Source organism: Schistocerca nitens, unplaced genomic scaffold (genome assembly GCF_023898315.1).
Source record: "Schistocerca nitens isolate TAMUIC-IGC-003100 unplaced genomic scaffold, iqSchNite1.1 HiC_scaffold_162, whole genome shotgun sequence".
Taxonomy (NCBI): domain Eukaryota; kingdom Metazoa; phylum Arthropoda; class Insecta; order Orthoptera; family Acrididae; genus Schistocerca; species Schistocerca nitens.
The window spans coordinates 302067-374155 of NW_026045703.1; positions in this window are offsets into that span (position 1 = coordinate 302067).

A 72089-nucleotide genomic window follows, 5' to 3' on the forward strand; every position below is an offset into this window, starting at 1 on the left:
TCACACAATTTCTATATTTAAGCCAGATTTCCTCTGTGGCAGAGCTAAAAAAAGCAAAATTTGCAGAATTTTAAAAATTATTGTTGAAACGTCATGAGGACGTACATCATTAAAACCCACTAATTACATGTGATTAAGAGTAACAAGGATTGATTGGATTTGATTTTTTTATTTTATTTATTTATTTATTGCTGCCCTTATTTTTGCTAAAATGCATTATGTCACACATTTCACTTGGAAACTTTATATGTATAACTCAATTTATTTGCACTGCACAGTGATCAGTTATTTCATTCCATTGTTGATTTGCTATAATTGTTGGAACTAAAGAAAAGTTAGATACAGACCTTCATGTTAATTGTCTCCTACCTGAAGGCACTTGAAAGCCGCATTCAGTTTCTGGTGGCATATAACAGCTTGGAGTTGAATTCATGCACTGGCATCCTGTTGGTACATCTGTGTACTATTGTAGCACAGGAAACTTCTTGGCTGTGATAGTCCAATATCTTGGACCACAGAGGACAGAAAAAACTGGCAGATTGTTGTGCCACTATATTGGTCATTTCACCCTAAGAGTTAATGTGCATTGACGACATGAAAAGATATTATTATGATTTTATGTTTATAAACTGATTTTTTACTGTTATACTTAGATGTAAACTAATACTACTAATGCAGTAAATCAATTATCAATTATCAGATACAATTAATATATCCTGACAAGACTCGTAAGTCCCACTTATGTTTGGTTATTTATTTACTGCATTAGCAGTATTAGTTTACATTAAGTATAACAGTAAAAAATCAGTTTATAAACACCAAAACATGATAATATGCATTACAATGCACTACTCTGTTTTTAGTAGCTTTGGTAATTCTCTCCCAAAACATTAAACCATTCGGTATAGTTTTTCATAGATTGAGCAGGAAAGGGGAAATCAGTACTCAAGAACAATCAGATACCAAATAACTCATCTGCGTTGTCTAAAAATATCACATTTCTAAACACTAGCAGTTACGACAGGACCTATGTCATAAGTCATGGGCGGCATCTACATCAGCGAGGTAAAAAGAAACTAACAGCACACATAAACGTAGCAGTTGAAGTCTTAAATTATAGCGGTTATGAAGAGTATAGAATAGAAAGTGATATGAAACAAACAAAGCCTATAGAATGATCCAAATGTTGCTGGACCACTGAGAAGCATTTTTTCAAAATTCAGTAACTGTAAAAAAAATAAATTTTTGAGGAAAGGCATTCTTCAAATATCTTACTGAAATACTGAATGCATAAACCAGATAATCTGACATTAACACAGATTTAGTAGGCATGATTCTGTGTGTCTGACTTTTCAAAAATTTTCATTGTTTTCTTCAGAATAGAGGGCCAAATTCTCCAAGTTTTTACAAAATTTGAAAAAATCAGAGAGAGAAATTAAAAGTGAACATTGTTAATATACACATCCAAATTGATTTTTTCTTGTATTTTTTATCTTCAACATTATTTACAAAGAAAACTACTTTATTGTCAATTTTCACAGAAATATCATAATGTATTACTATATTACACTTTAGTATCACACTTGTCCACAAATGTTTGATAAGCAGATGTGTAAATTAGTGACAAATGCTATTGAAATACAATACAAATACTGGCTACAATACTAAACTGGAAATCTATTTAACACTTTCAACTATGTCCTTATAATATTCTTGTGGTATATTAAAATGCCTCATAAGTTTTAAGACATCCTCCCTCTTTTCCTTAGTGACCGTGTTCTCCTTTTCCAAGAGGGCACTTACCATAGGCCTATGTGAAGGGTGTCAGTGAACTGCTAGGCAACATCCTCAGCTGATGAGGTTTCAAACCGATTTTCTGCAGCAGCCATAGGATCTGCAACATGACAGGTTCCACCAAGGATGCAAACTAAACACTGCAGGAGTGTGGAGCTGCTTACAGCCTATCTTGTTCTAGGAAGTTCGTGTGGTGGAGAAAAAGTTGTGGATGTGCCAATTCAAAATTCGAGACAACTGAAATTATTAAGCAGCCAGACATCAGTAGAGCGGACGGCTGCATATTTCCATCATCCTAGCTACCAGCTATCCCTGTCCAATGGACCGCAAGTAATCGCAAGGCCGAAGCCTCACCAGACACTGATTTTCAGACTGTTGCCAGTCACAGACAATCTGGCTAGCCCACAAATAGCTTCGTTCCTACCCTCTCGTCTTTCATCATGACTAGCCTCTTGTATTCTAGGGCGAATAAACTTTCACAACTGTCCCTCTCTCTCTTTTTTATTTTGCAGAGAACTCGCTCACATTATCATTGACAACAATGTCCTAACATTGTTATTCTCCATTTAGATCTCTGAGAAGCAAACCACAGTTTGCTTTTATTGATTTTTGCTTTAACTGGCTGAGAGCAAATATCGAATTTTGGAAAAACTTGCTGTTTTTGACACCCTATAACAACAGCAAATATTGGGTTTTGACAAAATGGTTTCAACAGGTCATGTGTGGCAACAAGCTTGATTTGCAACTATAAAAATTTAAATTTTGAAAAACTGAGCATTTATCAACTTTCAAAAAAAAAAAAAGTTTCTCCAGTGGATTACGAGGGGGAACAGTTCAACAAAAGAAAGAGACAATCCCAAAATCTAACATTTAAACTGAAGGTCGTTGGTACTGTACACATACCCTATAGTGATCAAGATAGTGATAAAACTGTATTAAAAATGTACCACCATAATGTCCAGTCACTATATAACAAAACAGATGAATTAAATGTATTAAAAGTGAATGGATTGCAAAATGTTTCCATATTGTTCCTTTCTGAACACTGGCACTATATAAAATCAGTCAAAACATTCTCCCCCTAAACCTTTACTCAGGCTGAGATCTGCAGCCTTACTGCAGATACATGGGGGAGTAGATATCTGTTATAAAAATAATACAGAAGTCAGTAGTCTGCCAGTAAACCTCATATCCTACATTCTAAAATTCACAGAAGTTCTCCGGCACAACTTTCAGGATTAGTACTACTGGAAGAAAGGAGTAACAGAATGCACAAATTCCATTATTGACCAAATATTCATGTCAGAAACAACTTACAGATTAACAAGCAGAGTACTGAGCATGGGTTATAGTGATCATGAGACACAGCTGCTGTGTATAGAAATGCCAACAAGTAGTAGCAGTTCCAGAAAAGTAGTTGAAAAAAGAACCTTTTCTGAAGATAACATGAGACTTTTTAATCTCTTACTGGCGAAGGAAAACTGGGAAAGCATCGCCACTCGGAACAATGTTGATAGCATGTACATGAGTTTTCAGAGCATCTTTCTTCACTATTTTAATGTAGCATTACCAAAAGTAGTAAAAACTGTAAAACCTAACAATAATAAGCAATGGGTAACTAAAGGCATAAAAATTTCCAGTGAGAGAAATAGATTTCTGCAGTACTCTTGTAAGAAATATAGAGTAACCCAAGAATTCACAGATTATTCAAAAGCCTACAAAAGAATCTATGGTAGAGTAGTCAAAGAGGCAAAAATTGTGTGGAATGACAATTTGATAAGAAACTCATCTAACAAAATGAGATCCACATGGAGAGTTATAAAGAAAGAAAATTGTGGCTCAGTGCCAAAGAAAAAGAATGTATCATTAACACTAGAAGGCTCAAAAGTCACAGACCCAAATTCAGTTGTGGAAAAATTCAATGAATACTTCACCTCACTAGCTGAAGACGTCATTCAAGTACACTGTCAAGGACCAGTTCCAAGTTTCTCCAGCAAGTCAGTGATATCGACTGCTTCTATGTACGTGTATGAAACAAACCCCAATGAAATTATAAGTAAAATTAAATCATTAAACAATAAAATGTCAAGTGGTCTTGATGATGTACCTGATTTCATATTAAAAGCATGTGCTCTCCACATAGCAAACCCATTGGCAAAAATTTTCAACCTCTCTTTAGAAACTGGTGTATTCCCAGATATTTTTAAAATAGCAAAAGTTTCACCACAGCTAAGAAAAGGTTCTTCTGAAAACATATCAAACTACCGACCCGTGTCATAGTTAAGTCCCTTCTAAAAAATTCTAGAAAAACTCTTCTATGACAGGCTTTTAAGTTTCATAAATAAATATGCACCTCTTACAGTACAACAACATGGTTTTAGAAAGTCTAAATCTACACAGACAGCAATTTTCGAATTCTTAGACTGCATTTTAAAATCCCTTGATCAACATAAATTAGGTGCAGGTATCTTTGTAGATCTATCAAAAGCCTTCGATGTCCTGGACCATAATATTCTGCTCGAAAAATTAGAAAGACGAGGAGTAAGAGGTGTAGCACATAGCTGGTTGTGTTCATACATAAAAAACCGCAGGCAGAAAGTATCACTTCAGTATGAATTCAACAAAATGAATAAAACAAGAAACAACTCCTTTCTTTCTAGGAAATTACCAATAAAATATGGTGTACCACAGGGCTCAATCTTAGGTCCACTACTCTTCTTGATTTATGTGTACGACTTAGTTGAAGATATGAGCCCCACAAAAACTATCCTGTTTGCTGATGACACCAGCATATTGCTCACTGGATCCAGTCCACGAACTTTGCGGTCCACAGCAGAAAGTTCTATGAAAAGACTCTCTGAGTGGTTCACAAAAAACAAACTCATTATAAATACTGAAAAAACTGTGTGTGTCAATTTTCATTTAATTCCTCCAACTAATCAAATGTCTATTCAAGCCCAATTAAAAAATGATCCCCTAGAAAATGTAAGTGTCACAAAATTCTTGGGTCTTCGGGTTCAGCAAGACTTAAAGTGGGACACACATATAAATAACTTGTGTAGAAAACTATCATCTGTGTGCTATGGTCTAAGAATTTTAAAGGCTACAACAAGCAAAACAACAGTACTGCAGGCATACTATGCACAGTTCCACTCACTAATCAGATATGGGATCATTGTCTGGGGATACTCAACTCACTGTGTAAAGGTTTTTAGAATGCAAAAAAGACCTTTAAGAATAATTTGTGTCCTTAAAAAGATGATGTCCTGTAAATCCCATTTTACTGAGCTTGGTGTCCTAAATGATCCAAGTTTATTCATTTATGAAACTATCTTGTTCGCTAGGGACTACCTCCTGAAAACAGGCAAACTGCTACAGAACAAAAGTGTACACAACTATAGTACCAGAAGGGAATCAAATATACATCAAAAATATCACAGAACAACCACCTATCAGAGGAGCATAATTAACATTGGTGTAATACTACACAATAAGATACCAGAGGAAATAAAAAATACTACTCATTCAATATTTAAAGCTAAACTAAAGGCATTTCTAATAAAGCACTGTTTCTATTCTGTCAGAGAATTTCTGAATAAGCAACAAAATTAATTGTAGTAGGTACCTAATTTTAATTGCTAATACTATGTATTATTGTAACTTATCTTTGACCTGTCCAATATCAATTGTACAATTTGTGCTATATGATAAAACTGGACCAATAAAAAATCAAATCAAATCAAATTGTTGAGCTTAGCCACAGTCTTCAGGGCTGTTTCCAGAATTGTGCGCTGACATGAAACATCATGCAGATTAAAACTTTGTGCTGGTTGGTTGATTGATTTGGGAGGAGGGGATCAAACAGCAAGCATTAGGGAACAGCGAGGAAAGAAGTTGGCCGTGCCCTTTCAAAGGAACCCTCACGGCGTTTGCCTGAAGCAATTTAGGGAAATCATGGGGAACATAAGTCAGGATAACTGGATGCAGTTTTGAACCGTCATTCTCCCTAATGCAAGTCTAGTGTGTTAATCACTGTGCCACCTCGCTCGGTATTTGTGCTGAGCTAGGACTCGCCCAACTGAGCTATCCCTGCACAACTCATGGCTCATGCTCACAGCTTCACTTCCACCAGTACCTCATCTCCTACCTACCCAAGATCACAGAATTTCTCCTGCATAGCTTGTGGCACTAACTGCTCTGGGAAAAAGGATATTGTGAAGACATGGCTTAGCCACAGCCTGGAGGCTTATTTCCAGAATGAAATTTTCACTCTACAGTGGAGTGTGCACTGATATGAAACTTCCTGGCAGATTGAAACTGTGTGTTAGGCTGAGATTTGAACCTGGGCAAGTTCTCTACTGACTGAGGTATCCAAGCACAGCTGACAAGCGATCCTCACAGCTTTACATCTAACAGTATCTCATCTCCTGCCATCCAAACTTCACAGAAATTCTCCTGCATAACTTGAGGGATTACGCCCCTGGAAAAGAGGATACTGCAGAGACATAGCTTAGCCACAACCTGGAGGATTGAAATGTCTACCCTACAGCAATCTGTTGATATGAAACTTCTTGGCTGATTAAGACTTTGTTCCAAACTGGGACTCCAACGTGGGACCTTCGGCAAGTGATTTGCCAACTGAGTTATGCAAACATGATGCTAAGTATACTAATACTTATTCATTCCCATTTTAGTTTGGATCCTTCATGGCCACCATGTGTCAAGTATTTGAGTTTGGGGCCTGAGAAATACAGGCCATCTTTAGGAAGATTCGTTAACAGCAGTGTTACTTCCAGTGTACATTTGTGAATTATCCCACTAATGGAAGCCGTTGAGGGAGGTGGTACCTATATGTCATAATTAACCCTCGTAAATCAACAATGAACTCTCATGAAGTATAAAATAAACTTTTCTTTAGATGGAGTTAAGTGATGGGTGTAATTTCTCCTGTTTTGCAATTGATGGCACATTGAATTCTGCCTGTACCATGCTAGTGAAAAAGTTGCCGAGACATCTGTAAACATAGCAAAGAGGTTAGAAATCGTATTTTAAACAAGAACTAGTAATTGGTATTCTGGCAATTTATATTACGATTCTCAAGATCATACAAAAACATGGTGTTTATACTTTTTCCACTAGGTACTAGAAATTTAAAGCCCCAGAAAGAATTTTAGTTAATACTTTCTACCGAATATTTTAATGGGGTAAAATTTTCTCTGTGCACCGAACTTGTCTACGTCTTCCACCAATTTGAAAACTAAACACGCTAACTTTTCGTCCTGACAAGTTAAGTCCCTTTACGATCACACAATAATTACACTTAACGCCAGCACAGTTCAGGAACTATACCCCTTTTTTATGTAACAGAACCTTCGTTATAGCTGCCACTGCATGTTTCTAAAATACAAGGTAAGTGCAGGAAGGTGCACTCGTAAACCGTTGTATTTGACTTTTTTAAAAAGTAATGTTAACCATGAAAAGCGTTACTGAAAATTAGTGTGTTTAGTCCAGAAGCGTTTGCATTTCGTTTGAAGAGTTTTGGGAAGCTCTGACTCATTCCTCCATTTTACTCGTGGTCCCACGGATGATAAAGATAATCTGTACAACGTATTTCCTGAAGCATGTAGTTACTAACTGCAAACGTTTCATCGTGCTATGAATTTGAGGGTAAGAAAATAATGGAATGTAATTTACGTAACTAATAAGCTAGGATAAAAAGATTTACATGAGGCCTACATCCAATTACTAGCAATTCTTTTACGGTATTCTTAGAACGCCAACCCTCCTCCATTCTTGGGACCGGCAACAGCAACTGTAGAGCTACCAAAGTCGCTCTGCAACTGCTGTAGGCAGAGTTAAAAGGTTTCACTAAACCACCACGCAAATAACACGTTAATAACTAAATGAAACCACATCATCTACAGTGGTAAAGGCAGTGTTAATCAATCACAAATTAAACGTGGCAGTTTCGTAGTTTATCGGCTGCAGCGGTACCGATAGCTAGCGAGCGCAGAATCACTGAAATGAAATTTATTGTCCTTATCTTTCCTTAAACCTATAATATCTTGTTTTAGTTAATTCATTTTGAGTTTTAAACTCAATAGATACAGATTATGGTACATTATTTGTGTAATAAACTGCACAGAAGTGGACGGAGATCCCGATACGTTGTGTTTATCAACCGCTATACGAGATGGCAGCATGTGCATAATATTCTTGTGATGTAAATGATGTCCAAAGCTTTTATCACCCCTCCCCCTCCATCTCTTGTGCCTTCTTTCAGTGTCTCTGCGCTCCCTCCTGCCCTGTCTTCCCTTTTCCTCTCCCGCCCCATGTGTCTCCTGCCTCTTCGTGAACCCACGGTTCCCCTCCTCCCTTCCTCCCGCCGCTTCCCCAGCTGCCCCATGCTCTCCCCTCCTTTTCCATCCTCTCTGCCCTTTCCCTCGGCAGGTCCCACCTGGTAGTTTTATTCTTCGTCGTGTGTGCTCCGAGTGGGTTTAAAGTGTGTTGTTTCGGAGTGTTTTTAATACTGTGGCCGACTTTTAACCTGTGCCTGTGCATCTAGTGACTTCCATGTGTTTTAAGAATCACCAATTGTGTTTTTTAACTTTCTGGTGACTTTTTTAACTGTCCCCAATGACCGTCTACATATCAGTGTATTTTTACCTCCATTTTCTCCCCTTACTCTGTTTTATGTTCCCCCTTTTTACCTCCTTATGTATGTATTATTTTATTCTTATTTTAATTGTCATATCACTCGGCTGAAGAGCGGCGGATTGTGCTGCTGACAGCCCTCCCCTGCCCGTATGGGGCAGGGGAATGAAATCACAATTAAAAAAAAAAAAAAAAAAAAAAAAAAAAAAAAAAAAAAAAAAAAAAAGACTTTTATCACGATGCAAGCCTATTGGAGTGTATTTATCATCTTTTTTTAATAAATGTGTGTCGAGATAAAATGAGAAAACAGATACACTGCACATGTTGAGCACGTTTTCAATTTTTATTTGCATATTTCGCAAATAATGGGAACGGAAATCTCCCAAAAAATTGCAGTTGGGACTCCCTCTGAAGTGATAATTAATTATGTGCGTATTAGTTTGATTATAAACCTCTACAAACGAAGGGGAGTGCTTAAAGATTATGAGTTTTGTACCCTTCAACTATTGTGCTGGTATACTATATTAGGAGCCACTACTGTATTTGAACGCATACGGTACTGAATGTTCATTAGAGTGCGGAATGTTGTCATAAACTAATTTATTGTCCGTACATAATGGACCAGAGGTGTTTCCTTAAAAGTTATTTGTCTGCGTTATTATTACTATGTAAATGATGTCCAGGGGAATGAGAGGCAGGTGTTCGTTACTAGGCCTACGTAATAGCGCTTCAGTTTTAACAGCGTTTCTTGCATAGTATGAGAAAAACAAATTGCATTCATTTTGATTAGGGCTTTTTATGTGACTTTCACTGCCGAATTATAAGTTGTATTTTTGTATCACCGGATACTGTTAGCACCGTAAGAGATCAGACTTTTCTTTTTTTTTTTTTTTTTTTTTAAATAAACGTGTTGTACTGCTATAGCCTACACGCTGTATTCATTAATGAGCAGTTGTCATTGGAAAGGGTATTCCTGTACGAAACGTTATCATAGCTAATATTTGTTCTGAGATATTGAGATTACTGGTACAACATCTCTGATTCTAAGCATATTACAATAAATTGACATAGCACAACAGTGATTAATTATTTAATTCTGTCGTAATGTCGATGACACCTTCGTCATACAGCCACGTGGAAAAGACCAGCTGAATTATTTTCTTATGCATCTCAATTCCGTATACGAACATCAGTTTTACATGGAAGTCTGGATTATTTCCAGAATGATGTTTTCACTCTACGGTGGAGTGTGCACTGATATGAAACTTCGTGGCACATTGAAACTGTGTGCCGGACTAAGATTTGAACCTGGGACTCTCACATTTTGTGGGCAAGTTCTCTACTAACTGAGCTATCCAGGCACAGCTTACAGCCCATCCTCACAGTTTTATTTCAGCCAGTATCTCACCTCCTGCCTCCCAAACTACACAGAAACCCTCCTGTATAATTTGCTGGACTTCTCTTCTGGAAAAGAGAATACTGCAGAGACATAGCTTAGCCACAACCTGGAGGATTGAAATTTCCACCCTGCAGCAGAGTGTTGATATGAAACTTCCTGGTAGATTAAAACTTTGTTCCAAACTGGGACTCCAACCTGGAAACTTCCACCAAGTGCTCTATCAACAGAGCTATGCAAGCATGATGCGAAGTATACTAATATTTATTCATTCCCATTTTACTTTGGATCCATCATGGCCACCAAGTGTCAAGTATTTGAGCTTGAGGCCACAGATATACAGGCCATTTATAGTCCGATAAAATTCTTATTACTTTTTTAATAATTGAGAATGAAAAATGACATGTGGTGCCAGAAACAGGGTCAGTGTTGAATGGACAGCACAATAAGGCTAAAGGTGGGGTTGAGTGCACCACATGTGGTTACCTGGATTGGAATTTTAATGTGTTTGTGCCCAATGTGGGCTCTGTTGAGAGAAAGAGGCAGATTTCAATACACAAGTGTTGTGGAAAAACTCTCACATACTGTAACTGTGGTCATTGGTGGGTACAGCTTCTGAAGGAGCTGCTCATTATATCCCAATATAAGACTGAGTGCTCAGTAAGATCAGCTTTAACTCACAATTGGTGTGAAATACGGATTTGTGGCAACACTGATGTGCCATAACATCTCTGGCGCGCAAAAACTCTTTGGGCCAAGGCGGCCATTATGTTCTGTCTATGTGATAGGTGGTGGTTAGTGTTTAACGTCCCGTCGACAACGAGGTCATTAGAGACAGAGCTCATGCTCGGGTTAGGGAAGGACTGGGAAGGAAATCGGCCATGCCCTTTAGAAGGAACCATCCCAGCATTTGCCTGAAGCGATTTAGGGAAATCACGGAAAACCTAAATCAGGATGGCTGGAGACGGGATTAAACCGTCGTCCTCCCGAATGCGAGTCCAGTGTGCTAACCACTGCGCCACCTCGCTCGGTGTCTATGTGATACTTTCGATGTGTAATGACGTATATCTGAAGTGTGACAGTAAAAATGTGCTCATTGTTTTAACAAGTGGATCAACGGGTTGTTATTTATAATGATAAGGGCCCAAATACCCACATTGGTGATCCCGATGACAGTTTGTGACGCTCTTCCCATGTTCTACGTGAGTTTAATAACAATAACAATCGTGTGCGTACGAGTGAACCGCCTGTATCGCCATGTGGCCTACGCAACAAGGTGTACCACCGTACGATTTCTACGGTCAGAATCCGACCATGCCACCCACCTGCACTACACATGGACTCTATACATCGAACATTTCGAGGCCCTCCGACCTGCGAGTGGATTGCAGTACCACAACACTCACAGACAACGCATACGTACCGCCCACCATCTTGCCTCAAGGTCGTTCTTTCGAACATACGGGACAAAGTGTGAAAAGAGATCCGGACATTCCACCGCTAACGTCGCACGCTCAGGGGTGCGCAACCTCCCTCAGAACTTTGCACCAACTTTCAGAGCAGTGCCACTACACGGTTGCTACATCATCTGCGCTTCGAATTGGTTCTGCGCCTGGCCATGCACAGCCTCAGTCTTCTGATCGGACAGCAATAACAACTGATCCAAGGGGTGTAACAGTTTACGGGCCACCGGGCCTGCTTGCCCCCCCCCCCCCCGGCAGACGCCATATTGACTACTCCCACACCTGTGGCTCTTACACACCCAGTGGTCGTGGATCCAAACCAACTAAGTTAACTAAACTGCCGACTTTTGCAAAAACGCAGCCCAACACATGGTTCACGTTAGTCGACTCTATTTTCGCCGCCACAGGCATTGACTCAGAAGATTCACATTTCGTGTGTTTGGTGGGACATTTGCATGACCATTTGGATTTGATTAGCGACATTGTGATCAGCCTGCCGCCTTCACCAAAATATACGAACGCGAAAAGACTCATTTGTGAAAGACTTTCTCGAGCTCCGGACGAGATTATTCATCATATCATTCACGAGGAACACCTGCACGACCTCACCCCATCGGGACTATGGCGACGGCTTCGCGCTCTCGCACTTGTGGATTTGCTACCCGATACAGCGTTATGGTCGATGTGGCTCGTCAAAATGCCGGAAGCATTACAACTACAGCTCCTACTGCTCACCAATAGCACCTTGGACGAGAAGCTTTCGGTCGCAGATCGAGCTTTCAGAATTATTAACAGGCGAGCGCACAGCATGGAGACTGGGGGTAGCGATCTCAACAGCACGCCACCCCCCCCCCTTCCCCCTCCAGGATTCGGGCAAGCTCTCTTCCTCAGCGCTCATGCTACGACAGCAGTGACATCTGCCTGCCGTTGCGGGGAACCAGATACAGCCTCCACGACATCCGCCATGACAACCGACACTGCACTGCAGCATTTCACAACGGACAGAGCCGACACCAGGAGCTCTACATCACACCCGCCTAACGCAGCCTGGCTGCTGTGTTGGTTCCACGCCAACTTCAGCAACACGGCCAGGAAACGTCGCCGCCCTTGCGCGGCGGGAAACGCTGCTCACGAGGCACCACAGGTGCAGCGTCTGGCGCACAGGAAAAAAGATGCCTTACAGCAGCAACAGCATCTAACACAGTAAGCGCCGACGGTTGGCTATTCGCTCTTAACCTCGTCTCAGGAACTAAATTCCTCATTGACAGTGCTGATACAAGTGTAATACCCCCAGCTCTCGTACCTACCGTGTTAACTTCCTCGCCCAGACTGTTAGGTGCGACTAATGACTCTCATATCAAAGTGTTAGGTACGGTGCCTTTAATGCTCAAACTGTCAAAAGACTTGAAGCTTTCGTGGACTTTTCATGTGGCACAGGTGACTTGTCCGGACTGAGGCATTGACTTTCTGCGACACCACAAATTTTTGCTAGACATTCCGCGAAGTACATTAGTCCACCAACCTTCGCAAAAGACTATTGCCCTTACGGCCACTGTGTCTGTATCACCCATTCGGTCAACAAACATTGACATTTCATTATTGCAAACCGAATGTGCTCTTCTTGCGGCCAAGTTAACTAGTAAAAGTTGCGATGTGCTACTACAACGACAAGAAATCAGTGAACTCAAGCAAACGCAGGCCAAGCTTACCTCCCTTATCGAGCGTACCGAACAGACATTACAGAGTACGAAATCCGAACTCGCCTCACTTCGAGGTATTCGCTCTTTGCACAAACCGGCGTGCACTCAAATCATTGACTCATTGCACGAGTGTTCAAACGCTAACAACACAACCCACGCACATAGCATGTTATCAATCACGAGCGGCGCATGTCACAAACTCAATACAACTGAGGGCCCTCTGGTCAGACATCAACCACGACGCCTGAATCCACACAAACTCAAAGTGGCGAAAGCAATAATCTCGGACCTATTGAAAGCAGGCATTGTACGCACATCCTCCAGTGACTGGTCGTCACCGATTCATCTCACACCGAAGAAGGATGGTTCCTACAGACTCTGTGGCGACTATAGATGTCTCAATGACCGCACAATCATGGACAATTATCCTCTACCAAACATTCAGGACTTCGCTTCTCAGTTGGCAGGCGCTAAAATTTTCAGTGTGGTAGACTGTGAGAAAGCGTATCACCAAGTACCAATGTACGAACAAGATGTCCCTAAAACGGCCATCACCACATCCTTCGGCATCTTCGAATATGTTTACGTGCCTTACGGATTGAAAAACGCCGCCCAAACCTGGCAGAGGTTCGTAGATACAGTGTTACGACCCCTACCTGTCTGCTACGTGTACCTGGATGACATTTTGATCTTTTCTTCCTCTCGGGAGGAACACGAGCTTCACATCTGGGCGCTGTTTGACACATTACAATCCCACGGTGTGATCGTCAACAAAGACAAATGCAAACTGAGACAGGATTCTGTTGCTTTTCTGGGACACATAGTTTCAGCCGATGGTATCCGGCCCACACAAGAGAAAATAGACATTATCAAACAGCTGCTGATACCAGAGACATACCATGAACTCCGCCGGTTCTTAGGAATGATCAATTTTTTCCGCCGCCACATTCTAAGAGCTGCCGAACTACAGGTCCCCTTCACAGAAGCACTGCGTTGGCCACAAACGTCAGGCGACAGGCGCGTGCCGTGGACAGAGGTCACGCGTGCGTCTTTCAAAAAACTCAAAACCGCACTTGTGGAAGCCATCATGCTTGCCCATCCACACCCGGATGCAACACTTTCGCTCACCACGGACGCTAGCGAAATATCTATCGGCGCAGTACTTCAACAACAGAGAGGAGAGGTGGTGCAACCTCTTAAGTTCTTTTCAAAAAAACTTTCTCCCTCTCAGTGCAAATGGTCCGCTTTCGACAGAGAGCTCTTAGCTGTCTACGAAGCCATTAGATATTTCTATGAAGACGTCGAGGGACACCCCCTCACTATCTTTACAGACCACAAACCTATCGCCCAAGCACTCACAAACCCTCCAGCCGACCCACCTTCTAGGAGGTTCCGTTATTTCGACCTCATTTCACAATACACAACTAATGTACAATACGTTTGAGGATCCGACAACATAGCCGCTGATTATTTTTCCCAGATCTCGGGCATATCTTCCTCAATCGACTTCGACGCTCTTGCTTGAGCGCAAACAACTGATGACTCCTTGGCGAGCCTTTTATCTGACAATAATCACTCTCTGCGCCTGGCGCACAAGATGATTCCCGGCACATGCTCGGAGCTATGGTGTGACACTTCCACTGGCGTGCCACGCCCCCTCGTCCCCTCCTCTTTGCGTCGCTCGGTGTTTGACGCACTGCACAGTCACACCCACCCGAGCATTCGCGAAACTATGCGCATCATCGCTGAGCGTTTCGTATGGCCTTCGGTTCGCAAAGACTGTCGCTACTGGAGTCGCACTTGTATTTCGTGCCAGTGGTCCAAAGTCGGACGCAACTGCACGCCCCCTCAGGCGTCTTCCGCTCTCCTTCTGGCAGACTCCGCCACATCCACATCGACATTGTCGGCCCCCTCCCCCAGGTGGATGGTTACCGATATTTGCTTACTTTTATCGACAGAACAACTAGATGGGTCGAGGCAACCTCTCTAGCCGATATTTCGGCCGAAACAGTCGCCAACGCTGTTGTCTCCACATGGGTCGCACGTTTCGGCTGCCCCGAAACCATTACTACAGACCAACGCCGTCAATTCGAGGCTGTTCTCTTCACAAAAATGTGCGAGCTCTTCGGCGTCGGCCGCATTCGTACTACAGCCTACCACCCCCAATCAAACGGCTTAGTGGAATGATGGCACCACACATTAAAGACAGCGCTAATATGCCACGAAGAACGGTGGTTACACGCCCTCCCGTGGGTACTGCTAGGCCTCCGTTCTGTATATAAAAATGACCTGCAGTGCTCGGTGGCCGAACTGCTCTATGGTGAGCCGTTGACCCAACCAGCCGAGTTTGTCAAGCCTTCATCGCTCCAAGATACCATCAAATACACCGTGCTAATCGAGAACATACGACAGACGATATGAGCGCAGAGAGCTCCCACTCCGAAAGCACACACTCCGCCTAAAACATTCGTGCACCAGCAGTTAGACACGTGTGAAGCTGTGATGCTTAGGGACGATACAGTGCACGCCCCCCTGCAACCCCCATACACAGGCCCTTACAGGGTACTTAGGCGCTCGTCGAATACATTCGACATCTGTATCAGAGGCAAACCCTCGGCAGTGTCAGTGTCTCGACTGAAGCCACCGTGGGTCACTGCAGACGACAACAACTCCAGCGATCCGACGCCACCGACCAGGACGGACGACGACTTCCACACCGCCGCCTCCTCAAGGGACGACACACCAGCCACGCCCCCTTCCCCAACTCTGGGAACCCTCGCTGGGCAGAGTCCGGGGTCCACGTCCTTCACCCCACCCTCTCCTGCTACACCCGTCACACACTTCTCACCTGACATTCAACAACCCACTATCAGTCTCCATTGACGTCTCACACTTTTCACCGTCTGACATCTGTATAACTACCACAAATGATTCTCTCTTAGTCATCCACGCTCCCCCCTGCTCTGCCGACGATGACACCTTCCAACTTTCCATTCTCCACTCCTCACTGATCCCCAATTCCTTAGATCGTTCCCTCATTCAATCTTTCACTGACGCCACGGGGGCACTGTACGTGTTGTACCCCATGCCTCTGTCTATTCCCCCCACCCTCTCTGTCTCCTCACAAACCAATCACCACATACTCCCACCGGTGTGCCACCGTGATTACATTTTTTCATCCAAAAGGGCTCGAACCCTGGCCCCGCCCCGCCTAGTTCCCCCTCCGGACGAAGATGGCACGACACCCGCACCCTCCCCCCACAACAGCCAGAGCCTTGTGCTCCACACTGCAGGGGGGGGGGGGGGGGCTCTGTGGCAACACTGACATGCCATAACATCTCTGGCACACAAAAACTCTATGGGCCAAGGTGGCCATTATGTTCTGTCAATGTGATACTTTCGATGTGTAGTGACGTATATCTGAAGTGTGACAGTAAAAATGTGCTCATTGTTTTAACAAGTGAATCAACAAGTGGTCTATGTGATACTTTCGATGTGTAGTGACGTATATCTGAAGCGTGACAGCGTGCTCATTGTTTTAACAAGTGGGTCAACGGGTTGTTATTTATAATGATAAGGACCCAAAAACCCACAGATTGTTTGATAGCCTCACTGAAAAGTGCACAATAGTTTACTTCAAAATAGCATGCCTTATTAATCAATAGAATAATATTTAGATATGTTCTATTTGTAAGGTGTAATTTTGATAGAATCACAAATCTACCATATTTTGTGACTGAAAGAGAACCAGTAGATGTAGAACCAAGTGTAAGGTCTGAAAATGACTGAAATCGTAAGACACGAAACTGCTGTAGTAGCCTTAATGTAATGAGAGCATAAATTTGAATTAATGGCAGTTTTATAAAGGGCTTGAAGTAAGTCAGTGCAAGTTAGTAATGAGAAGGAAGCAAGCCTATTTAAGGTGGCGTGTCCTATTCCACATGGGTTAAATGTTTTCTTGTGCTTGGAGCAGCAGACATTTTGCATCAAGGCTTGGTAAATTTTCAGTGTGAGTGAGGCAGTACAACTCTGTTTTTGAGCAGATTGTTGTGCAGATGAACTTAAAAATTTTCATGAGTGTGACAGGTGGACATATACTTCTAATTTTTCATGAGAGATGTACTTCATATAGGCAACAGCATCTAATGTTGTGTTGGGTTTGATTTTCTGAAAGAGTGATTTGTATTTACTTTATTCACAACCATAGAACAAAACTGGAACTTCAGTTTCTCATAATAACATATATTAAGCTCTGGTCTGAGACTACATCAGAAACTTTATACACTGTTACAAAACCTGTGTTCACTGGTTATTTTAGAATCAGTTTGTGTAATCATTGTCTAAACAAACTACTACTTGAGGGCATGCAACATAGTGTAATTATAACATTTATTTGGCCAGCATTGTTTGAAAATGTATAATTAATGAATAAATTACATTATTAAAATGGTTCAAATGGCTCTGAGCACTATGCAACTTGACTTCAGGAGGTCATCAGTCGCCTAGAACTTAGAACTAATTAAACCTAACTAACCTAAGGACGTCACACACATCCATGCCCGAGGCAGGATTCGAACCTGCGACCATAGCGGTCGCTCGGCTCCAGACTGTAGTGCCTAGAACAGCATGGCCACTCCGGCTGGCTTACATTATTCATTCAAGCTATTCACACTGTTCTACCTGCATTTACAAGTTGTGGGCTGCTTATTTGTAGGGTAGAGCCCACAAACATTAATTTGTAAAGAACACAAAACTACTGATAAGAAGAGTAATAAAAGTAAGACTGTGTTACCTGACTCTACAACATCAGCTGAGAGCCATTGCTATTCAGTTAGGTATCACACATGTTAGCCCAGGAGTATACAGTGTGAGAACATAAACATGTGTGAACAGCACCACCTCGCTCATTGAGGAAGGTTACAGGATTGTTGCATATGTTACAAAGATTTCTCATATGCACGATTCAAATTGTTCAGGAAGTGTTGAGATGGCATAAAATTTTAAAGATCTGTTAAGTCATTCAGATTATGTAGGGTGGTATGCTTTGGAAGTGGGTAGTCCAGTTGGCCCTTGGCCACAGTTTGACATTGATCATTCATCCAAGTAAGCTGTTTGTGACTATACTCGCATATAATGCTGTGGCTTAATCGGAGCTATATTTTAATTTTGATGCATCTGCTTTCACAAGGTGGCTCTGTCTTTGATGGAGTACAATATGCCTATGACAGGGCTGCAATAGGAGATTTTGAGTAGAGGAATGGGAGAGGTCTTGCACATGGTTTTTCCATTGGAATATTATGAATTTACCAAGGGATTGTAGGCAGAAGCCTATGGTAGAGAAGGATCATGCATATATTATATGCAGAGCTAAGACCCTGCACATTTGCCTGCCATGTTTGCAGATATGATCACAGGCCAGGTGTGGCCCCTTCATTACTTCAGACAGCTGTTTATCAACTCCTTCAATGAGCTGATTATCGCAAAGTCTTCTGCAGCCACCACAGCATCTGGGAGCAGTCTGTGCCACTATGTGGTATGCAGATTGTGGTAAACAGAACTGCAGTTGTGGTGGACCTACTCACCCCTCTGCACAGTAACTTGTCCACACATTGGGCTGCAAAAGTACTTAGGTTGCTGCCAAGTCCATCAACGGCCAGTTCAACTCTGGCCTTCAGCCGCTCCTTGAGATTTCACTGTGGACTTCAACTGATGTCGCTGCTGCAACCCAGCCAACAGGCTACCTTGTGTCTTCACCGGGCTTCCAGTTGCTGCCAAGTGACTGCCAAGCCAGAAGATGACACTTCCTCAGCTTATCGCCACTACTGATGATCAGGGACTTTGTCCCAGTGGGCACTGGTTATGAATCAGCACAGGTCAATTCCATTATATTTTTGTACTGCCATAGAACGGCATTTCAGTTTCATTCATGTGTGAATTTTGTTCTTGAACTGTACTTGAGATAATGTTCAATAAAAAAACAGTGTTAGCACAAGTGTGTCAGACACTAACTTGTTACACCACTCGGCAGAACACTTCAGTTGGTAATGAGTATATTAGTTTCCTTCTTGGTGCTCTTCTTTCACCTGGCATATATTTTAGTTGGTGTCATGGATACTGGTTTAGTGATACATGTGACACTCATCGTTTTTGTGGATTCTCAGTGCAATGGCTCTTCACTGTGACCACTACAGGCTCTATTTTCCTACAAGGCTGAGAACAAATATAGACCTTGCAGTAGGAGCTACTTGCATATGTTGGTCAAGCACACTGTGGATTTCCATATCACCCTGTGGAGATGCCTCATCCTCCGCCACCACCACACCACCACCTCCACCACCACCATCACCACCACCACCACCACCACCACCACCACCACCACCACCACTGACATAGCCACTACCTCCATCAGTGCCTCAACGGCCATCACTTTCATGGTTGGGCCTCTCCATGATGACACCCCACTGCCATCATCGGCATTGCCATGGCTGTCCCTCTTGTGGCCTGCCCTCTCCATGGTGCTGCTGCTGCCAACACTGCCATCACTGGCACCACCACAGCAAACCCTCTCACAGCTGTAGCTCATGCGGCTGTCTCGCTCTAGTGATGGGAACAACTGAATGAAAACAGTCAATTCAATCAGTTGTTGGAAAACAATTGACTCATTTGGTTGTAGTTTTACATGTCAGTTGAATTATTCATTCATTCCTGTGACTGAAACCAGTCTATGGGAGCAACTTAATGAAAACAGTCGACTCAGTTGGTTGCACTATTCATTCGTTCTTTTGAGTGAAACCAGTTTGTAGGAGAAACCAAATGAAAATGACCAAGTCAGTCACTGGCAGTTTTACGTATCAATTGGATTATTATTCTCTCATTTGTTTTGAGTGAAACCATTCTGTGTGGACAATCAAACAGAAATGGTTACCCAGTCCACCATAGTTTTGCATATTGACTGAATTATACTATTCATTCTTTCTTTTCAAGTGAAGCCAGTCTGTAGTTTTTCTGTCGGTTGAACCATATACATATATTTCTTCTCTCAGATGAAATCACTGTTTCCTTTGTTTTAGTTGATTGAGCTCTCCATTCATTCTTCTGAGTGAAACCAATCTGTAGTACTTTCATCAGTTGAACTAAAGGGGTAGTACACAACCAGGGTACCCATACCATGGAGGGTAAGATCTTCCCCATGGGTATGTAAAGACATCTCCGGGGGTACTCCAAACTTAAAATAAACATTATACATGTTGTTGTTGTTGTGGTCTTCAGTCTGAAGATGGGTTTGATGCTGTTCTGTGCAAGCCTCTTCATCTCCCAATAATTACCACAACCACATTATATTCATTTATTTATGTACTGAATAGACTAACTCGTATTTACATCATTTAAAATTGATTAACATACTGCTGTGGATTAAGTGATTCCAGACAAAATTAATATGTAACTACCTTCTTTATTGCTAAATAGTGTATAGGTAATAAATGCGTCAGGGTTCAAATATTACTATGGGTCTTTTTTTAAATTTTTTTTGTTCAGTTCAAATACCTGCATCATTTAAACATAAAATTCATCAAATATATGCTAATTAACACATATCTAATTATTCCTTTTATGAAATATGCATGTCCTCATATTGCATGCAAAATTCCAGAGTTCACTTCAAAGCAATTTCTTAATTAAAAATATTTTTATAAAATATTGTTAATACACATATGACTTTTTAAATTTAAGTGATCTTTGTTAACAATATACACTCCTGGAAATTGAAATAAGAACACCGTGAATTCATTGTCCCAGGAAGGGGAAACTTTATTGACACATTCCTGGGGTCAGATACATCACATGATCACACTGACAGAACCACAGGCACATAGACACAGGCAACAGAGCATGCACAATGTCGGCACTAGTACAGTGTATATCCACCTTTCGCAGCAATGCAGGCTGCTATTCTCCCATGGAGACGATCGTAGAGATGCTGGATGTAGTCCTGTGGAACGGCTTGCCATGCCATTTCCACCTGGCGCCTCAGTTGGACCAGCGTTCGTGCTGGACGTGCAGACCGCGTGAGACGACGCTTCATCCAGTCCCAAACATGCTCAATGGGGGACAGATCCGGAGATCTTGCTGGCCAGGGTAGTTGACTTACACCTTCTAGAGCACGTTGGGTGGCACGGGATACATGCGGACGTGCATTGTCCTGTTGGAACAGCAAGTTCCCTTGCCGGTCTAGGAATGGTAGAACGATGGGTTCGATGACGGTTTGGATGTACCGTGCACTATTCAGTGTCCCCTCGACGATCACCAGTGGTGTACGGCCAGTGTAGGAGATCGCTCCCCACACCATGATGCCGGGTGTTGGCCCTGTGTGCCTCGGTCGTATGCAGTCCTGATTGTGGCGCTCACCTGCACGGCGCCAAACACGCATACGACCATCATTGGCACCAAGGCAGAAGCGACTCTCATCGCTGAAGACGACACGTCTCCATTCGTCCCTGCATTCACGCCTGTCGCGACACCACTGGAGGCGGGCTGCACGATGTTGGGGCGTGAGCGGAAGACGGCCTAACGGTGTGCGGGACCGTAGCCCAGCTTCATGGCGACGGTTGCAAATGGTCCTCGCCGATACCCCAGGAGCAACAGTGTCCCTAATTTGCTGGGAAGTGGCGGTGTGGTCCCCTACGGCACTGCGTAGGATCCTACGGTCTTGGCGTGCATCCGTGCATCGCTGCGGTCTGGTCCCAGGTCGACGGGCACGTGCACCTTCCGCCGACCACTGGCGACAACATCGATGTACTGTGGAGACCTCACGCCCCACGTGTTGAGCAATTCGGCGGTACGTCCACCCGGCCTCCCGCATGCCCACTATACGCCCTCACTCAAAGTCCGTCAACTGCAGATACGGTTCACGTCCACGCTGTCGCGGCATGCTACCAGTGTTAAAGACTGCGATGGAGCTCCGTATGCCACGGCAAACTGGCTGACACTGACGGCGGCGGTGCACAAATGCTGCGCAGCTAGCGCCATTCGACGGCCAACACCGCGGTTCCTGGTGTGTCCGCTGTGCCGTGCGTGTGATCATTGCTTGTACAGCCCTCTCGCAGTGTCTGGAGCAAGTATGGTGGGTCTGACACACAGGTGTCAATGTGTTCTTTTTTCCATTTCCAGGAGTGTATTATATAATATTGATAATTAATGATTTGTAATTAAAACTGGAATTTTGGATGTGATACATATTTAGAAACAAGGAGATACACATTTTTTATAAAAATAATGATTCGATATATGTTAATTAGCATATATTTGATGAATTTTATGTAAAATGATGTAGGTATTCGAAATGAAAGAAAATAAAATATCCCATTGAAAAAATCTGTGGTTACTTCTGCGACAATATATATGAAAGTTTTGGGTATTAACAACATTACAAAATGCTCTTCTCTTTGTGTGCTACCATTTACTAAAAACCAATTTTGATACCTAGAACAATTTACAAAATATGATGGATGTTATGAAGAATTCACTATAGCCATATCATTGTGTGTGTGGGCGGAAGTGAGAGTGATACATAAAATCTATTTTCTCAAGATTTGAGACAGATATAGACTTCCTCCCAAACAGTGAACTCATAGTGACCACTGTTATTTAATGCAAACTATTTGAATTTCATGTGGAGACATACATAATCCCTAAATGTCACAATAACTGTGACCTTTAAAGAAAAGGTAGGCAGTTCATCTTGAAACTGATATATGACAGTAAATAACAGAGGAATAAAAATTTTTTATCTACTAGTTTCCATAATATCATTTGATGAGCCCACCCTTTCCTTCTGCCAGAGTAGAGCACCGATGTGGGCAAACAATCTAAGTGTGAAGGGGACCACTCATGCACCCAAGTTGAGACTGAGGCACCTAGACGTGTGCCTCTACTTGTGTGTGTGGCAAGCACAGCCACATGGCAACTAGCCACAAGGTGAAAAGCCTTTTGTGCTACACCCATGGCAGCAGAAGCTGCAGAGAGGTGGCACGTATCCTCCGCTGGCTGCAGCCATCTGTTATTACAGCAGTGGGTGTATGTTGCTACTAGTGCTACCTCCTATATTTGGCTGGCCAACCAGAAGACAGGCTGCACTCTGTTATGCAGGGCAGGCATGCAAATTGCCAGAGGGAGTGAGTGGGAAGGGAGAGGATATTTACTGTCAAGGCATAGTTGGTGTTCGTAGCTCAAGCAGTATCCGGTAATGGTCTGCTGAGAGTTCTTTAATGTGAAAAATGTATAATGAGGTTTTCCCTCAACAAAGTAATTAATATTTTTAGAAATATAGTTTTCATTCACCTCTCCTTGATACCAAATATGTTATCTGTCTCTAAAAATGTTGGCAATCCTAGTTATTATGCATGTAAAGGCTGAAAAAATGTGTAAGTGAAATCACTGAAACGCAGACAGAGACTGAATGAAAACAATATCATTCATATGACAGACGTAAATGTCAGATACTTGTTTGTGTCAGTCAGTTGTCTCAAACTGAGTGAAAAACATTCATATAGATGACATAGCCACAGAGATTAGTCACATTCAGTTGTTCCATCCAACTGAAAAAAAATCGACTGAATAAAAAAAACTATCGATTGGCAAAATCAGTTGTTAAAACAAGTCACTTGTCTCATCACTATTCCTCTTGTGGCCATCCCTCTTGTGGCTGTCTCTCTCTCTCTCAGTCAGACCTCTCACAGCAGGCCCTCTCCATGGTGACACAGCCACCTCTGTCCCAACAAGCCCACTTGATATCATCCTGGCCACCACCACAGTTGCCTCTTCCACAACCATCCCTGCATTCAGCCAGCTGCCCTTGTAGGCACTGCAAGACACATTGTGTTCTTCCAGGCCTGGATTGTGTTTCCATGCTGCTGCCTTGTCCTCTGACCATGCCTTTCCTGCTGCTGCCTCCAGTGGACTGTTTCTATCCCTGTGCAGACTCTTTGTGCTTCATTTGTTGGGACTATTTTCATTCTTCACTGCCTGATTATCTCATTATCTTGTTTCATTTCATGATGGTGGCTGCCTGGGGCCTTCTTCCCTGGCTGCTGCATTTCGCTGAGATGGTTGCACCATCTCCTTCGAGGGGAAAGGGGTGCTGTATACACAGGGTGGAGCACCTGCATATTCGACCATCACATTCACATATATGCTTTGCAGGGCAGGCAAGGCTACTGCATTTCCTAAGCCAGCCATTTATCAACACATTCACTGAAATATTTACTGCCAAGCCTCCTGCAGCTGCCACAGCGTTTGGGGGTGCAGGCTGCTCCACTACGCCACGTGAAGATCACGATAAACAGTGCTGCTGTCACGGGAGACCTACTCACATCTGCGCAGTCACATGTTCATGTGACACTGTGCCTGTGTCCCTCCATCCAAGTACCTATGACATTCCCGAGTCCCTCGATGGGCAGTTCAGCTCTGGTCTCTAGATGGATCACCGGCCACACAACGCTAAGGACCTTGCTGCCTGCCACTCCTGCAAGCCAGCCAAGAGAGTTGCCTTGCACCTTCACCAGGCTCCCAGTCAGTGCCATGTGACCACTGTTCCAGAAGCCAACAGTTCCTCAGCTCATCACCACTTCCAACAATCAGACACATCATCCCAGTGAACCACAGTTATGCATCATCACAGGAGATCATTTCAATTGTATTCTTGTGTCATCATGGAAGGAGACTTCCATGTTATTCATATGTTGGTTTTGTCCTCAAATTGTACTGAATTGAGTTGATGTTCAATAAACAGTATTACTTCAAGGATGCCAACCAATCACAACCTTCATATGCCACTCAGCAGGACACTACAGTGCATACCTAACAGGTTCAATAAGTTCCAGCACCACCACAAAATAAAATACAAAATGAGGTTGAAAAAATTACTAGTGTGTTAGTTTTCAGCATATACCCTCCCTATGTCACACACTTGCAGGTACCCCATTAATTGATGGTGAGCTGATTCTCAGACTGGTGGAAGAAAAGCAAGTACCACCTCAACATTAGGACTAGTCAGCAGCAACATTAATAGTAGCCAGAGATTAAACTTTGCAATTTGTGCTTAGTTTAGTATTTTTTGCCAATGGCCTTGCTGCAGTGGTAACACCGGTTCCTGTCAGATCACCGAAGTTAAGTGCTGTCGGACTGGGCTAGCACTTGGATAGGTGACCATCAGGTCTGCCGAGCGCTGTTGGCAAGCGGGATGCACTCAGCCCTTGTGAGGCAAACTGAGGAGCTACTTGATTGAGAAGAAGCAGCTCCGGTCTCGGAAACTGACATACGGCCGGTAGAGTGGTGTGCTGACCACATGCCCCTCCGTATCCACATCCAGTGACGCCTATGAGCTGAGGATGACATGACAGCCGGTCAGTACCGTTGGGCCTTCATGGTCTGTTTGGGAGGACTTTAGTTTTTTAGTATTTTTAAATGCCTCTGTTTGGAACCTGCCTGGATAGCTGTGCATTTTAAAGCTCCACTTCTGGGATGGAGATGTGTGCCGGTTCCATATTGAATCTGCCTGGTGGATTAATGATGAGGGTGGTTGTGCCAACCAGTGTGGATGTGGTTTTTAGGTGGTTTCCCACATATGACTAGGTCAGTACCAGCATGGTACCCGAGTCTCACCTCAATTACACGATTTCCAAACATTTGAAAACTTTTGCTCACTTTCACATGAATAACACTACATGCAGACAGTTGCGGTACACGTGTACCATCTCTGGGGGTACGAGGATAGAACAGGAAGGGCAAGCAGCCACCCTTTAAATTAACTATGCCAAATTTGTTCATAACCACACTGACCCTGAACCATTGTAGCATAAATACACAAGAAAAAGAAGTGCCTCTGTCAGGAAGCAAGTAGCACTTTGTAATTTGTTTACTTGTTTTTATTTTGTTTACAAAACTTAGGGTCATGCCTTGCTGGCTCTGTAACATCAGTGTATAGTAATATCAGTGATCCTGAAATGATGGAGACAGTAGCATTGAAGGTGATGCCATGTAGACTGTGTGATCAGTGACTGTATTTGACATGGGGCATGCCACAGAGCACAGCGTGCCTGAGCAGAGCGTGCATGATAAAACAGAGATCAGACTTGCTTTCTACGCCAGCCTATGTTGTGCCTGCCTGAACTACAATTCTTATAATGTACATTTCTTGTATTATGAATGCTTGGATGATGATCCTGGTCTACTGCTACGTAACTGTGATTGTAGAATAAACTGGACCATGGATAATACATTAGAGATGAGGCTATTTGAACTCAATTTGTACCTCCTTATGAATACAGTGTTAGTAAAGATATTAGAACAGCAAGGAGAAACATTCTCAGTAGCTAACTGAATAGCAGTAGCTCTTATTTGGTCTACTTTTACAGCAATAGTGGGCCACACTGTTAAGTGAGCACCTCAAAAGGAACTTCTGGGTTTCTGCCTGTGGTGCTTGCACCCTACAATGAGGTCAAGTTAGATAGAGACTCATATGTCTGGTGGCTTCACTAGAATTTTCAGATGCTCCAGTGATCAGACCCACTGCTTGAAAAGTCTTTCCTATTATCACTGTCTAATCTTGAGATTTGCTGCATCTTGCACAAATTAATTCCCATAGCAGAACCAGTAGATTTGTCATTTCAGGAAATGTGTGATTTATTCAGCAACCTTTTTTGTAACCATATGAATATCAAAGTTCCCTGACCAAATGCCCACCAACTTTACAAATGAGAAGGATAAACTTGTGAGCTGCCAATTTTTGTGGCATTAGCCATAAATATAAATTTGATTGTGGGATGTGTGAAACAACTTATACAGACTCCCTGATCTGTGATACTGTCTTAGGCTATGCCCTTGACAAGAATATTTGGCAGGAAACATTACAATAGCTGGTTATTCTTAGAGGAAGTGCTGCACATGTCTCAGACTTTTGAGGTGGCATAGGCCAGGAAAGATCTGCATCACATGAACATATCATCCTCCAGAACTGGCCGTCTCTTTCCTCTGCAGATGAGTTTGAACGAACATGAGGTAAGCCAACAGTCAGGCAGCATTCTGTACAGTACGAAAAGGAAAAGCCAAAATATTGTTAAAAATAAAAAAATGGAAACTCCAGGTTGAAATATCAACAATGTAAGGAAAATGTAGATTGCTGCTTACTGCTACTCTGTGTTCCATACATATATTTATGATAAATATTATGATGTGGAAGATTTCAGTTGAACAAAAGACTAGAGAAACAATTAAAAAAATATTCTAGCCATTTATATCATTATCATTGACTATTTATTTCTATTCAAGAATTCTTCCGCGGTGCAGAAGTGTTATAAAGCAGAAACAACTTTAATCTCCATTTGAAAATATTTTTGCTTACCAATATACATATTATTTCCATGGGCAGATTATCAAAGAGTTGTATAGCTGTGTTTCAGTCATTTTTGTGTCTACTTTCCAGTAGTCAGGAGACCCAGATAGGTGTCTTTCAGCAGGCAAAATATTTTAATGTAAGTGTTCTTCAATATTCTATTGAAAGAGGTGCAAAAATGATAGGCTTATAGTATTCAATTTACTGGATGTGAAAAACATCTTTGTGTTTGAGGCCTAAATGTATTTGATTTCTCAATATAAGAATCAGTAAATATTTTGCTCAAATAAAGGGTCTTTGTCAAGATTTTACACTTCTTTTTGAGCCCAGGCTGGGATGCTTAAATAAATTTCATTAGACTGTCAATTAACACCAAGCAAGGTGGCACAGTGATAGGACACTGGACTTGTTTTCAGCCAGACGATAGTTCAAATCCCCATCTGGAAATTAAAATTTAGGTTTTCCATGATTTCCCTAAATCAGTTATGGGAAATGCCAGAATAGTTCTTTTTGAAGAGCTTGGACAATTTCTTTCTCCATGCTTACCCAATCCAAGATTATGCTCCATCTCTAATGACCTTGTTGTCAATGGGTTTCAAACACTAATCTAGCTTTCTTTCCTTCCAGCAACTACACAAAAAATGTGTAGGACTCACCCAGTTCGATTCACTCTCACAGAATCACGAAAGTAAGAATTTGACAGATTACAAGCTACTGGAGTTATCAAATACATTTCCGTTACTGACTCAGTCACATCCATAGTAGTCACTGTGCTATTATGTGATACATTTATCACCAGCTGCAATTATAACAGAATTTTTGTTTGACTCACAATTGACAGGCTTTGATTGAGCCCCATAAAGACTTAGTTGTGAGCCTGGTGGTGTCCTCTGTACTGAAGCTGAGGAGGTTCGGAGAAGCAGCATGTTAGGTGGTGTTGTGTTGGCATCTGAGTGGGAAAGTTATCTTATTGAGAAGGAACACAGTTTGGCAATGGCTAGAATGTGAAAACATCAAGAGTGCCATTGTACTGCAATGGAAGAGGGGCTGCATGTCACTGTTAATCTGCTGTATTGGTTGTATTGGTACTTGCAATGTGACTTTTATCATTAGCTGTCCTCTAACTCATGCATAGTCCAGTACACTATCGATGTCTTAGATCAAGATGTTGTCAATGAAAGTTTGGTGCAATTGTTTTATAATAAAGTAATTAAGAGGAGAAAACATGCAAGGGAAGAGGCAGTGTACTCAACAACTTAGTGAATTGAATTGGTATGTTTTCCTTTGCTTATTACCTATGTAGTTGCTGATTGTAACACTATGAATCTGCCTGTCCTCTCTTGTCATGTGCTTGAACTTTTGAATGTGCCAAGACTACTTTGTAAGAAGATTACACTACTTTGGGACTGGGCTCTAGGCAGTGACGTTTCATGATATATAACTTGGTTTGAGTTGTATGAGTTGATGAGCTGTGTTTAACCCTTTTATGCCCAAACTATGAAAAAGTGTACTGAAGGATTTAATATTTCAGTAGAATTTTATCACAGTATGAAAGCAGTGAGTAGAGCATTGTAATACATATATATGTATATATTTATTTTAATTTATGTACAAAACACAAGTAAAACTTCTGCATCCCTTAAGGATCAATTTACATTAACTAACACAATATAAACCCAGATTATAAACATCAAACCCCTCACAATAATTTCCTTTAATGTCAGTGGGGCCCGTACTTTCTTACAATGAAATGAACAACACAGTGCGTACAACAGACCGTCATTGTTTTCTATCTTCTGTGTACAGAGATATTGAACTATCACAGCCAGAATTTCTTGTGCTACAGAATAGGTACACAATTGTCCAGACAGGACACCAGAGCATGAATTCAACTCCTTGCTGTTATATAACTCTAGAAAGTCATAAGACTTTTAAGTCCCGTCAGGCCAGAAAGGGTTAAGGAAATCTGACCATGCGTTCGGATATTAGTATTAGTTTTGACTTGTCATGTTGGTCCTGGATATGGTTCCCAACTGACTGTATTTCCTTGTGCATGTATTTGGCCAGAACAAAGCTTGCAAATGGGCACCGTACCAGATTAATTACAGTTCCTCGCAGATGATGACATTTTGGTTTAAGGTTATCATAGAGTAATTTGTAATTTCACGTCCAGAAGCTGTGGGATGTTGTTTTGTTGCTATGATTGTGTATTAGATATTGTTGTCTCAGGTTTTTTAAATTTAAATTGTACTGGACACACTAAAGTTTTTTCTTAAATTATCATTTCGAACTTGCTGACTAGCATGCCTGTTGTAAGTTCTTACCACTGAGCACTGAGTTTTGCTTTTGCTAAAACATAATTAATGTAATTGCAATGTTTGTTTAGTATCTTAAATGTACCAGCAAATTATAATATTATGTTTTTATTAGAAATTTAATTTGTGAATTCTTCACTGGATGTTATGGACTGACATAAGTACTGTAATTATTGCTATCTTACCCCAATGCTAATGATGGCTTCTTTTTCAGATAAGCAAAATTATCAACTTGTGTATACTAATTGCCAAAAGAGATGGATGGATGAAGATATGTACTTGTATGTAGGAGAAGCAACAGTATTATCAAGGAGTGAAGGCAACTATTGTCATTATCCTGAGATAACATAATCACTAATTGTATTAATAAAAACTGCTGAGGCAGGCAGTGTAATTTATTCATCAGTATTTTGTTGCAGCATGAAATTGTCAGATATTAGTTCTTGGAATTTGTAATATTAAGATAATAAATGCTAACAGGTCATTTTGCACATTAATTACTTGAATGAAATATTCACTCTACAGTGGAATGTGCACTGATATGAAACTTTCTGGCAGATTAAAACTGTGTGCCGGACTGAGACTCGAACTTGGGACCTTTGCCTTTCGCAGGCAAGGCCCCGAGTTTGAGTCTCGGTCCAGCACACAGTTTTAATCTGCCAGGAAGTTTCATTAATTACTTGCTTTATCACTCTCATTACTTACCAGTGTAACATCACAGAGAAACCAAATGGATCCTGAAGAGTTTGTGCAGATTTCCAAACTATAATTAATGCCTAAGCAATATGACACACATGCTCCATTCCATGCATGGATAAACTTTTAGGTAAATTATTAGGTGGCAAATATTTTTCTAAAATTGACCTAATAGATGTTTTCTTACAACTTCCCTTATATGAGGCATTATGGAGAACTGCTATAATATATATTCCTTTTTAAACCTGTGTGTATATAGCTTATCTCTTGGAATGTCAAGTACTCCAGAAGTATTCCCAAAGTTTCTGGTACAACCAACACAGCATGTATGTCATCAGTTGTTCTTTATTCTCTCAGGATACGTACAGTGGCCTAGGGGGCCAAAATCAATTGTGGTATTTAAAATAAAAATAAAAGTGCAGTCTGTACTATCATTTTATTCCTAATATATATCAGTACATGAACTATCTCAATGACGTTATTATGAGAGTAACTGACCATAAGATCATACATATGTTGTTGGATGGGATCTGCCTTTAGCAAAACACAATTTTGTTTTTTATACCAAACATGTTTCACTGCAGTTGCAATATCATCAGTGGGCTTTTATTTTAAGGCTGTTAAAGATAAAGAATGTTCTTTACTGTTTGTACACATGTAAATATTACTTTTTAAAATCATAATTACAGATTTTTGAATTATGAATTCATACATTTTACTGAGAAAGAAAGCAGTCACTGTATAAACATAATACATCAGGAAAACCGCATCATGTGGTAAAAAGGTATGAATTCATAATTTTGTGTGTTTCTTCAAAAATCTGTAATTACGATTTTAAAAACAGTGACTGTTCTCTTTCACAGTAGAAACAAAATACATCAGGAGAACCATGTGATAAAAAGGTGTGACTTCATAATTTTATGTGTTTCTTCAAAAATCTGTAATTACGATTTTAAAAACTAATATTTGCATGTATACAAACAGTAAAGCACATTCTTTATCTATAACAGCCATAAAATAAAGCCCACTGATGTTGATGCAACTGCAAAGAAACATGTTTGGTATAAAAAAATAAAAATATGTTTTGCTAAAGGTGGACCCCATCCAAAAACTTATGTGTTGTTAAAGCAAACACGGAAAAAAGAGCTTCAACTCCAAGATGATTATGACCATAAGGTCATTTGGATAATATCATGAAATTATTTGCCACCCCAGATGTGATAAGCTTAGAATGTAACTTAAAGAAATGCAGTTTGTTTCAAGAACAGATAGAATATCATGGACATGTGCTTCGTATGAGAGATATTTAATCTAGAAAGCTCACATGTGAGCAATGGAAATTTTAGCAGTCCCACAAAACTTAACAGAGCTGCAGGTCTTGCTGTGCTAGATGGGCTACTAAACACATTCCCAATGCTGCATAAAGTAAGGACCCATGGGTGGTTTGAGAACAATTTCTTATATAACTGAATTATCATTTGGTGCACCCCACCTCTCCGTTTTCCATCATAAATTTTTACTTTTGTCAGTTTTTGTAATAATTTTGATTCACATTGCATACAAATCTTGCACCTGGGTGCCCCACACAGCTTAGTGCCCCAAGCAGCTGCTAATAATTTTAATATGTGCAGTATAGGAAACTTGCAGGTGTGACACCTCTGATACACCTGTCAGCTTGGCACCTCATTGGCGGCTTCTGTCACTTGCACCTTATAAACTGGCCCAATATGCATCCATGATGTCGTCTTTGCCTTTTGTTGGTTGGCAGACTGTGAGACAGTATTTAGATCCCTTTAAACAAAATTATGCCCCACACTGGCTCTCATGACACTCACACCAGACAGACAGCCGGTGTTGCAACAGATGCATCCCTATACAGGATAGGCACAGTACTACACTCCTGGAAATGGAAAAAAGAACACATTGACACTGGTGTGTCAGACCCACCATACTTGCTCCGGACACTGCGAGAGGGCTGTACAAGCAATGATCACACGCACGGCACAGCGGACACACCAGGACCCGCGGTGTTGGCTGTCGAATGGCGCTAGCTGCGCAGCATTTGTGCACCGCCGCCGTCAGTGTCAACCAGTTTGCCGTGGCATACGGAGCTCCATCGCAGTCTTTAACACTGGTAGCATGCCGCGACAGCGTGGACATGAACCGTATGTGCAGTTGACGGACTTTGAGCGAGGGCGTATAGTGGGCATGCGGGAGGCCGGGTGGACGTACCGCCGAATTGCTCAACACGTGGGGCGTGAGGTCTCCACAGTACATCGATGTTGTCGCCAATGGTCGGCGGAAGGTGCACGTACCCGTCGACCTGGGACCGGACCGCAGCGACGCACGGATGCACGCCAAGACCGTAGGATCCAACGCAGTGCCGTAGGGGACCGCACCGCCACTTCCCAGCAAATAGGGACACTGTTGCTCCTGGGGTATCGGCGAGGACCATTCGCAACCGTCTCCATGAAGCTGGGCTACGGTCCCGCACACCGTTAGGCCGTCTTCCGCTCACGCCCCAACATCGTGCAGCCCGCCTCCAGTGGTGTCGCGACAGGCGTGAATGGAGGGACGAATGGAGACGTGTCATCTTCAGCGATGAGAGTCGCTTCTGCCTTGGTGCCAATGATGGTCGTATGCGTGTTTGGCGCCGTGCAGGTGAGCGCCACAATCAGGACTGCATACGACCGAGGCACACAGGGCCAACACCCGGCATCATGGTGTGGGGAGCGATCTCCTACACTGGCCGTACACCACTGGTGATCGTCGAGGGGACACTGAATAGTGCACGGTACATCCAAACCGTCATCGAACCCATCGTTCTACCATTCCTAGACCGGCAAGGGAACTTGCTGTTCCAACAGGACAATGCACGTCCGCATGTATCCCGTGCCACCCAACGTGCTCTAGAAGGTGTAAGTCAACTACCCTGGCCAGCAAGATCTCCGGATCTGTCCCCCATTGAGCATGTTTGGGACTGGATGAAGCGTCGTCTCACGCGGTCTGCACGTCCAGCACGAACGCTGGTCCAACTGAGGCGCCAGGTGGAAATGGCATGGCAAGCCGTTCCACAGGACTACATCCAGCATCTCTACGATCGTCTCCATGGGAGAATAGCAGCCTGCATTGCTGCGAAAGGTGGATATACACTGTACTAGTGCCGACATTGTGCATGCTCTGTTGCCTGTGTCTATGTGCCTGTGGTTCTGTCAGTGTGATCATGTGATGTATCTGACCCCAGGAATGTGTCAATAAAGTTTCCCCTTCCTGGGACAATGAATTCACGGTGTTCTTATTTCAATTTCCAGGAGTGTATAATACGAAAATGAAAATTGTAGTGAACACCCTATTGCATGCACATTTAAACACTATTTTTACTGGTTAACTATTGAAAAAGAGCCCTTAGTATCATATGTAGGGTAAAGAAGTTCCACATATTTCTCTGTGGGATAGAATTTTACTTCACTATTGCCCATAAGGTATTAGTCACAATTTTTGATCCACATAACAATAATACACAACAAACAGCAGAAAGCTTACAGTGATGAGAATTAGTCCTTAGGTCTTACAATTATTGTTTGCCTCTGTAGCTAAGTAGGCCAACAGTCTTGCTGCATTGGTAGCACTGGTTCCTGTCAGATCACCTGTGGGCTGATGATGACACGGCTGCCGGTTGGTACTGTTGGGCCTTCCATGGCCTGTTCGGACGGAGTTTAGAGTTTAGTTCTGTAGCTAAGTAGCCTGTATGTATGACTGCTGTGTGTAATATCCAGTGTCAGTTCCTGCTACTGCGAGGGATGTTTCTTTGGTGAGAATACTGGAATGAGGTGCAGTCAGCTTCATTGTGCTAACTGACTAGCAGCTTGAATGAGAAGTAGCGGCTCCAATGCGTAGGAATTTTACAACACCAGAGATGTGCTGACCCCGTATCCAAGTGACACCATTGGCAGAGAGTGAGTAGCCTATCAGGGCCCAGTACATGGAAGTAGTTCTTGCAATTATCATGTATTTTATAGGCTAACTGTGGATGTTCTGTTACAACTTCCAGTGTGCCCAGACCTAGAATTTGTCATAAGAACTAGTATTTTACCAACTTGATAATGACCTTTGTATGGTGGTGGATGGTTTGTTATTATGGCCTAAGTTATTGCATAATTTACAAAACAGGGCCACATCTTAAAATATTAATTGCATTTGAGATGTAACTAGCAAGTAAGGAGGGCTACATAATGAAGTACTAATACTGGATTGATATGGGAGTAGGCAATACACTTTTCAATAATTGCACTATGTCATACCTACAGTTACATGAATACTCAATACATTATATTTTTATTATTTTTAATTTTTACCTGCATTTTGTGTTTTTCTCTCTCTCTCTCTTTTTTTTTTTTTTTTTTTTTTTTTTTTTACTTCCACATGTAATAAGAGACCTTTTCATAGCCGTTTCTTCTCGGCAACTGCAGTATACGCTGACAAGCCATAAATGTATGACCACCTGCTGAATAACTTGTTGGTCCATCTTTGGAATGCAGTCCATCACAGATTCTGCATATCATAGATTCAACAGATTGTTGGTTGGTTTGTGGAAGTATGTCACACCAGATGTTCATGCACAAGTCATGTAACAATAATAATGTCGTGTGACTATGGCCTCCGTCGGGTAGACCATTCACCGGGTGCAAGTCTTTCGATTTGACGCCACTGTGGCGACTTGCGCATCAATGGGGATGAAATGATGATGATTAGGACAACACAACACCCAGTCCCTGAGCGGAGAAAATCTCTGATCCAGCCGGGAATCGAACCTGGGCCCTTAGGATTGACATTCTATCGCACTGAACACTCAGCTACTGGGGGCAGACACAAGTCATGTAATTTCCTGATTTTTGCAGGTGGTGATGACACCTAATAACAACTCAAATGGGTTCCATTGGATTCACATCAAGTGAATTTCATGGCCAAGACATCAATGTGAGTACATTATCATGCTCCTCAGACCACTGTAGCATGATTCTGGCTTTGAGACAGAGACAGTTATCCTGCTGGAAGATGACATCGCTGGCGAGGAAGACATCAAGCATGAACGGTTGCAGGTGGTTCACATCTGTCAGCGTGTCTTTTATTTGTACCACAGGTCCCTTTCAAGCACAGCAGAATGTCTCCCGGAGCTTAATACTACTCCCACCAGCCTGCATCCTTGGTGCAGTGCACATTTTGAACCACCGTTCACACGGATGATGGTGTTTGTGGAGATGGTCATGGACCTGGTGTAGCAAGGATGTGATTCATCCAATGCCATGACATGTTTCCATTGATCCATTATCCAATTTCAATGATCCTGTGGTCACTGCAATTGTAATTGATGATGTCGTTTGGCCAACATGTAAACACATAGGGATTTTCTGCTGCAGAACCCCATGTTCAAAAATGTATGATGAATGGTGTGCTCAAAAACACTTATGCATGCACCAGCATTGTGCTCTTTAAATAGAGATGCCACAAATTGCCATCTATGCTGCTTTACAGAGCAGGCAAGTGTCCCACATTCTGTGAAGAGTTGTGGATATCCAACCAGTTATCACCCAGTGGTAGTTTCACTGTCATTCTGTCACTTTCCATAGATGCTGACTACAGTATCATATGAACATTTGAACAACTACACCATTTTTGAGATACTCGTTCGCAGGCTCTGGGTAACAATAATATCACCTTTCTCAAAATCATTTGTGTCAGTAGATTTCCCTATTTGTGACCCGTGTCTTTGCTAGAATGATTCCCCATGTGTCTTTGATCCACTTATATACTTTCCTTACCATGTCACATTGCCGCGTTGCCACCAGGTGACATCCATCCTTGCAGTAGGCAGTGGTCATAATGTTTTTGGCTACCAGTTTATGCTTCAGAATAAAATTCAGTTGTCAAGTGCACACTTGGGAAGTTTATTTTGCTTTACCAATTTCAATAGATTAATCTGTCATCTTCAGAATCCTACAAAATTTGGGATACTATCAATCTTTAGAATTTGGCCGTACATGTAAGTAAAGTATAGGAAGTGAATTACAACTGCCACTTAATATTGGTTTAGTGATGATAGACAGTTGTTTTTCCCTTGCTGCATTTGCAAGTTGAACAGGAAAGGAAATGACTACTAGTGGGACACGGTACCCTCCACCATGCTGTGTATGATGGCTTGTGGCATTTGTATGTAGATGCACAAGTGATAATTGTAACCACAGAATGATAATTTACAGTGAATGAATCACATTTATGTACTTAATGAACATGTACCATCAACCAGGAATGTATATAAAAACTTATAAAAATTATATCTACATCTACATGATTACTCTGCAATTCGCATTTAAGTGCCTGACAGAGGGTTCATTGAACCACCTGCAAGCTATTTCCCTACCGTTCCACTCTCAAATGGCATGTGTGAAAAATGAGCATTTAAATCTTTTTCGGCATACTCTGATTTATCTTATTTTACCTTGGTGATCATTTCTCTATATGTAGGTGGGTGTCAGCAGAATATTTTTGCAATCCAAGGAGAAAGTTGGTGATTCAGATTTCTTGAGAAGATCCTGTCACAACGAAAAATGCCTTTGTTTTATGACTGCCACCCGAATTCATGTATCACATCTGAGGCACTCTCTTCCCTATTTTGTGACAACACAAAATGGGCTAACCCTCTTTGAACATTTTCGATGTTCTTCATCAGTCCCATCGAATGTGGATCCCTCACCTCACAGCAATACTCCAGAAGAGGGTGGACAAGCATGGCGTAAGATGTCTCTTTAGTAAGCTTGCTGCACTCTCTAAGTGTTCTGCCAATAGATCACTGTCTTTGGTTTGCTTTACCCACAACATTATTACTGCAATCATTCCAGTTTAAGTTGTTCATAATTGTAATCTCTAAGTATTTAACTGAATTTACAGATTTTAGATTTGTGTGATTTATCGTGTAACCAAAATTTAGCAAATTTCTTTTAGTACTCATGTGAATGACTTCATACTTTTCATTATTTGGAGTGAATTGCCACTTTTCACGCCATACAGATATTGTGTCTAAAACATTTTGCAATTGGTTTTGATCACCTGATGACTTAACAAGATGGTAAATGACTGCATCATTGGCAAACAATCAAAGTGGACTGTTCAGATTGTCTCCTATGTCGTTTATGAAGATCAGGATCAACAGGGGATGTATGAGACTTCCTTGGGGAACGCCAGATATTACTGCTGTTTTATTCAGTGACCTTTCATTTCGCTTGAAGTAATTCATAATGTTCCAAAATCCTACCGGAAATCTGTGTTAGTGATATGGGTCTGTGATTCAGTGGATTACTTCTATTTCTTTTCCTGGGTATTGGTGTGACTTGTGCAACTTTCCAGTCTTTACATACAGAGCTTCTGAAGAGCAAGGGGTTGTATATAATTGCTAAGTATGGAGATATTGTGTCAGCATATTCTGAAAGGAACGTGACTGGTATACATTATAGTCCAGAGGCCTTTTCCTCATTAAGTGATTTAAGCTACTTCTGTATTACTCTTCTTGGCAGTTGTCTTAGATTCAAATTCTGGAATATTTACTTCATCTTCTTTGATGAAAGAGTTTTGGAAAACTGGGTTTAGTAACTCTGCTTTAGTGACATTGTCATCAGTGACATCTCCATAGTTATTGCTCAGTGAAGGTATTGAAACCCTCTTGCTGCTGGTGTACTTTACATATGACCAGAATCTCTTTGGATTTTCTGCAAGATTTCAAGAGAGAGTCTCATTGTGGAAACTATTAAAAGCATCTCACATTGTAGTTCATTCAAAGCAATTTTGGAAATTTTGCTGATTTTTAAATTTGGCATGCTTTTCTCATTGCTTCTGCAACAGTGTTCTGATCCGTTTTGTGTACCATGGGAGATCAGTACTGTCTCTTATTAATTTATGTGGTGTATATCTCTCAATTGACAAGGGCCTTTTCACAGTGGTAATGCCGGTTCCAGTCTGATCACCGAAGTTAAGGATGTCGTGCTTGGCTAGCACTTGGATGGGTCACTGTCTGGGTCTGCTAAGTGTTGTTGGCAAGCGGGGTGCACTCAGGTCAATTGAGGAGCTACTTAATTGAGGAGTGGTGGCACTGGTCACGAAAATGAACAATGGCTGGAAGAGCAGTGTGCTGAACAAATACCTCTCTGTATCTGCATCTGCCAGCCTTTCTCGTATTTAAACTGCAGCTGGTCTACACTTACATAGTCAGATTGGAAGGAGTGGAAACTGTCTCTGAGAAAGGTGTCAAATGAATTTTTATCTGCTACTTTAAATAAATGTACTTTGTGTTTATTTTTGGTTGGTTAGGATGTTACGGTATTCAGTCTTCTTACAATTGTCTTATGGTCACTAATCTCTGTGTTCATCATGATGCTCCCTATTTGCTCAGGAGTATTTGTTGCTAAGAGGTCAAGTATGTTTTTGCAACAATTTACATTTTGAATGGGCTCCTGAACTAACTGTTCGAAATAATTTTTTGAGAAAGCATTCTGTAAAATTTTGTGTGATACTTTAAACCTTCAGTGCTTTCTGTTAGCAGTTGGATCTCTGGTTCTTTCCCAACACAGCTACAACAATTTACAACTACAATACCGATTGTTACTAGGTCTGCATTCCTGTGCTTACCTTGTGCCCTTTTAGACTGCCACCCTTTCTGTAGCTTCCTGAGACCCTCTAACCTAAAAAGGTATATAAAAATGAATTTATATATCACACACATAAAAAACATGGCACATAGTTCCATGTAAGCTATTGCTAACATTAATATCTGAATGAAACGGAATAATGTTCATCATTTTCTAAGAGATGCTATACAATCAAAATAGTGTATATTTTTAAATGCAAGCTGGTCATTCAACAAATATTTGGAATTTAAATAGGAATGTTTATCTGTTTTGAACTCTTTTAAGAGGTTCATTTTGTAGCCCATATTGATTATATGCAAAATTTCCATATTAAATAAAAATGGAGGAGGAAGAGTGTGTTTCTCAATTTTGAGATGTTCATAAAAAATGACATATTAATTTTCACTATCTTTTTTGAGCAATGACAGACAGGAAGGGCAATTAAGACCCACTTTTGTGAGCACTTTCTCAATGAAGACAATGGAAATTCATGTAAGTCAACTTTTGAAGAAAGTTCAAAATATACAGTGTGAGTCAAAAAGAACTTTACAACATTGGAATGATATAGAATTTTATTTAGATAATTTGTAGAATCAGTAGATCTGTCATTTTGTAGCAAACATCCTCATGTTTCACATAAAAGTGTCAAGTGTCATTTTGGTTCGATATGACTACCATTTGTGATATGACAAACATTCCATCAGTAATCAATTTCTTCCCACACCCACTACAGCAACTTGTACAATGGTAGTGTAGATTCGATTTTTCATGTCAGCTAAATATTTTCATGGGGAGGGGGACATACAAATGGTCTTTAATGGAAACCAGTGGTGTCAAGTCTGGGGAGCAAGGTGGCCATGTGATTGGTCCTTCACAGCCAATCCATCAACCTGTGAAGGGATTATGGAGGAAACCTGAAACTTCTGTGAGGAAATAAGGTGGTGCACCATTTTGCTGGTAGTAAACCACTCCATCTTGGTCATCTTCATAAATCTGTGAAATTAAAAAGTTTTCAAGCATATCCAGATACACAATACCAGTGACCATTTTCTCCATGAAGAAGAAAAGGCCATACACTTTCAGTTTGCTAAGGGCATGAAACACATTAACTCTGAGACTGTCATGTAAGTGTACCATGATTGCTTGTGGATTTTCACTGCCCATAGTCTGCAGTTGTGGGTGTTCACCATGCCACTGGTATGAAATGTTGACTCATCTCTGTTCTGGAATGTGTATGCACCACACCAGTGAAAGTAACCATTTTAATTGTATGTGAGAGTTATAGGTTATTTTCAATTTATGTGACTTTTGGCTCCCTGCTATTTGGGATAAAGTACGAGTGTGCTTCCTGCATTTTTCTAGTTTCCCATCATTTTAACTCAGGTTTTGCGGGATGTGGCTGCAATGCTGTTATAACATCATACTAGTGTTGGGAAGAATAACTTCTATTCTCCTCTTTATGTGAGCACTTCACTTCTGATGCCTGTAGCCTGTAGTGCATCACCAGCTGGACTGTGGGGTCATATCACAGTGCTTTGTCAATGCTGCAGAGGTCTCTTTCAACATGACATGGCATGTTCACTGGCAGACATAGCCCTCCTGAGGCGGCTAGTGCGTGCAGACAGCTCCCAGGGGCAGCGATGTGTCCGGAGGACCCTTTCCCTCCCCAGTGTATTGTTAAATAAAGATTCAAGTGGTGAGATCCAAACTTAGAGTTAGGTGAAGTAGTATCCAATGACCATAACCTCTCAGTGAATAACAGTCTGAGGAAAACCTGCCAGTGAGGTCAACAGACACATATCTCACATTCTTTGTCTCAGGTGGTAATCTGGTATCACAGTGCCAGTATTTCTGAACTTCGGTTCTGGCGCCACAGATCCAGTGTCAGTATTCCAGGTCAGCTTGCATGACAATGCGCCATCTTGGATTTTTGAATTTCCCACCAATTTATACTTAGGACAACAGCCCTGCGTCATAGGAGAGGTGGTAGGGGCAACACACTAACGTAACTGAGCTATATTTTTTAATTACCACCAAAATTTGAATTTCCTTCCATATTACACATATGGCAATTGACAGTAGTAGGGCAATGTGTGATCTGGCACACTTTTGATATCAGATTAATTATACTAATTGATCATTTAGTTACCTCTCGCCCCAGATGATATCATGGGTTATCCCTGGCTGGCATGTGTCGCGTCCCCCACCACTCCTCTGAGAAATCCCTTAGTGATAAATTACAATTTTTGGTGGTAAATTCGAAAAAATGGCGGGAAATTCAAATATTTGACGAGAAATAGGGCAACTGGGCTACCTAACTTCACTCACTTCTATTATGTCACCCTACCCTTCCTCCCTTTCCCACTACCGCACTTCTCCCCTCCTTCACTTGTGAGGGAGCTGTAGTCTGTGCCAAGCTTCGCAAGAGGAATGGCACAATTGTTTACTTTGTACTATGTGTTCAAGGGATGAGATGTCTGTGCTGGAGAAGGAAGAGTTTAACAGGTGTACTAGCTATACTCATGCAGCTGAAAACTGTGTCCAGAGCCATCTGCATGATGCTTGGAAAGTGACGATATTTGGAAAATCTATGAAGAAGACAACTATGCCGCATCAAATAATGAAGATGCAGCAGGATGGGGCTAAGTTACACTTCACAGCTCGCGCTGATAAATGTGTGTGATGGAAATGTAGCTCGTTTGATGAAAGTTCAGTCAGTCTTCCAAAGCACAAGAGGCGAGATGCTCTTCCTTTCCAATGCAAACATACATGTGTACAATTGAGGAAATGTTGGTGATGAGCAGGGATGAATTTAATAAGTGTACTACATACAAGCACACAGCTGAAGGCCACGCGGGATTAGCAAAGCGGTCTAAGGCGCTGCAGTCATGGACTGTGCGGCTGGTCCCAGCGGAGGTTTGAGTCCTTCCTCGGGCATGGGTGTGTGTGTTTGTCCGTAGGATAATTTAGGTTAAGTAGTGTGTAAGCTTATGGATTGATGACCTTAGCAGTTAAGTCCCATAAGATTTCACACATGTTTGAACATTTTTTGGACACAGCTGAAGACTGCATCCAGAACTTCCTACACAATGAGTGGAAAGGAAAATAATGGATGAGCATGGGGTGAATACTTTTAGACAAGCAATGGCAATGTAGTGGAATGGGGTGAAGATGAACTTCAGAACTCGTGCAGATAGATGCTTGTGCTTGAACTGAATTAATTAATTTATCAATTAATAACCCCCACTCCCTGATGACATCATGAGCATCATGAGTTTTCCCCAGCTGGCACGTGTCCAGTCCCCTACCACCCCATTATGCTACTGCTCCACTCCCACTCTTGGAAATGATGGTAAATTAAAATTTGGTGGGAAATTAAAAAAAATGGCGAGAAAGTCAAATTGAACAGCAGGAATATTAAATATTGTGTGTTCACCTTGAGATTCAGAGACTAACTCACCTAGTTCACAACACGATCACCAGAGGGCGCTGTTGGCCCTGCCCACCCCTCCCCTCCTCTCCTCTCTTATATGAAAATTGGTACTCCCACCCTCGCTTCCTCCCACCTGGTCGCACCTCATTAATATCGAACTGATAGGCTATTTAAATAAATCGATCATGAAATTGTCTTTGTATGATGAGTAATTTCTTTTCCTGAAGTCAGATTACACTCTCCAGTTAACCGTTACAGACGCTTCTGTGACGTCTGTGTAGGCTTCTCACAGGCTAGGTAGTCACTTCCTCTAATACCAAATGGATGATAATCGTTGTCAAATAACTGAAGACATCAAACGCTAATTGAGTTTTGTCTCTTGGTTGTCTTGTCATGCTGCTGGAAGTAGGTCACTTAGAATTCTGAGTTACTGCTCCCGAACTAATCCTGCTGAGACCTTGGGCGTCTATGAGGGTTGTAGGATGTTTCAGATTTTTCCCCACATAATCATTCGTGACAATGGCTACCTTGGACTGTGTAAAAATTAGACTGTGTAAAAATTGGGACTTTGTACGGGCGTTGATAACCGCGCAATTGAGCGCCCCACAACCAAACATCATCATCATCACTCTTCTACACGTCTACAACACCTCCGCCGCTGGATTGCATGACAACAGCTGCCACCAGGTCGCAAACTTCCGCCTGTGTGTCAGGGCTGTACTGCTCCGAGCCGACAACCCACCGCTGGACAGCTGTTGATGATTCAAGACTCGCAAAAGTTGTCCTATCCTTCTCAAAAGGACTATATGTTCAAATGTCATTGGGGTAAATACCAGGTTATTGAACAATATGCTTCCCCTAATTCCTCCTGCAAACTGAAACGTTCTGAGATGTGTTTTCGAAATATCCTGGGAAGACTGACACAGTGAGCAATAACAAAATATCTGTCTACTCACTGCCACCTCCCAAAGGTGTACGATTCTGCAGACCTAGGTCTCCCTCAGAATACAGCCCTATTGAAGCATTCCTATTGGCTCCAGTGAAATTAGTGGACAGATGCTTTGAGAACTCAAATGGGAATCAGTGGAGGGAAGACGATGTTTTTTTCGAAAACCACTATTGAGGATTGGCATTTGAAGCTGACCACAGAAGGATTCTACAGCTGCCAATGTACATTTCGCACAAGAACCACGAAGGTAAGATAGGAGTAGTTAATGCTCATAGGGCACATTTTTCATTCGCTCTATTTGCGAGTGGAATAGGAAAGGGAATGACTAATAGTGGTTGGAGCCGCGCGACAGCTACGGTCGCAGGTTCGAACCCTGCCTCGGGCATGGATGTGTGTGTTGTCCTTAGGTTAGTTACGTTTAAGCAGTTCTAACTTTTAGGGGACTGATGACCTCAGCAGTTAAGTCCCATGGTGCTCAGAGCCATTTGAACCATGTTTGAACCTCACACTGTATGATGGCTTGAAATGTAAGCATATAGATGTAAATGTAAATTTGGTCTACCTATTAAGATGTCAGACCATCCATTTATAGGTACACAAAAGTTGTGGAAGAATGTTGTCCCCTATTTATCGAGAAAACAAAAGACAGAACTTCTGCTGCTGATTTTATCTATGTAGAAACCGTCACATTAGCTCCCAATTTTCTCACTGCAGTCACCTCTTGAGACATATGTGAGAGGATGAAATATGCTTGCCCACAATACTTAGAAGAAAACGGTATAGAGCTCACATCTGAACTCCCATTTCGTCACAGTAATGCTTACCTGTTGTTTTCTCATGAGTCTTCCAGTCTTCGATATACAGCATTTGAATCTACCTGGTTTTGATGAGTAACAGATGTCCCCCGCTAAGTTTCAGACTCATGCTAATTCTCTCAAAATCCCATTACGTTCTGACAGTACTGTTCCATTAGATAGAAGACTAACAGGAAGAGAGCTATCATGACGAGAAAAATAGCACACTAACGTACAAGAGGAAATTCACAACAATGCAGTGTATGCATGGATTGCCCACAGAAGTTCAGAAGTATAGCACCTACAATTCATCAATATCGAATGACAGTCTATAAATATCACTCCGTACATGTCCTAATATCCTTTAGCATGTTCCTATGATAACCACACAAGAAATATGACAGTGTAATGGTGACCGAGTCTTTGTCGACAGCACAGTGTCTCTCTCTCCCCTCGTTACTTTTTTAATATCCAACAGAGTAAAACTATGAAGTGTAAAAAACTTCACTAACGTTACGTGGTAGAGAACTCAAGACAATTCAATAAGATTTTGCCGTATTTTGTTTTCCTCTGATATATTGGGGAAACAAATGCCGTCTGCATGTTGACATCGACCATATATAGTGATCCCATTAAAAAACGTGTTATCAGTACACTAGTGCTGGAGACCAGATATCAAAGTCACTTTCTTGAACGCATGTGGAGTTTGGTCACCTGTACTGGAGAAGTACTGTATCGACAATAAATCACAAGGAGACGGTTTCTGTGTTGTTGTTTCATAAGCAGTTTGACGCATCCAAGCAGTGTATGACTACAGCTTTGTACACCGCCATACAATTTTGTTTTTCCACCACGACCTTGAGGTCTGTGTCAGGTGCTAAACCAACAATAACATGCTTCAATCCATCGACTCTCACAGAAAGCTAGACATCGCATGGTGTAAACTATGCTGCTTTCACAGCACACAGGATGGTTTAAATAAAAGACAGAGGCTATTTTTCTTACTGACAAAAATGTGGAAGGCGTTGCAATATATGGCAACTGGAAGATTTTTCAGCATTGTTGAGCGTTTCCAAAGAACTGTCTACATTTAATCTCATTTCCCGCAGTGATGAGGGGTAGCAGATGTCTCATCATTCTGTTTCAAAGAGACCAGACCAAGAGCATTGATTCCTTATATTGCAGTCATGTATGTGATTACTGTTCTGGTGCTGGCCATCCCTGGAAGGTATTGCTAACACTAAGACTTTCTCCATCTCAAACAAGTGATATCAGAGAATCAATATGTGGTGACCAACAGTGTACCAGTAGATGGATAGGATGGAAGAGACACCGTCGATGTACTGTAATAAGCATCATAGTTGGTAGTGCAATCAATTTTAGCAATTTTACCAGCTTTTCCGTAATTTCAACGCCAGCCAGTCACATGGCTGCATGCTTTCCAGTTTTTGTATTGTAGCTAAATCTCCCCTCCATGGCTTTGCGAGTACCATATAGTAGATTGCGAATGACTGTGTAGTACGTCCATTCATTGTTAATTCTCGGATGTATACACCAAATTATACCAAACAGCGTCCTATACTCATGCAGTTAGGTTATCTACATATTTCTAGCACTTCGATCAAAGTGCGGAATTTACCATTATGATTGGTCATCTTTCCTGTGTGGATGTGAGTCATAGAGTATTCTCCCATTCATACAATAAAGTTGGATATTGAAAGATCACCCCACACTGTATTTGACCAACCCTCCCAGCAACATTATAGTTTATTCAATTTACAGCTGACCAGAAGTAGGAGCTTACTATACACACTAAATTCCACATCTCATGAAGGAACAGAGTGAGCTGAATCCATAACTGCTGTTCAGCGAAGACTGTTCCACACCAATCTTACAGCACTCATCGAAGTGCACAAGATTTCTCCAGATGAGTGCATGTCAAGGAGGTTAGCACCCCTTATCGGTGTTGAGTAGACATCAGAGATTTGTGGTGATGTAATAGATGGTTAAGAAGAAATATGTGGTTTATGCATGATGGAGGTACTGACGGATGGAGTTTGAAATATTTTATGTAAATCAACTGTGTTATCAGTTCTGAAGTAATGTTCTGGTGTCTGGGGTCAGAACTTGGAAGGTATTAGCAAGAGAGAAATGATCAAAGAACGTAGCACACACACAAACTCATAATGATACACGGTTCTGCACTTAAACATGCTGTAATATTTAAGCCATGTGGTGTGCAATGCTCTGAAAACTCTAATGCAGGACATGGTTGTCCGACATCTGACATACATCCACCGTGCAAGTTTTCTATGCCACTCACTATGGTGACAAACTTTAAGATGATGAATTTACTTGCTTCTCCAGCAAAGAAAACCATCGATTCTTTGTGATACATGTACAATATATCTTCCAGAGACGTATAACATCCAATGTTCACATCCGACTATGGTTCAGAAGTTATGTTATCGCCAGCAGTGGAAAATGCATCTTATGAGGAAACAGACAATTGTATAGCGCTGGTGTTTGGCATGTGGAGTTGCACACCATGCTGGACTAACTCTGTAAACACACACACACACACACACACACACACAAGAGCTACGTGGTTCTCCCCTTAAACATGCTATAATGCAAGAGCTGTCCAGTTTCCGATCTATTAATCACGTGGAATATTTCCAGCACATGACATACATTCTCCATGCACGTTTCTCTACGATAAACTATGGAGACAAACTGTAAGGTGATAAAAAAACTACCTTACACACCAAAGAAAACATCGATTTTTTGTTACACAAACACTACATGGGTTTCAGGAGGTGTATGACTCCTGCTGTTTATGAAGTTCAAGCCCGATTACGTTTTGGCAATTATGATATGTTCACAACTGCCCTATAAAATGATTGTCGACAGCCGAAAATGCATAGGGAGAAACAGTGATATTTTACGAGGAAATAATCATCATGATCAGTAGCGAGAGGGGGTGTCACAGTCATACTACAATTTACCACCACCTCTGCTAACCTTCCTCTTGCACACAGACTCATGGTCTGATGTGAGGCTGTATTGCTTATGAGCAGGAAAATATTGCCATTCGCCTTGACAACACGTCTCTAGAATTCCTCCTCTTTTCATTATTAAAGTATTTATTTGCAGTGTCAGTTTACTCTCCTCCTCCAGAAGAAGCAATTTTGTCGATTTCACTCAATACTAATTTCATAATATTTTTTTCTAATTTGATGTATTCTCAGACAAATTAAAATTGTGTGAGGTTTTCACTATTTTACATATTTCAAGGTATTTCCCTCAATTTTTACGTATTTCACTTCAGTTGTACGTGATTATACCAGGTGTTCCTTGGATGTTACCAGTTTTGTCTTTTTCATATTTTCTCGACAGTTTACCATTTGCATATGGTCATATTGCTAACATATCCATGTGTTGATTGATTTTCTATGAGAATATTTGCGTGTCTTATACACTATTCTACTAGTTTGTCCTAAGTTTCCCCCATCCCTGAAGATCTATATGCATGTATTTCGGATAGGACGATCATGAAAAGTATAATAACAGTCGCTTCACATGTATATGAGACTCAGCGAATGGTGTAGATGATGGATGTATTGGAAAATCAAAGTCTGGAAACAATTCTGTGTACTGCTCCGACCCATCAGAGAGCCTGTCTGCAGACTCATGTAATGCTGCACTTGATGGAAACTTAAAGTCGGGAAACAGTTCTACATTTGACTACCACTCCATCACATACGGGTTTTGCAACAGGGATTTGACATGTGTACAGAGTTGATTTCTATTGTTGCTTAGATTTTCTTCCATAACTATATGCTCTTATTGCTTACTAGATGTGCTTCGTTATTCTGTTCTTCCAACTCTGATATGTACCCACAACGCTGTCAGGCCTTCTACAGACTACAGCTTTCGGGTGTTTATTTTTATTGCTCCAGTAATAAGTTATTCACTAGTTGACAGTGTGTCGACTTTAGGTAACATCTTGCGCCTACAAAGTGGACCTCACCTGCAGCATTATTTATAGACGATCAGTTACCAAGTAATGTGACCAAACTGTAAACATCCACCACTGACAGCTCTACACACATACACGTAGAGACTCCACAAGCATGTTACCCATTGTGATGTCTCGATTCTAACCACTTGTACGCTATTGTCGACAGTGCTACAGCTCTGCAAATAGCGAGATACTCTTCGCAAAACGTTCTGCATTGGGTGTAAGCACATTGAAATTCATCCAGCTAAAGAGCATAAAATCTTCATTATAATTATATTACCAATATTTGTAACAAGATTTTCTATATTCTCCAGTAACAACAACCATTCCAAGTGTACCAATGCACGTGTCACATCTCCTTTACACTCTACAGATCCATAATGATGGTACATTATCACTCCATCGTGCTATATGGTGTTACAGATGTCCATTGGATGGAGGGAGAAGATCCTTCGTGATTATCATTCTTATGTGTTAGGCAGAATGGCACATTAGGCAGACAGTATATAGTCTAGCAATGTACTAGAAAGCATCCAGTCACTTCCAACCACATATTCTATGGCTGCACTGCATTTGCTCTATTTTGTGTATGTCTGTGTTGCGGATGGCTCCCATTAACCAGTCCTCCTGCTGGTCGATCCATCTTTGGACACAGAACACATCTCAAGACATAAGCCGTGATGGACCCAACTTCGAACTCTGTCCCAGAGGTAGTGAACTGTGGGTCCATGTCTAGACACCATTCCGGATATAACCCGTGGTGGCTCCACCCTCAAACCCTATCCCAGATGTGTTGTATTGTGACTCCACATCTGATCATCTCTCCAGATATAAAGTGTGGTGGATCCACACTCGAAGTATAACTTGGGTCTACTCTGGCTCATGGGAGCCATACGTGACAGAGACATACAGAAATGAGGCAAATGCAATCCAGATGTAGAATATGTGGTTGGAAGTGTCTGGATGCGTTCAAGTATAGTGCTATACTACACTGTCTAATTAATGTGCTGTTCTGTCTCACATATAAGAATGATAATCACAAAGGATCTTCTTCCTCCATCCAATGGACATCTCGCACAGGAAGTACCATGATGGAGTGATAATATGCCGTTATTGTGGATCTGTACAGTATAAAATGTGGTGTGACAGGTGCAGTGGGACACTTCGGGTGGTTGTTATTACTGGAGGATCTCGACAATCTTGTTACAAATTTTGGTAATGCAAATTATATCGAGGATGTTATGCTCTTTAGCTGGATAAATTTAAATGCGCTTAAACCCACTGCAGAATCGTCTTGCGCAGAGTATTTCGCTATTTGTAGAGCTGTAGCACTGTCGAAAATAACGTAGAAGTTGTTGAAATCGAGACATCGCAATTGGTAACATGCCTGCGGAGTCTCTATGTGTATGCGTGTAGAGCTGTTAGCGGTGGATGGTTGTGGTTTGGACACATCATTTGCTAAGCACTCTGTAGGTAGAGAAGGGAAACTCTTATGACCCAAGATGTTACCTACAGTTGACACTCTGTCAACTATTAAATAACTTATTACTGGGGTAGTAAAAATAAATACCCTAAAGATATAGTTTATAGATGGCCCGACAGGGTCGTGGGTACATATCAGAGTTGGAAGAACAGAATAACGAAGCACATCTAGTAAGCAGTAAGATCATATACTTATGGAAGAAAATCTAAGCAACAATGGAAGCTAACACTGTACACATGTCAAATCCCTGTTGCAAAACTCATATACGATGAAGTGGTAGTCAAATGTAGAACTATTTCCAGACTTTAAGTTTCCATCAAGTGCAGCATTACATGAGTCTGCAGACAGGCTGTCTGATGGGTCGGAGAGTACACAGAATTGTTTCCAGACTTTGATTTTCCAATACATCCACTATCTGCACCATTCGTTGAGTCTCATATACGTATGAAGCGACTGTTATTATACTTTTCATGATAGTCCTATCCAAAATGCATGCATGTGGATCTGCAGGGAGAGAGGAAATCTTAGGACTTTCTAGTAGGTTGGTGTATAAGACACGCAAATATTCTCATAGGAAATCAAACAACACATGTGCATGTTAGCAATGTGACCATATACAAATGGTAAACTGTCGAGAAAATATGAAAAATGACATAAAAATGGTAAAATTCAAGGAATACCTGGTATATTCACATAAAATTGAAATGAAATACGTAAAAATTGAGGGAAATGCGATGAAATATGTAAAATAGCGAAAACCTCATAAAATTACGGAAATTGACTGAGAATACATCAAATTAGAGAAAAAATACCTTGAGATGAGTAATGAATGAAAACAATAAAATTGATTGTTCTGGAGGAGGATATTGAACTGATGCTGCATATAAATACCTTAATAATGGAAAGAGGAGGAATTCTAGAGACGTGGTGTCAAGGCGAAACAGCAATATTGTCCGGGCACATGGGTAATACAGCCTCACATCAGACCATGAGTCTGTGTGCAAGAGGAAGGTTAGCAGGGGCAGTGGTAAACTGCAGTTAAGACTGTCATATCCACCCTCTCGCTATTGATCGTGATGTTTATTTCCTCGTAAGATGTCACTGTTTCTTCCTATGCATTTTCGGCTGTCGACGATCGTTTTATAAGACTGTTGTGAACATATATTATCTGAATGAGCTCGAACTTCATAAACAGCAGGCGTCATACATCTCCAGAAACCCATGTAGTGTTTGTATTGCAAAGAATCGATGTTTTCTTTGGTGTACAAGGTAGTTATTTTATCATCTTACAGTTTGTCACCATAATTTATGGCAGAGAAACTTGCATATAGAATGTATGTCATGCGCTAGAAATATATTTCTTACAGTGCAATATTGACGGCGTTGCATTCCACATGACTAATAGGTCGGAAACGGCTCAGCTCTAGCATTAAAGCGTGTTTTAAGTCCAAAAACGTGTAGCCCTTGGAATGTGTTTATGTTCCACAATCATTTCTCTCTTCCTGACATCTCCTTGGTTTGGACACCAAATATCGGAACATTACTTCAGATTTGTTAGAATAAATGATTTACGTAAAATTTTGTAACCCGTTTTCTAAGTTGCTGACAGAAATTTGTGAGTTGCTGCAAACCTGTGTGTGTGTGTGTGTGTGTGTACATTTGCTTGACAGTTGTCCTGTTTACAGATTTAGTCCAGCATGGCGCGCAACTTCACACGTCAAACACCTGTTCTATACATTTGTCTGTTTCCTCATAAGATGCATTTTCCACTGCTGGCGATCATTGCTTAGGAACGATGTGAGCATAGCATAACTTCTGAACTGTAGTCCGGAAAATATATTGTGTATGTATCACAAAGAATCTATGGTTTTCTTTGCTGCAGAAGAAAGTAGTTTTATCATCTTAAAGTTTGTCACCATAGTGAGTGGCACAGGAAACTTGCAGGGCGGATGTATGCCAGATGTCAGACATACTCTGAAGTCCCAAAGAAACCCCCACGAGCACGCAGAAGTGCCACAACACGACGTGGCATCGACTCTACTAGTGTGTGAAGTAGTCCTGGACGGAACTGAAATCGTGAATCCTGCAGAGCTGTCGATAAATTCATAAGAGTATGAGGGGCTGAAGATCTCTTCTGAACAGAACGTTGCAAGGCGGTCCAGATATGCTCAATAATGTTCGTGGCTGGGGAGTTTGGTAGCCAGGGGGAGTGTTCAAACTCACAAGAGTGTGCCTGGAGCCACTCTGTAGCAGTTCTGGACGTGTGGAGTGTCGCATTATCCTGCTGGAATTCCTCATGTGCGTCGGAATGCACAATGAACATGAATGGATGCAGGTGATCAGATGGGATGCTTACTTATGTGTCACCCATCAGAGTCGTATCTAGACATATCAGGGGCCCCATATCACTCCACCTGCACACGCCCCACACCATTACACAGCCTCCACCAGCTTGAACAGTCCCCTGCTGTCATGCAGGGTCCAGGGATTCATGAGGGTGTCTCCATACCCGTACACATCCATCCGCTTGATACAATTTGAAATGAGACTCGTCCAACCAAGCAACATGTTTCCAGTCATCGACAGTCCAATGTCGGTGTTGAAGGGCCCCGGCGAGGCGTAAAGCTTTGTGGTGCGTAGTCATTGAGGGTACATGAGTGGGCCTTCGGCTCCAAAAGCTCATATCAATTATATTATGTTGAACGGTTCGCATGCTGACACTTGTTGATGGGCCAGAATTGAAATCTGCAGCAATCTGCGGAAGGGTTGCACTGCTGTCACACTGAACGAGTCTCCTTCATGATCTCTTGCAGGATCTTTTTCTGGCCGCAGCGATGTCAGACATTTGATGTTTCACCGGATTCCTGATATTCACGGAACAAAATGGTTCAAATGGCTCTGAGCACTATGGGACTTAACATCTGTGGTCATCAGTCCCCTAGAACTTAGAACTACTTAAACCTAACTAACCTAAGGACATCACACACATCCATGCCCGACGCAGGATTCGAACCTGCGACCGTAGCGGTCACGCGGTTCCAGACTGAAGCGCCTATAACCGCACGGCTACACCGGCCGGTTTCACGGAACACTCGTGAAATTGTCGTAAGGGAAAATCCCCACTTCATCGCTACCTCAGAGATGCTGTGTCCCATCGCTCATGTACCAACTGTAACAACACGTTCAAACTCAATTAAATCCTGATAGCCTGTCATTGCAGCAGCAGTAACTGATGTAACAACTGCACCAGACACTTGTTGTCTTATATAAGCACTGCCGACTGCAGCGCCATATTCTGCCTGTTTACATATCTCTGTATTTGAATACGCATCCTTATACCAGTTTCTTTGGCGCTTCAGTGTATATGTCCTGCATTAGAGTTTTAAGAACGTTGCACATCGCATAGCTTAAACATTATAGCATGTTTAAGTGCAGAACCGTGTATCATTACGAGTGTGTGTGTGTTATGTTCTATGATCATTTCTCTCTTGCCAATACCTTCTTGGCACTGACCCCAGACACCAGAACAATGCTTCAAACTGATAGCAGAGGTTATTTGCGTAAAAATCTTCAAATTCCGTCCATCAGGAGCACCATCTGTTACATCACCACAGCACTCCCATATCTACTAACCACTGATAAGGGGTGTTAATCTCCTTGACATGGATGCATCTGGAGAGATCTTGTGCACTTGGATGGGTGCTGTGAGTAAGATTGGTGTGTTAAAGTCTTCACTGAACAGCAGTTATGGACTCAGTTCACTCTGTTCCTTCAGGAGACATGGAATGTAATGTGTATAGGACCCTCCTACTTACGGTCAGCTGCAAATTAAATTGACAATAGTGTTGCAGCGAGGATTGCTCAAAGAGTATGGAGGGAGATCTTTCAATATCCAACTTTATCCTTCGAGTGCGAGAATACTCTGTAACTCCCATCCACACAGAGAGAGATGGCCAGTCGTAATCGTAAATTCTGCAGTATGATCAAAGTGCTAGAAACTGGGAAGCCTGCAGCCGTGTCGTCGATTGGCGTTGAAATTACGCAAAAGCTGGTAAAATTGCTAAAATTAGTTGCACTACGAACTGTGGTGGTTATTACAGTGTACTGACAATGTGTTTTCCGTTCCATTCGTCCACTGGGCGCTTTTGATTACCACATAATGATTGACTGACACCACTTGTTGGAGATGGAGAGAGTCTTGGCGGGAGCAAAACCATCCTGGGATGGCCAGCACCGGAACAGTGATTGACTGTAATATGCTCTTGGTCTCTTTGAAATGGAAGACAATGACATCTGCTATCCCATCACTGTCGAAAATACACTCCTGGAAATAGAAAAAAGAACACATTGACACCGGTGTGTCAGACCCACCATACTTGCTCCGGACACTGCGAGAGGGCTGTACAAGCAATGATCACACGCACGGCACAGCGGACACACCAGGAACCGCGGTGTTGGCCGTCGAATGGCGCTAGCTGCGCAGCATTTGTGCACCGCCGCCGTCAGTGTCAGCCAGTTTGCCGTGGCATACGGAGCTCCATCGCAGTCTTTAACACTGGTAGCATGCCGCGACAGCGTGGACGTGAACCGTATGTGCAGTTGACGGACTTTGAGCGAGGGCGTATAGTGGGCATGCGGGAGGCCGGGTGGACGTACCGCCGAATTGCTCAACACGTGGGGCGTGAGGTCTCCACAGTACATCGATGTTGTCGCCAGTGGTCGGCGGAAGGTGCACGTGCCCGTCGACCTGGGACCGGACCGCAGCGACGCACGGATGCACGCCAAGACCGTAGGATCCTACGCAGTGTCGTAGGGGACCGCACCGCCACTTCCCAGCAAATTAGGGACACTGTTGCTCCTGGGGTATCGGCGAGGACCATTCGCAACCGTCTCCATGAGGCTGGGCTACGGTCTCCCGCAGTTGCAACCTCCTTATTTTATCCACTCTCTGATAGATATAACAAGTGACCATCATCCTATATCGGCGTAAATACCGAATATAAACAATGCCTCCCTACCTTCTGGAAGAAGGAATGTGTCGATAACACCTCTTTCTCACAATCTGAGCCATTCATAATCCCCAGGAACAATTCAACTTCGCATGTACTACTATCCGAAAAAATTGGTCGATTGGGGCAAGTCATCACTCGTACCTGTGAAGAAAAAGGAACGAACATGCCTGTACCACTCCTTTCCACTACAAGTTACTACAACATCGTACGATATCCTCAAAAATTCCCGATAGTTCACTCTGCCCCTATCGAATTCTCTGAAAAACGTAGTCTCCCCCATACTATGGAAAAAAATTAAAACAACAAACAAGAAAAACGCAACTATTACCAGATCCACCAGAACGTGAGAAAAAGAAAGAAAAAAACCACACACATATACAAAAAACAAAACGCAAATTATCCCTTGATACAGAAACCCAAAATGTAAACATGCCATACAATGTTACACATAAAATAATTTACTCCCTCCATGACCATAACGCATACGGAACGTTCCGCGTTCGCTGTTGTCCTCCTCCCGAGACCTTCTTCTTCCGTTTGCTTTGCCTAGCCTCTGCAGTCGGGTCACTTCCTTGTAATTGAGGTAATCCGTCCACCATTTCTTTAAAAGGTTTTACTCTACTCACATTGATAATGGATGTTTTTGTTGGCAGCTGTACTTTAACATTGACAGTCGAAGTCATCTCCACGACGTGGTATGGTCCGTGGTACTTCGTCAAGAATTTTTTCGTCTTTCCCTTAGGTGTATATGGATTCGTGATTAATAGCCATTGACCTACCCTGTACTGTGGTAAAGGTCCCAACCACTTATTCGGTTCTTACTGCCTCTCTAATTCTTTAGCATTGGCCTTCTGTACCCTCCTCCAGACTTCCCGTATTATTCGTGCAAATTCCCTCACTGCGTCCCCTTTAGCTCCCGATGTCGGACATAGAACGTCAAACAGCGATGGCATCTTTCTTCCATAGACCACCTCGAATCGTGACATTCTGACCCCCGAATGTATTTTAGTGTTGTAACTCGATACCACATAAGGAAGATAAACGTCCCAGTTATCATGGTTTCTATTCACATAATAACTTAGCACTTTCGAAATTGTCCTATGTACTCGCTCTGTTCTCCCATTCGCCTGCGGATGAAATGGACTGGTCCATAACTTTTTAATTCTCAATAAACGACACAACTGTGACATTAATTCGGATATGAAGTTCGTTCCTTGATTCGTAATTATGGTATCAGGCACCCCAAACTTCAATTACCAGTCACTGACTAAAGCTTGTGCTACGGTACTTGCTTGTTGGTCTGGTATTGCGACCATGGCTAGAAACCGCGAAAAGTGATCAATTATAGTTAAAACGTAACGATTCCCTGCCGGTGTTTTGTTGTATGGCCCGCAGATATCTACCCCGATAAACTCGAATGGTTCGAAGCCTCTGGTAACCGTTGCAATGGAATTCTTGTGCGCGTCACATCCGCTCGCTGCGCACAAGGCACACAATTTGCTACGTATTGTTCACATCTCTTCTACAAGTGCGCCATCAAAATCGTTCTGCTACTCGTCTTCCCGTTGCTCAACGACCACCATGACCCGACAGCACATGATGATGGGCCTGCTTTAAAACTTCCTCTCTCAAACTCTTTGGTACTGCTACGCATGGTCTGCACCTGGTAACTCTACACAACAAATTTCACTCCACAATGAAATGTGGTTGAGTTCTAAACCAATGGCACTCCTCATCCTCTGCTTGAGCCCTTTGCCATTCCGCGACACTCTTACCCATTACTTCTAATGCGCCTAACTTGCGACACAATGCATCTGCATTCCTGTGTTTCTTCCCTGGCTTATGGATTACTTCAAAGTCAAATTCACTTAATTTTAGGGCCCACCGTGTTAACCGACTAGAACGATCCTTGAGTCCCAGTAATCATCTCAACGCTGCATGATCCGTCACGATCTTAAACTTCCTACCATAAAGGTAACAACGAAAATACGTTACTCCATATATTATAGCCAACATCTCCTTTTCCGTTGTGGAATAATTCCGCTCTGTCCTATTTAACTTTCTACAAGTATACGCCACCGGATGTTCCTCTCCATTCACCATTTGCCCCAAAACACATCCCACTGCACCATTTGAAGAGTCACATGATAAGATGAAGTCTTCTTCAAAATTCGGGAACAGCAACACCGGACCAGAAACTAATCTCATCTTTAATTCATCGAAAGCTTCCTGACATTCCTCCGTACATTGAAATTTAACCCCTTTCTTTAGAAGCTTTGTTAACGGCTCGGCTATTTTAGCAAAATCTTTTACCAATTTACGATAATATGAACATAACCCAATATACGATTGTAAATGCTTCGTTGTAAGCGGTGTCGGAAAATTTTGAACTGCCTCTGTTAACCGAGGATCGGTTTGAACCCCTTGTTCACTGATTACATGACCTAAATATTTGACCTGTGTCTGCGCAAAATTACATTTTTCTAAACTTAATGTCAACTGTGCCGACCGCAATCTTCTAAAGACTTCTCTTAAACGCGATACATGTTCTGGTATATCCTTTGAAAATACTGTAATGTCATCTAGGTATACCATACATGTCTTTGGTTTCAATCCCGTTAAAATCTCATCTAATAATCGCCGAAAAGTTGTTGGTGCATTCTTCAACCCGAACAGCATACGTATATACTGATAGTGCCCCTCAGGAATAGAAAAAGCTGTCTTTGCCCTATCCTCTGGCGCTACTTCCAACTGATGGCATCCACTGTCATAAAATACTTACATTGTCCCAGATTGTCCAATGTGTCCGTGATATTAGGAATCGGATATGCGTCCGAAATGGTTTTCGCATTCATAAACCTATAGTCACAACAAAACCTATATTTCCTTCTACCATCCACCGACTTCTTAGCTACGAGAACTACATTGCTAGAATACGGACTATCGCTATGCTCTATGATTCCGTCCTGTAGTTGTTGTTCTATAAACTTCTCTAGTAGCGGTTGCATGTGACGTGCTATCCTATATGATTTCCTAAACACTGGTGTATTATCCTCCGTTGCCAGTAACCTACTCTCCGTTCCGGATAAATCGCTAAATGTCAATAACAGTTCCTCCAACGCGACCCTATCGTCTCCCTGCAAATGCTGTGACTTTCGTCTTAATTGCGCTGCATCGACGTTTTGCTTATGGCTCGCCTCTAAATCCTCCCTATCGAGGTCATCTTCACCCAACGTGGCCAATAACAACCCTTTCGACAAGCTAAAATCCGCTCTGCAGAAGTTATCTATACTTACACGAACTCTATAATCTCTTTCCACATAACTTGCGTGAGCTAAACTCCTCCGCACAAAACAGTGCACATTATCCAACTCCTCATTAGTCGAGAGTGGCTCCACCATGTACAACATCCCTTTTGGTAAGTCCGTATTTATCGAAACCCAAACTACCTTCCCTGTACCTGCCGGTATGTTATCCTGATGACCGACCTTTAATGAATCCGTTCGCAGTTTAGCTGGCGTCACCTTCATGTTAAGTGCGCCTTGCGACATTAGTCCATTTGCAACCGTTTCCCCCATGTGAAACATTGTTCCACCGAGTTCCACTTTTGCTGCCAAAGATCTATCTTCGCACGATGTTTGTCAAGGAAGTCCAGTCCGAGAATCACCGAATACTCCTCATCTACACATGGTAACACCTCTACCCGCTCACTAAACTTAGTTCCTGCGATCACGAATTGAAGTACCGTCGTACCCAATGACTCCACTTTATTATCTCCCACCCCACGTAACCTATAACGTGGTGGCTCAAGTCTTCGCCTGCTAACCAGGTCTAGACTAATAACAGACATGTGTGCCCCCGTGTCAACTAGAAACCTTTGTTCCCTTCCATTCACCAAGCCTAATAAGTAGCATTCTGTCTGTGCACCTACAAGAGCATTACCTAATTTCACTGGGAGTGCTCTCTGACGGTTGAAGCAATCCCGTTCTCGTTTAACGGCTGCTGCCGCCGAGGTTCCCCCTTCCTTTTTTTTACTCCTGCAGTTCACTGCTCGGTGACCCATTTTCCCACATGAGTAACACCGCAACTGACGCTGACATTGCCTCCTAATGTGCCATACCTTGCCACAACCAAAACACTTAATTTCCGCTGCCAGGACTCTATGCTCCACCCTTTGCTTCGTCGCATAATCTACCTCCTCTAAGTATGTGGAAATACTTAGAGCCGCCGCAAGATTACTGGGATTCTCCATTCTCACCCGACGTGACATCTCCGGCGATACTCCCCACAAAAACAGATCTAACGCCCTGTTCTCGGCCTCTTGTAACAGCACTATATTAGTCTCCCCATTCTGCGACAGTTCGAACGTTTGTGCATTCAGTTTTCGAATCCTGTCTGAGAAAACCTCCACAGTCTCATTTCCCCTCATAACTGACGCACTTAATTTTTCACGAAAAACCCTGGTACTACTGTGCTTTTGGTACCTGTGGCGTAACCCAGCCTCAAGCTCTGAGAACGTCCCCACATTGTCCAACGTTTCATGGTACAATATGCACGACTTGGCATCCCCTAATAAGCATAACCTCGCCACTCTCAACATTATAACATCTGACCACCCGTTGGCCTCAGCCATTGTGATAATGTCATTAAGGAATACCGACACATCCTCCGTTGCTTTACCCAAAAAGGGGTTAATCAATGCCGCGGCTGCCAGGTCAGACGGTCTATGACACTCCACGACCTGTAATTTACTTTCACCCGACCTCCCTTCCTCTACTCGCAGTGCCTCAAATCTCCCTGCTAATTCTTCATATTTTTGTCACTTATCCTCACCTCTGACAATACCCGAATTTGCACTGTTAGAGCGGCTACAGCTTCCGCTGTAGTTACTGCCACAGCCTCCGCTGCTTGCCATGTTTCCACCATTCTTGCTTATAGCTCCACTGTTGCCATTAATTTCAATCTTCTACTCCTTAAACTTAGTTCCTGTGGCGAATCATCGCCAATCTACATTCTGAGCAATTGCACGCCAAATCACCAAATAAAACAATGCTTTGGCACCCATTTTGTACATGGTAATCCGTGGCCTGACAGGTTACAAAAATTACATCACTGAGGCGCTATGTTATAATGTCCCCCATTTCCCCTGAACCCAGATAAATCTACAGGCCCCTCCAGCCTTACAAAAAACACCTTTGAAAAGTCCATCCTAATTAACAAAAGAATGACACATAAATCATAAATCAAACGTCACTCACCCATCCACATCGTGCTTGTGTGCAGGTGAACAGCCCTGCTTTCCTCCCTATATTGGTATGGACGAACACCTCCCGAATGACAAGACGTAACAAGAAGTGCATGACCACCCATCACGAATGCAACCAAACACCTCAACTACCCCTCTACACAAGCACACCTCAATGCTACTTGCTCGACGTAAGATGTGGGAGTGGAAATCCAGAACCAGCGTTGTAACCGGCACCACTTCTGACACCACTGTTACAGGGTCGGTGGGGTCAAACCTGGGACTCTAGATGGCTGAGCTGTAGCCGGGACCCACCACGCCGTATTTTGTCAGGAGGCCAAGCAAGTTCAAGGGCGTCAAGGGGCAGTGCACAGTGATACAGCGGTATTCGGTAGCATTTCTTTATTCAGCTAATTTACAGTATTCGATGGGTGCAACGTAGTGTCGGTGTGCCGCCCGCAGGGCTGTCCCGCGAGTCCAGCCGGCTCTTGGTATGCCAACACAGCTGCTGCTGTCATCAAGGCCACTCAGCTGGAAGTCGGTCGCGCTCTCCCTGGTCGCCACCCGCCGATGTGTTGCGTCTTGCACCGTGCTGCTGCCCGCGATTCTAGAGACTGCTACGGTCCCTGGTCCTCGCTGCCCTCTGCCCCGCTTGGCCTGCTCTCTCTGACCGTGGCACAAAGATGGATGTACTGGTCACCCGTGCCGCAGGACGGTTTTCCACTGCAGGTTCGTCAAATATGAACACTAGGTTTGGCTTTACTTTCTCTGGCGGGGAGATTTCACTGCTTTGACTGAATGGCATGTATGTTACACCATCTACGCCGTGCAGTATCTTTTACAGTAGCAGGTACTTGGGTTGAAAGAGCATTTTTGAAAATACACATACAAAGCTGACTCCGTCTGGGTGTATTAGAAGTGACATGAGAACATTTTTCCTGCTGCAGTTGCCACAATTATAGCTCTTACGTTATCAGGAAGGAGTATCCCATTCTTCTTCTTCCTCTTCTTCTGGCCTTCTTCCACACCATCACAGTGCCAGTTACTTACTACGAAGTCCTGAAGCTTCACCCACTCTACAGTGATACCAATTACATCAGGTCTAGATGTGGTAGTGCCCTTTATAGAAGAATGAATGCTTGTAATAATAATAATTAATAATAATAATAATATATGTGGCCACTGTATCACAATCATCTTACCCACTGAGCTACCGCAGGTATGTTATAACGAGAGAATCATGAAGTAAGAAATAACACACATGATTTGCGATTGTATATATATCATACATTGGATGCAATATATCTGAAAAACCAACAGGCTCTTTCTTCACTTTCACTCCTGTACAGAATTAACCAAATAACAGTTTCTTGTATGTGTGGAATTAAGCTTCAATTTCTCGAATTTCTCTCAAACTAATAAGTTATCCTTTAGTTTCTTTCGGCGCTGTATTGGTACATATGTGTAAATCGTCAGCAAGCACAATATTCACATGGATATAGTCTACAATGTCTTTATACACACTTTTAATACAATGCAACCGTTTGTTCAGTCTTTTCAACGCACGGGATAATGTCAACCCTAGACTAAGCACGTTTGTAACTGTGAAGTGTCACAGATCAATGATTGAGTTCCTTGATTTCACACATAGTGCTGAGTCGTCATACTCTGAGCACCACAGTTAATGTCTGGTGGGGTATGAGTTGGATAATACTAGGTGGTCATCTGCTGATAGAGACAGGCTTCAGCACATTTCATTTCATCCTAGTCATGCTCAAAAAATTGCACTTTAACATATTAGATACATTTTCAATTTATAACGACACACACCAGTCACTGGCTACTACAGCTGCTAGTATACTGATATTTAAACGCTTTGAACCTGTAGATAAGATTCTATAAAGATTATGCGAAAGAACTTGCTTCACTTCTAGCAGTAATTTATCGTAGATCACTTGAGCAACGAAAGGTACCTAACGACTGGAAAAAAGAGCAGGTAATTTCCGTTTTTAAGAAAGGCCATACGACAGATCCACACAATTATAGACATATATCGTTGACGTCAATCTGTTGTAGAATTATGGAACATGTTTTATGTTCAAGAATTATGGCATTCTTGGAAAATGAACAGCTCCTCTATAAAATCAACATGGATTCCGCAAAAAGAGATCCTGCGAAACTCAGCTTGCTTTGTTCCTCAATGAGATCCACAGTGCAGTAGACAACGGCGCTCAGGCTGATGCCATGTTCCTTGATTTCAGTAAGGCATTTGACACCATCCCACATTGCCATTTAATGAAAAAAACATGAGCATATGGAGTATCAGAGCAGACCTGCGATTGGATTCAAGACTATCTTGCAGATAGAACTCAACATGTCGCTCTTAATGGAACTAAATCAAGAGATGTAAAGGTAATGTCCGGAGTACCACAGAGAAGTGTTGCTGTTCACAATATATATAAATCATCTAGTAGAAAGCGTCAGATGCTCTTTAAGGCTATTCAAAGATGATGCAGTTGTTTATACCAAAGTAGCAACGCCAGAAGATAGTAAGAATTTGCAGAACGACCTGCAGAGATTTGATGAATGGTCAGACTCTGGCAGTTGACGTTTAATGTGAATAAATGTAACATATTGTGCATACATAGGAAAAAAAAGAGAAAATTCGAGAAATTAGAGCCAATACAGAGGCTTACCAACAACCATTCTTCCCATGCACTATTCGCCAGTGGAACAGGGTTGGAGGGATCAGATAGTTGTACTGAAAGTACCCTCTGCCTCACACCATTAGGTGGCTTGCGGAGTATGATGTAGAGGTAGATGTAGATATTAAAGTGTATGTTGAAGCAAAAGGTATTAGAGCACTAGGTGGAACTGCTAGCTTCTCATCTACAATATCTACACCACGTTGTTCTTGGACACAGTCCTCAGCTATATGATTACAACTAATATATCCATTAAACTCCTCCTTGAGTAACACAGACATCTCGTCCATTGAATGCATAATACAGAGTAAAGACTTATGTTAGTCCTGTATAACAGCTCAGCAAAGGCTGAAGCTCCCTCGCAAGTGGAGGAGGGGAGGTAATGTGGGGTAGTGGGGGAGGGATGGTGATGAGGGTGGGGAGGGCCAACAGCGCCCTCTGGTGGTGGTGTTGTGAACTAGGTCAGTTGGTCTCCAGAGCTCAAGATGAACACACAAAATTTGATATTCTGTCCAAAAAATTTGAATATCCCCCCATATTGAATGGGGGGATATTCAACGTGCAGGCTGGGGAAAACCCCTGATGTCATCAGGGGGTGGGGAATTCCCCTCAATGTATGTAATCTGCACTAACAAATTGTCCCAGAATCCATTTTACCCTACTACTATTGACCTTTGTCAGACTGGGAAGGTAGCAAGTGTGGGGAAATCCAGTGACTCAACAATTATGTCATCAAAGAAGTCGCAGAATATCTCCTCACTGAGAGGGCTCTGGTCATTACTGTAATGGGGGAGGGGGAAGTATTTTTTGATCGTTAACAAAATGACACACTGGTCAGGGATTCGCCCGTTTGTCCATTTGGGTAGGATAATTCTCCAAGGTGTCATGGAACTAATGAAATGTCTCTTCCCCAGGAGTAGTGGGGAGTTTGTGACAGGCTGGCTGCGGGTGGTGATTATTCTGGCGCTTTAGGCTCCTTATGGTCCACTGCTGTGGCAATGCTGACAGTGACATGCAGCCCATGGTGGTGTTTTTACTGTTATCAGGTATGTAAAATAGTTTATTTTGCTGCATTGTGGCCATTGATTCGTCACTTATATATTTGGCGAGGAAATATATACCTTGAATTATTTCTGCATCTATTTACGAATCTTATAGCATCATCACAAACCACTAATATTGTAGAGTTTACTTGTATCAATATCGTCTTGTGGCAGGTCAGTAGTAATGTGTTGGCTTTAAAACCAAATAGGTATATGCAAAGTCATCCATTATTACTGTATACATAAGTTTTGCATAGGATAATTTATTTAAAATGTGGTAGTGTACTAGCTGTTTAATGTATGTCTTTGGGATCCTATGAATCAATCGAAATTACGTTAATAGCAGTGCCCACACCTGAGTTTTCCTGTAGTTAATGTGTGAGACTTATAGTAATGTTGCATATTCTAATAATGTTGCAGGGTGTATTTTGTTATATATTGTAATTGTAATCACGTGTCATTCCACCTGGGAGTGCACTTGGGTAGTAAATGAGGAAACCAATGCATAACCACAAGTTTTAAAAGCATGGCGGTTTGGGGAGGAAGGGGATTTTATTTCTCATTGGTCCAGAGGGAAAGGGGAGAGGAAGGGAATACTTGGCACTTAAAGTGTTAGCAGCATTTATCTGCAAGGCGGTCAGAGAGTTATGACTGGCTTTCTGAGGCAGTATGTCCCATCCCTGAAGGAATAAGTGCCTTTTGTGTCAGTCGATGATTACATATATAATCATGCACATTTCTTGGCCATTGCTTGCTCAGTGTTCGCAGCTGTACTCCACGCATTGGAGTTCGAAGGAATGGCTAACTTGCAGGTTATTTTGAGGGTAGTTTGAGATACTACTCGCCTCTCAAGGTGCGTTTCTTTTTGTAGCATTGAGCAACAGTTTTTCTATAAAGTCATTATTGCCACCAATATGAGAGCCAGTTCATTTTAATAGACCCTGTTACTGTAGGGATGGCTTTGCAAGTGTTTATATACCGAGCTGTAGTATTTCTGCTGGGTGTTTCCATGAGGCTACTCTCACCGCCGTGATGGATGCACACACCTCACCTAGATGTGTGGGTAGACTAAGATTTTGCAAAACATGTAATGAGACGCAAAAATCACATTTAGGCACAACAATGTCATGCTCTCTAAATTCGTGTTTTGTAACGCTGTGCCACGCACACATTATCTTTGGTTGGAAGCATCAAAATTTTGCTATGATATCACACAATCCAGTAATGTAGTGGTGACAAAGCAGGGGTTTAGCTCTTGCAGAGTGTATTTCTTATACATACAGTATATCTGGTTGGAGACTGGTAATGCTTTTAGAATTTACTATGGTATCGTTATTTATAGCAATGTTTTCGTTTCTAACACATCACAATGACGTTACACACACTAGTAGTGAAGTGGTGGCTTAGCAATGACAAGTAAATTGGGCCCATACTACATTGTGATTGCCTTAGAGCATAATGACTCACCACGGCGTCAGGAATAGTGGGGTTGATCTTGTGTAGCTCGACAAAATACGTGAAATGTGGAAAAATACAAAAATGAGTGACAATACCAAAAATTGGGTATCAATGAGACTATTTACATATCTGCCTTGGTGTGATCTCTGCTGGTGCCTTGAATGATGTGATATTACGTTTTTATTAGCAAATAGCCAGCACGTAGACCTCAGTGACATGACCTATTGCAATTTTTTATTATGAAATTGACGCAGCCAACAACTCCTGAGTGCCAAAGTTATGTAAGAGGAAAATTGTGGGAAATAGAAAAGAGGTACCGCTGTATGAATATCAAGAGCTCAGTTGGAAAACCAACCCTATACGAGGGAGTTGAACTTTAAGGCAGTATAATAGAAATAGAAAAGGATGTAAATGAAGATGAGCTGGGAAATAAGACACTGCAAGAAGAATCTGCAGAGCACTGAAAGACACAAGTCAAAACAAGGCCTTGAGAGCAGATGCCATTCTTTCATAACTACTGATAGCCTTGGGAGAGCCAGGCTTCACAAAACTCTACCACTGGGTGAGCACGATGTATGAGACAGGCGAAATACCCTCAGACTTCAAGAAGAATGTAATAATTCCAATTCAAAGAAAGCAGGTTCTGACAGGTGTTAATATTACCAACTATCAGTTTAATATGTCATGGTTGCAAAATACTAACACGAATTCTTTATATAAGAATGGAAAAAATGATAGAAGCTGAACTTGGGAAAGATCAGTTTGGATTTCGGAGATATGTAGGAACATACAAGGGAATACTGACCCTACGATTCCTCTTAGAACAAAGATTCAAGCAAGGCAAACCTCCGTTTATAGAATTTGTAGACTTCAGAGAAAGCTTTTGAAAATGTTGACAGGAATATTCTGTTCGAAATTCCGAAGGTAGTGGGGTAAAGTACACGAAGCGAAAGACTCTTTACAACTTGAACACAAACCAGACAGTAGTTATAAGAGTCATGGGGCATGAAAGAGAAGCAGTTGTTGAGAAGGGAGTGAGACAGGTTTTTAACCTTTTCCTGATGTTATTCAGTCTGTACATTGGGCAAGAAGTAAAGGAAACCAAAGAAAAACTTGGAGTAGGAATTAAAGCCCAGGGAGAAGAAATAAAAACTTTGAAGTTTGCTGATGACACTGTAGTTCTGTCAGAGACAGGAAAGGGCTTGGAAGAGCAGCTGAACCAAATGACAGTGTCTTGACAGGAGGATATAGGATGAATATCAACAAAAGCAAAACAAAGATAATAGAATGTAGTCGAATTAAATCAAGTGATGTTGAGCGTATTAGATTAGGAAACGAGGCGCTTAAAGTAGTAGACGATTTTTGCTTGTTACGGCACAGAGTAATACGGGTTCCAAGTTGTAATATTTTTAATGGAGTTCAGGCACCTTGACATAAGATAGGCTGGTTACGCCACGATTAGCGGCGGACCAGGAAGCACGGTGATGCGAGACAGACGGGCAGCGCAGTTTGCAACTCTGCAGTAGCTGAGTGAGAGAGAGCACACGCAGCGGGAAAACAGAAAAGGACAGCGACTAAGCAAAATAACACGCACGCTCGTTCCCGCGGTGGGATGCCGCAAGTAGCAATATATACGGCTCGGGAAAACATTCATAGACTAATTTAACTAGCTGTTGAGAGAGAATTAAAGCAAGGGTAGCAGAATAATGAGGCCACATGCGGTCATCGCTAGTAAACGGCACGTCACAGAACTACGGAGAGCTCTTTAAATACTGGAGTCCCAGCTCCAAGTAGGGGAGACCGGTTCAGGTCAGTGGGAAAAGTGGAGTCCGTGTCGACGACATTCTGTTCATGACTATGTTGTTTTAGTAAGTCTTGCCTCAGATCAACCAGTGCAGTACCAGCCAGCCATGGAGTGCTGCAGTGCTGAATTCCACTGACGAACTTTATGCTGTCACACACCGACCACTGCTGATGGGAGAGCTGATGAACTGCCTGCAGCAGTGTAGTACCAGATGCTGTACTCTCTGAGTGTGGGACGGAAGACGACGACGACAACCAGGGTTCCAGACGGACCACTGCTTTGGCGCATCCGGGTTCGGGTCCTACCAGGCCGGCAGTACTGGGTTCAACACCTGCTGCCTACACCACACCGCGAATGGGGTGGTCCAGGGAAGAAGAGGCACGGAGTAGGATCGAGTACACTCCCTCAGCCGGTAGCAGCTATCCATGCTGTACCAGGCTCGGCTACGACGCAGGCGCAAGGACTGGAGTCGCGTCCGACATCGAGAGTCTGTCCGTGACCAGGACAGGAGGCAACGATGGTCAACAGTGCACCATCCTTTGTAAAGCTGTCACAATAAACGATTCACTGAATAATCATGTTTTCTCAGCGCCACGAGCGCTTCCAGACGATTCCTGACATTTTACAGACGCCTCATTTGCTCGACCTCTCTGTGGTAGTAACTGAATTTGCTATGACAGCCGTGGACTATGTGAACATTATCGCAGACGAGATGCATCCCTTCTTGCTTGTGTCATCCCCAAATAAAAGTGATGGCCTTTTTCAGAAAGATAACTGTCCACATCAATAGGCCAAAATCGTGCTACATTGCTTTAAGGAGCACTGTAGTGCGCTCACATAGAGATCTTGGCCACGAAATTCACCTGATGGAACATACCTGGAGACCTATCAGTTACCAGCTCTGTGCCCATAAACCAATAAATCGTAATTTATGGAGATTCTGTGACCGTTTCATAGCAATCTGATGACACATACATCCAGAAATCTACCAAGAACTTGTTGACTCCATGCTACTCAGAATCGTTGCTGTGCTAGGTTCCAAACGTGGAGCCACATGCTATTAACCTGGTGGTGATAATGTTTTGGCTCATCAGTGTACATCCAAACAGTAACTTTCGTATTCGTATTTAAGTGCTTGTCATCATTGAGGTTACTGTGTTAGTAGGTTAACCGAGTCTCTCTCTCTCTCTCTCTCTCTCTCTCTCTCTCTCTCTGTTACGTCTGACCAGTAGTCAATTTCTCCGCACAGCAGGCAGGCTGTGCGGGCAGCTGCCCTGCCAGGAGGACCCGGGTAAACGGCTTCCATCAACACCGACATATTTCCTTGTATAGCCTGGGCTGTTTACCACAGAGCAGTGTGAGATTTGTGCTTTTAACAGTGGGGGGGATGTCTTAGGGGGTTAGTATAATTACATATGTTACTTGCTTGGACCGTGGCGTTACCCATGGTTAAACAGTTATTTATAAATAGATGTTAATGCCGAAACTCACTATTCACGCGTATGCACTATCAGAAAAGCCATACCTTGTTATATCTTTAAAAGTACATTATAGGAAAAGCTTATTTACAAAATCATCTACATACAGGTATACGAGAGAAATTCAAAAAGTAAAGGCACATCTGTGAAAAGCTGTACTTATTCTGATGATAGAAAGCTGAAACATGCGTTATTTTTCTACGTAACCTCCCTGGACTTCAATGCAGTTTTCCCGACGTTTTAAGAGTTTTTTTTCATCAGAAAATACGTTTTTCGGTTGCATCTGTAACCAATTTTGCACCGCAGAAATGATGTCTTCATCACTTTCAAATCTATTTCCCTGTAGTGCTTCCGTTACGGGTCCAAACATGAGAAATTCGCTTGGAGCCAGGTCTGGACTGTATAGTGGATGTTCCAGCACCTCGAATCTCAACTCCTTTATTGCGTCGGCTGTCCGCTTGGCAGAATGTGGGCGAGCGTTATCTTGCTGCAAGGTGACACCTCTTCACAGTTTTCCACGACGTTTGGATCTGATTGCAGGTTTTAGTTTCGTACGCAACACATCACATCCACCATACAATACAGACCTGACTCCAAAGCCTGGGGCGACGTCTTGCAACGTTGTGGCATGCTACGGAAATGTGGCGTGCGTCATCTTGTCATTTAGTTCTAAATGTTTTGAAATGCTTAACTACTGCATAACACTTTTTCAAGATTAATAAGCAAACATATTAATAGTACTAATATTAAGACTGTATTAAAAACTTTCAGTGTTCGGCTCCACAAATTTAAATTATATGTAAAGTTTTACTCCAGTGCGTGGGAAATAAACATCCCAGGTTGGGATGCATAAACTAAAACCAGAGGAGGGGATGGTCTGATGCAGAGGGGGGGGGGGGGTGAAATCCCCCCCACCCCCCCCCCCCTGCAAATCGCACACTGCCACAGAGTTACGCATCACCTCGACAGCATATCAGGTCGCCAACCTCGCAGACAGGCAGCGTGTCTGGAACAGCAAAGAGCACTTTCGTTAGGGCACTATTTTACTACGCAAGGTAACATGTCCTCACAACGCCAATTTGATATCTGTCTGCTATTTAGGTCACTGTGGGATAGTGTAAAGTCAGTTATGCCCTACACCTCAAGTCAACATTGCCAGCAGTTCCATCTGGCCACATCAGCAATTCAGTTCCAGCGCTACCAGTTGGCGTTTGCAGCAGTTTCGTCTCAGAACTCGAAGCCATAAGACTGGCCCAGTTCGTCCTGGTCTGCACTAGCAGCACATCAGCCTTCACACACTGGCAGCACAGCTCCAGTAACATCCCAGGTCTTCACGCAGCCTGTAAAGACTGTAGGGTTCGTCATGTACGCAGATCACAACAACGTCACAGCAAAGATAATTCTGTTGTATATATTTTTATGGACATTCATCGAATGATATCATAATTGAGTTTCGTTAGTAAAGTTTCTTTTAAAAATGTCTTTCATATCTTTTCAGGACAAGGATACTTCAGTGGTGATGAGGCTGTTTCTCACATGCGTTAGCTGAATGTTATGATGTCCTTTCTTCTCTCATCTGCCATGCTGTGTCCATGTGTGTGGAAGTACATTGTTGTTGTTGTTATTTTCTACATCTACATCTACATTTATACTCCGCAAGCCACCCAACGGTGTGTGGCGGAGGGCACTTTACGTGCCACTGTCATTACCTCCCTTTCCTGTTCCAGTCGCGTATGGTTCGCGGGAAGAACGACTGTCTGAAAGCCTCCGTGTGCGCTCTAATCTCTCTAATTTTACATTCGTGATCTCCTCGGGAGGTATAAGTAGGGGGAAGCAATATATTCGATACCTCATCCAGAAACGCACCCTCTCAAAACCTGGCGAGCAAGCTACACCGCGATGCAGAGCGTCTCTCTTGCAGAGTCTGCCACTTGAGTTTGTTAAACATCTCCGTAACGCTATCACGGTTACCAAATAACCCTGTGACGAAACGCGCCGCTCTTCTTTGGATCTTCTCTATCTCCTCCGTCAACCCGATCTGGTACGGATCCCACACTGATGAGCAATACTCAAGTATAGGTCGAACGAGTGTTTTGTAAGCCACCTCCTTTGTTGATGGACTACATTTTCTAAGGACTCTCCCAATGAATCTCAACCTGGTACCCGCCTTACCAACAATTAATTTTATATGATCGTTCCACTTCAAATCGTTCCGCACGCATACTCCCAGATATTTTACAGAAGTAACTGCTACCAGTGTTTGTTCCGCTATCATATAATCATACAATAAAGGATCCTTCTTTCTATGTATTCGCAATACATTACATTTGTCTATGTTAAGGGTCAGTTGCCACTCCCTGCACCAAGTGCCTATCCGCTGCAGATCTTCCTGCATTTCGCTACTATTTTCTAATGCTGCAACTTCTCTGTGTACTACAGCATCATCCGCGAAAAGCCGCATGGGACTTCCGACACTATCTACTAGGTCATTTATATATATTGTGAAAAGCAATGGTCCCATAACACTACCCTGTGGCACGCCAGAGGTTACTTTAACGTCTGTAGACGTCTCTCCATTGATAACAACATGCTGTGTTCTGTTTGCTAAAAACTCTTCAATCCAGCCACACAGCTGGTCTGATATTCCGTAGGCTCTTACTTTGTTTATCAGGCGACAGTGCGGAACTGTATCGAACGCCTTCCGGAAGTCAAGAAAAATAGCATCTACCTGGGAGCCTGTATCTAATATTTTCTGGGTCCCATGAACAAATAAAGCGAGTTGGGTCTCACACGATCGCTGTTTCCGGAATCCCTGTTGATTCCTGCATAGTAGATTCTGGGTTTCCAAAAACGACATGATACTCGAGCTAAAAACGTGTTCTAAAATTCTACAACAGATCGACGTCAGAGATATAGGTCTATAGTTTTGCACATCTGCTCGACGACCCTTCTTGAAGACTGGGACTACCTGTGCTCTTTTCCAATCATTTGGAACCTTCCGTTCCTCTAGAGACTTGCGGTACACGGCTGTTAGAAGGGGGGCAAGTTCTTTCGCGTACTCTGTGTAGAATCGAATTGGTATCCCGTCAGGTCCAGTGGACTTTCCTCGGTTGAGTGATTCCAGTTGCTTTTCTATTCCCTGGACACTTATTTCGATGTCAGCCATTTTTTCGTTTGTGCGAGGATTTAGAGAAGGAACCGCAGTGCGGTCTTCCTCTGTGAAACAGCTTTGGAAAAAGGTGTTTAGTATTTCAGCTTTACGCGTGTCATCCTCTGTTTCAATGCCATCATCATCCCGGAGTATCTGGATATGCTGTTTCGAGCCACTTACTGATTTAACGTAAGACCAGAACTTCCTAGGATTTTCTGTCAAGTCGGTACATAGAATTTAACTTTCGAATTCACTGAACGCTTCACGCATAGCCCTCCTTACGCTAACTTTGGCATCGTTTAGCTTCTGTTTGACTGAGAGGTTTTGGCTGCGTTTAAACTTAGAGTGAAGTTCTCTTTGCTTTCGTAGTAGTTTCCTAACTTTGTTGTTGTACAACGGTGGGTTTTTCCCGTCCCTCACAGTTTTAC